At 37.8% G+C, this 72,089-nt stretch overlaps 4 protein-coding genes across 4 annotated transcripts; 2 read left to right on the top strand and 2 right to left on the bottom strand.

The window, feature by feature from the left end:
* Positions 1–30,423: 30,423 nt before the first annotated feature.
* LOC122311530 (serine/threonine-protein kinase BRI1-like 2) lies at positions 30,424–34,247 on the top strand. The gene has a single exon (XM_043126119.1). The coding sequence runs from the start codon at positions 30,660–30,662 to the stop codon at positions 34,065–34,067; it is 3,408 nt and encodes a 1,135-aa protein (XP_042982053.1). The 5' UTR covers positions 30,424–30,659; the 3' UTR covers positions 34,068–34,247.
* Positions 34,248–43,321: 9,074 nt separating this feature from the next.
* LOC122310212 lies at positions 43,322–45,004 on the bottom strand. The gene is made up of 3 exons (XM_043124093.1): positions 44,486–45,004; positions 44,072–44,129; positions 43,322–43,794 (listed from the first exon to the last, which is right to left on the bottom strand). Exons 1-3 carry the CDS (start codon positions 45,002–45,004, stop codon positions 43,322–43,324), a joined length of 1,050 nt encoding a protein of 349 aa, XP_042980027.1.
* Positions 45,005–45,286: 282 nt separating this feature from the next.
* Positions 45,287–46,321, bottom strand: LOC122310211. Its single transcript, XM_043124092.1, has 2 exons — positions 45,995–46,321; positions 45,287–45,898 (listed from the first exon to the last, which is right to left on the bottom strand). Exons 1-2 carry the CDS (start codon positions 46,319–46,321, stop codon positions 45,287–45,289), a joined length of 939 nt encoding a protein of 312 aa, XP_042980026.1.
* A 1,968-nt stretch (positions 46,322–48,289) lies between these two features.
* Positions 48,290–49,604, top strand: LOC122310210. The gene is made up of 3 exons (XM_043124090.1): positions 48,290–48,295; positions 48,795–49,026; positions 49,132–49,604. The coding sequence occupies exons 1-3, from the start codon at positions 48,290–48,292 to the stop codon at positions 49,602–49,604; spliced, it is 711 nt and encodes a 236-aa protein (XP_042980024.1).
* Positions 49,605–72,089: the final 22,485 nt, after the last annotated feature.

The following is a 72,089-nucleotide window of genomic DNA, read 5'->3' as shown; positions in this document are numbered from 1 at the left end:
AAATAACAATAAATATAAAGAGTAAGGGTAAGAGAGAAGCAAATTCAGTATGTTAACGAGGTTCGGCCCCACTGCCTACGTCCTCACCTCAAGCTACCCCTTGAGGATTTCCAAATTCATTATTCAACCTCCTTCAGGTGGAGATAGAAACCTATTACACCTTTGAACAACACCGCTACAAAAGATCCGTGTAGAACACCCTCTACACTTGCAATCACCTTACACGTGGTGATTCAACTATTCTCCGTGTAGCATACTTTCTACACGCACAAGGGTTATACACACTCTTTTTCTGATACAAAAGCTGATAGTTGGTAGGTTATCAGAAAACACTTCTCAATGAGTGAAATAAGAACAATACAACGCAAACTATGTCTCTCAAAATGAACAAGGATTAAGGCTCAATGCTTAGAGAAGAGAGAATGAAAGTTTTGAATGAATGTTGTATGCTCTTGGTGTTGTGAATGTGAAACTCTCAAATAATCTATTTATAGGCATATGAGACTTCATATTCAAATTAAAAAAGATTCACATGTCAAAAACAACATCATTCAATTTTTCAAAAAATTCAAATAAAAGGTTCTTCTTTTTCAATTGTCAAAGACAACATCATTCACTTTTTCAAAAAAATCAAACCTAATATTTTACTTTTGGCATATGACAAAAGGAGCACACTTTCCTTTTCAAAAAATACAAACCTAATCTTTTACTTTTTGCATATGACAAAAGGAGCACACTTTCCTTTTCAAAAAAATTCAAACCTAATCTTTTACTTTTTGTATTTGACAAAAGGAGCACACTTTACTTTTCAAAATTTTCAAACAAAATCATCTACCTTTTGTATAAGTCTAAAAAAACATCAATCACTTTTGAAAATATTCAAATAAAACATGTACATGTGAAAGATGACAATCAATCATCTTTAATATTTTCAAAGTTTAATTCTTTAATCAAGGCATGCATATGTAAAAGATGACAATCAATCATCTTTAATATTTTCAAAGTTCAACCCTTTAATTAAGGCATGCACATATAAAAGATGACAATCAATCATCTTTCAAAATTTTCAAATTTAATTTTCAAAAATATTCATGCACATGTGGAAAATGTATTTTAATGCTTTATGATAAAATATTAATTTTGAGCATTAATCCTAATTTCGAATTTTAAGAGATTTACAATATTACTCTATGATTTTAATGTGAACTTGTTTCCTTCTTGCTCATGCTTGGTTCTTTGATGTGCTTGACTCTATTGTGTGGACAACTTGAGCTTGAAACTCCTTTATTATTTGAATTCATTTGTTATCATCAAAATCCATGTGTAGATTTATAATCACATGAAACTTGAAACCTTGGGTTCAACACTCTCAGTTCGATTAATTTTCACAGGGCGAAAGAGATGATAAAATGAAAAATTATTCACTACTTTTAAAATATGTAAATTATTATCTTTATTAAAAAAATCTAACGATAACAATATACTTAAGAATCGATATTACAGTAAAGAACTAAATCAATATATATAAATAATTGATTTAAATATAATCAAAGAGCTAATCCATTTAATAGAAAAAGCATTACTGAATCTATAAACAAAATAAATTTTATAATTATTCGAAAAATAAAATATCAATAATAAATTGAAAATAATAAAATAAAAAAATTTTAATAATTAAAAATTAAATATATAAATTAAAAATATTATCTACTGTACAAGATTATCCTTAACCTCTTTGAAAATTTAACTACTAATAAATTTAATACACAACAAAAATCTCAATAGAAGGGTGAAGTAAGCGGCCATGGGAGTTTTTCCTCTCTTCAGTCCGTCCTCCACACGAAAAAACAGCGCCGCTCTAGACCTCCCTTCAGAGTATATATCTCTTCCGTAAAACCCCAAAAAGTAATACTCCCGAGTAAGACAAAACTGCCCCTTTATATTCCAAAAGCAAAATAAATGATAATGCTTGGTGATGGGTCCCGCGTGCCTTTCTTTGTTTCAATCCCTTCTAGTGTTGCGTGGCCAGCTTACTCGACTTGAAGTTGGGCCCATGTAAGTGCAACCCAAAGCGCTTCATCTATATTAGATACCTCCAAAAAAAAAAAAAAAAAAAATCTAATCGTTAATTATTTCTCACCAACTAATAAAGCAATATTTGAGATACAAAATATTATAAAATTATACTCAAATATATCTCAGAGTAAATAGATGTTAAATTTAATAATATAAATTATATTTTATTATTTTTATTCATATTTTAATATTTTAATCGAATAATAAGATATTTAGAAACCTCATAAGGGAGTGGCCATAAAAGGGCAAAGGTCAATGATGGGAACGGGTTAGATACTCGGTACCAACTCTCAATCTTTCCCCTTTCATTCCTTACTATAACTTATCTGTGATGCTAACTCTAGCATCAGAGGCCTCTCGACTTCATCCAAGCGCCCCTACCTTCTCCTTGAGCCCTTTTTTGCAAGTACTAGGCTATAGTTGCAAGTTGTGGCTACAAAACACACTTTAACATATAGATGTGCATATTTTAACTAAATTAGATAAAAATGGCGCCGCGTTAGATTCACCAAAACCTAGCTAAAATAGGTTTTTATGCAATCAAATTGTATAAAAACCTCAACACCGGATTTTGTCTTTCTATGTTCATTTTTTTTGTTCTATGCACTTATTATTTAGATCTGTTTCCAAGCAGTAGGTACTTTGACCACATTTCTTTCTTCCACTGCCAGTCTTTTGAGCTTCAAGAAACTTTAATTGTGGATCAAATTTGATCTCAAAATCGGGGTTGTTATTCACTGTCTTCGTGATCTAATAACTAACGTTCTAAAGAATTATAAGAAGAGTAATGCTACTTATCATCTCAATTATTATTATTCTATCATCATTCAATATAGTATTAGATGATTGCAGATTATTTATTATATTTTATTTATGAACTTATTATTTAATATCACATTATAAAATAATAAGAGAACGATAAAAAAATAAATAATAAATAGATTTTTTCTTTATGAGAATTGGCTATCACGATTGGAAACCAGTTATTTATTATTTGGAAAAATGGTAAGGGTTAGAAATTTTATACAATCAAATGGACTTAACTAATAAACGCCCAATTCATTTAAGTCCAGCCCAGATAACAAGCATAAGCGGGCCTCAGCCCGTTAAGCTCACTTCTAGCCTCCAGAGGGTGTATTACAACTTTGACTTAAATCGAGGTCATGATTTTCTTCAAAACAAAAGGAATTGTCAGAATTTTGTGTACTTTGGTCACCGTCAATCCTGAAATTTAAGAATACAAAAGTTGAATTTCAGAGTTTAGATATCAATCATTTAAAATATAGCCTTTTTTTCTTCACATTGATAGAAAAATAAAAGCAGGCTTTATACTGTTTAAAGCAAATTAATGATACCCTTTCTGACTTTATTTTATGTAGTGGGATGTGGCGTGTTAGAAAGGCCATCATTATTCATGGGTTCACAATTTCATTCCCCAACAACCTTTATGACTACAGTACTAAGGCTTCAAGAGCTTCCTTCTTCACTTACCAAGAACGCAGACGTTGTTTGAGTAATTGAAAGTATTTATATGCCTTTCACTCGGTCAACCATAGGAAAAGAAAGAACCTTATAAAAACCTTTCACTTTGAATCTTTCCCCTCTTATCTCTACTATTTGGGAAAGAGGCTTAAATAATTTTGGCGGAATAAAATCTTCTTAGGGTATGAGTGTGCGGTTCTGGAGCATGTGTATATATATATATATATATATAGGCTGAAAGTATCTCTTTATGATATTTTTAAGAAGTTTAGCATGTTGTTTTGAAATATAAGTCCATGGAGATCACCACTTGTTCTTAAAATTTAAATTGATGAGAAGAAGTAGATTTAATTATTTGTATTATATTCTTGACACTCTCCTTCACGTATGAGCCAAACTCTCTAAACGATTGGGTCCAGCATATGGAATGTTTAATTCAATGATATATAAGTGTAAAGTCTAGATTTGAATAGGACTTCATATATGATACTATATAAAATTACCAATTATCCTAAAAATTTAAGCTTATAAAAAAATGTAGAATTAATTATTTGTATTATATTCTTAAAATATCCAAACATAAGTTTGGCTTATTGGTAAAATGTGAAGTGTCTTTTATAGAATTTTTATACAACTATCTAATAAAATACTAAATCTTATTTATTTAAATTTTGTTTGATATGAAAGGAGTAAAGCATCTTAAAGGTAAACAATCAAAGAATAAATACAAGGAAGTACTACTTCCAATTCAATACACTCCTATGCAAGGAGCAAAGCATCTTTGGCTAAAACGTGAGCTACAATATTTAACTTCCTAGGGACATATCTAATAGACCAACTCTGCATACCTTGCAACAGATCCTTCACATTTATGATAATTAAACCTTTAGTCAACCACTTTCCACATTGCTGTTAGTATCATTTACAACTGAAAGTAAATCACCCTCCAATATAACCTGTTGCAACCCAAGTTCCTTACACAATATAATAGTTTTGAGCAATGTCAGACATTCACCCAACTTTGCATTTGGAAAGGACACCCTTTTAGAGTAGCAACCATACAACTCTCATGGTCTCTTACTATCACCCGTATTCCTACCAAACAGTTGGTACTATTAATAGCAGCATCCCAATTGAGTTTAAAAGTATGAAGAGGAGGACATTCCCAAGTTTGATTTGTTTCTGCAATAGCAATTGATCTGTTTTGAGGCACTTGTCTTGCAGTAGAAAATTCATCCACTATGTGTCTAGACTGAATAGCTAGCTCTTTAGGCGAGTTAAACTTCCTATCAAACACAAAACAATTCCTCCTCTTCCAAATTAGATGAGAGTTTACTACAAGCTCAACTAATTCTACATCTGTCAAAGAGGAAAAAAACATATCTAGCAAAGTATGGAATGAAGACACCTCCACCCAACTCTTCTGTAGCTTCCTAGAGCTTGAGCCCCACACATCTTAAGCAACTCGACAACTCCATAGGGCATGAATTGCAGATTTTGAATCACTCAAGCAAATAGTACAGTTTGGAGAGTCCACTACCTTCCTTTTAAAGAGTTTAAACTTAGTAGGCAGTGACTCCAAACTAGCTTTCCACAAGAAATTTTTAACTGCATTAGTAACATCCAATTTCCAAATCTTTGACCAGATACCACAGTGAGAAATAACTTCAAATGATTGCCCCTTCTTCCTTTTCACTAACTCACATTGTAAATAATATGCAATCTTGACTGAGAATTTCCTATCTTTAGTACACCTCCAAGCCAACCTATCTTAATTATTACATGCACTAATAGGTATTTTTAAGATGGTGTTAACCTCAAGTTTAGAAAACAGATATCTTAACGAAGTTAGATTCCAAGACCTTGTATTTGGATCAATAAGCTCCTTGACCATTGCTTCTCCATCTAACATGCTAATTGATGATTGAATCTTGAAAGAAGTTGTTATTGGAACCCACCTGTCCTTCTATATCTTAGCATTTTCCCATTCCCTATTTTCCATATAAGCCCCTTAGCTAACAAAGGCTTTGCTGCTACTATACTTCTCCAGATGAAAGAGCCATGATTTACAGTTTTTGAACTAAGAAAATCTGTCTTTGGATAATACTTTGATTTGAGGACCTGAGCAACAAGAGAATTTGGTTTTTGAACAAGTCTCCAATCTTGTTTAGCTAGTAATGCTAAGTTGAAATTCTCAAGTTCTCAGATTCCTGACCCACATGTGTTGTTTGACATTTCAAGCTGTTGCTAACTCAACCAATGTATCTTAGATTTTTTTGCTCTTGGTCCCCACCATAACTTTTGCATGATACCATTGATCTCCTTTAGAATTAGCTTAGGAATCTTAAACAAACACATGCTGTAAGCAAGTATATATTGGATAATTGCTTTGAGAAGAATTTCCATGCTAGCTTGGGACAAAAATTTGTGCTTCTAGTTGCTAATTCTCTCCCTTACTTTGTCAAGGATTGGATTGAATGCTTTCGACTCATTTCTACCAACATAAGAAGGCAGTCTCAGGTATTTTTCATATGATACAACATCTCTAACCCCTGCTGTGGTCAATATGATCTCTTTTGTTTCTTGTCTTGTATTTTTGCTAAAAAGGATGGATCTCTTTTCCAAGTTGAGCCTTTGTCCTGAAGTAGCCTCATAAGATTTTAGTAAATGAAAGAGTCTACTCCATTCAATTGAGTTGGTCCTATAGAAAATAAGGCTATCATTTGCAAAAAAGAGATGGTTCATAGTTAAAGCTCCTCTTGCAATTGGAATTCTTGAGATCCACTTCTTCTCCTCTGTAGAATTCAAGATTGAACTTGGAACCTTAGAACAAAATAAAATTAGATAAGGGGAAATTGGGTCCCCTTGTCTAATCCCTCTTGATGGTCTAAACTTCTTTTGTGGAATACCATTTATGAGAATAGAATAGTTAACTGTGCTTACACACTGCATTATAAGAGTAATCTACCTCCTGTCAATCCCAATTTCAACATTATTGCTTCCAAGAAAGGTCATTCCACTATATCGTAGGCCTTACTCATATCTAGTTTAAGAGCCATATAACCTCCATTTTGTACCTTTCAATAGAGTTTGCATGATATGCAAAACTTCATAGGCAACTATAGTGTTATCTAAAATGAGCCTGCCTGGAATGAAGACACCTTGAGTAGGGGCAATCAAATATGATAGTATGAGTTTTAGCCTACTAGCTAACACTTTAACTAATATTTTATAGGGTACATTATATAGACTAATTGGTTTATACTCAGTAACCAATTTAGGCTTTTGCTCCTTAGGGATCAATATAATAAGTATCATTTAGCTCCTCAAAGCCATTGCTAGAATTTAATATATCTTGGACTGCCTTGGTGATTCCTTCCCCAATTGTACTCCAGTGATCTTGATAAAAAATAGCTAGAAAACCATTTGGTCTAGAGGAACTTAAGGGATTCATTTCAAATACAGCATCTTTAATCTTCTGATGTGTGAATTCCCTAAGTAAAGACCTATTCATATTCTCAGTTACTTTTCCATCAAGTTGTTCTAAACATTCTGCTATACTAGTAGGTTGAGAAGTAGAGAACAAACCCTATGTAAGGAAGGAAGGAGGTTTTCTACACAGTGACGCGAGCCATACTGTCACAACCCCTAGAAGGACTGACTAGGACCACACCTCGACACAGTTCTTGGAAGGCTAGGACAGTCACATGGTTAGCCTGCTTGCATGCTTTGGCTCATGTCCTGACACGCAGCAGGCGCCCATAGAGGCTATTGGCCGTGCACAAACCATGCATATAGGCCTGCGCAGCCCCTTGAGTGTGCACCTGCGCGCATGCATGCGTGCCCCAGCACCACTCATCGAGATTAGTGGCGTGCTCTCACAGGCACGCCATCTAGCGCATGGCTCTAGCCTGTGCCTTGCAGGCAAGGCCAATGGCATGCCCACCAAGCATGTCATCCAGCGCACGGCTCCAGCCTATGCCTTGCAGCCCCAGCGCCCAGACTATCAGTTTGGGCCATGCATGCTCATCACCTAAGCCACTAGTTAGGGCCGTGCAAGACCAACGCCCAAGCCACCTAACTGGGCCTCACAGCAGCAGCAGCACAACACCACCTTGTACCCACCATTTGGCCTAGGCTTGGCACCATGCCATGTCCACCATCAGCAGGTCACACACAGCGCCATGTTATGCCCACCACCAGATTAACGCATGGCACCATACCATGCCATGCAGCCAGCCACCAAACCGGACTAGGACTAGCCCAGCTGTGGGCCAGACACCACTTTAGCCCACCATGGGCCTTGCATGCCATGACCACCATGGGGCCATTTATCCATTTTATTATTTTTATTTATTTTATCTGTTTTATTTATTTATTTATTTATTCATTTTAATTTACTAGAGATCTTTTGGGGGTTTCCAATTTGTAAGCTCTATTAATAGGACCCTTAGTCATTTCATTAGGGATCTTTTGACATTTTGAACATTGGTGTGGCTGGCCATAGTGCTTGGGATTATCATTTGGTGCTTTTGCACTTGGGTTTCTTCAGGTACAATTCTTGAATCCACAACGAGAAGGATCACATCTTGCAATTCGTGAATATGTGTGATTCTATTTATCTTTTAATATAATTTGAGGTTTCCTTTCAATTTTTGTACAATTTGTGAATCAAAGTTGATCGGATTATCTTTTGTTCTTTGGGATTTCTCTTTGTGATTGTGTTGGAGTGTGTTGATTGGAGTGGTGGAGCCAAATCCTTCATTGGAATTTTCGGCCTTGTACTGTAGATCTCAAGATCTCGTGTTCATAAGTTTTCCTTGAGGTTTCTTGAAGATTCTCACTTGCCAAACAAGCCATTTGGCCAGCCCTAGCCCCACTTGCCTTACACACCATTTTCATTACCCATAGCCAAACAACCCTAACCACACCAATTGCCCTACACGCCCACCACTATTCCCACAACCAAACAAGACCATAAAACCCTAATAAATCCTAGATCTATTCGGCCATAGCCTCCTTGGCTTGGCCGAACTCCTCCTTCCAAAAATATCTCACCAAATCTTACCATAAATTATTTGATTGGTCAATATCCTTTAATTGACTCAATCAAACCCAATTTCCAACCAAAGCAAATGAACCATTATCCATTTTAACCATTTTCAGCTAGCCCCATTTTCAAATTGGATATCATATCTCATTTCCTAAAAATTAGGAGATCTCCTTGCCACCTAAGCCTTAGTCGTATGCCTCACTTCCCTTAGCCGAAATTCTCACTTAAACCCTAGCCACATTTACAAATCTTCCAACCCTAGATCTCAAGTGGCACCTAGCACCCAAAAGACCCATTGCAATGCACCCTTGCTGTGACGCCCCCAAATTCCGTTTGGGATCGGACGGACATTTGAAGCGTCGAGACATGTAACACAAGGTTACCTGCCCCCGTTCATGACATATAAGATGCAATAATCCTAACATGCATCTAACATTATGCAATATTCGCAGCGGATAATTTTTTTCTTTAGCAATACTATGCACCAAACTGAAAATATCCCAATACTTAAAATATACTTCATACATAAAGATCCATTGAATAATTAAGATCACAGCACTATTCCAAAATAGTTATGATCCAAAAGTACTGGAGATGCAACTCCATCGTAAAAGTAGTAATTTAACTACTATATTAACATTAACGACGCACCGTCGTTTAGTCGACTGTGTCTAGTTGGTCAGCTCCTGATCCTCCTTCAGGTCCTGTAACAAGATCTACCATTCGGGGGAATGGTAGTTGGGACTACCACAGTGAGATTTGATTACAAATCTCAGCAAGTTAACAAAAAACTTCCATACAGACTAATGATGCATGTATGACAGTAAAAACATAAATGCATAATCAAATTCATAAGTAATTAAAGCATAACTTAGCGTACAACATAGCATAATTGACATAGCTTAAATTGAATCATGAACTGAACTTGACTTGACATGAACTTGATCTGAAACTTGACTTAGCATGAACTTGCTCTGAAACTTGAATTAACATGAAAAATACATACTCCACAGTTGTTGTGGCCCCATGTATTCTACGTATAAATACATACTCCACAGTTGTTGTGGCCCCATGTATTCTACACAAACTTGACTTAACATTAAAAATACATACTCCACAGTTGTTGTGGCCCCATGTATTCTACACATCACTATGCAGTTAAATACATACTCCACAGTTGTTGTGGCCCCATGTATTCTACATAAACTTGACTTAACATGAAAAATACATACTCCACAGTTGTTGTGGCCCCATGTATTCTACATAAACTGAATGTGCTCAAGATGAAACATGACTGGAATATGAAAGGACTGAACCCCTGACGTAACATAACGTGACTTGAACATAATTTGAAATACATAACCAACTTGAGATAGTAACATTTCGTAACATGGCATAACATATAACAGACAACATATTTAACATGACATATTTGTAATGTATAGTAATACATGACAGAATATATTGTGTAACAGATAAAAATTGATGACAGAATAAATTCTGTATAATAGACAATTACATGATAACTTGGCATGGCATGACATATATGATAACATACATACATACACTGTAATTCTTTTACTTAGCACACATACACAGTAGACTGCTAGTAAGTTAAAAGCTAACTTACCTCGATCTCCGCGTTTCTTATAAAACTTCAAGTGCGATCACGAGAAACTGTAATTAGTGATTCTAAAAGTTAGAACTAAATCACTAATAATTTAAAATATGGAAAATACTAACTTAAAGAGTAAAATTTTCATTTTACTCTCTACATGTGGGAAAATGACCGTTTTACCCATAACTTAAGGATTTTGCATACTAACTCCAAAAGTTTCCAAAATTTACATTCCTCATGTAAATCTTGTCCTAAACTTAAATATCAACTCAGAAAAATTTAAAACAAAACACAACTATGAAGAACACACTATGGTCGAAACATCCATAGGCCATTTCCCTTTATTTTTGTTGCAATTCCTTCCAACTTCAAAACTCATGCTTAAACCAAAATTTTGCAACAAACATCTTCCAATCCTAAGTTCAAAACCATACTTAAAACATCCATTTAGAAAAAGCTAATAATCAACACCAAACTTTTTTGTAAAAAGATCCAAGCACTTGAATCACAAGTTTTGACCTTAAATCAAAACATCTCCAAGAATTTCAAAAATCAAATCTTATTTCTAACATATTCATAATATCATCCTAACATCAACCATGCTTTAAATCATCAAACTAAAGTCACCAAAATCACAAAATAACATTTGGTGTTTTTGGTTTTACACTTAGTCCAAAAACAGGAACTTTTTCCTCAACTAGTTTTGATAAATCTCTTGATCTATGACTTATAAATATATGATCTTCAAACCAAACCATTACATGGTTTAAAAAGATGTCCTAAAACATATACAAGCTTCTAATTCAAGATCACATGGTTAGAAATTAATCAAAACATAAATTTAGCCAAGAATATCCACACTTTGGCTTATCTGAATATCTCTTTGCATAAAATTTCATATCTTTGAAACTAACATGAAATATCTTCAAAATAATAATATAACATGTATATAAGATGTTTAGGATCCTCCAATAAAATTATCAAAGTCATTAGAATAGGTTTAGACCACCAAAGAGTTAAACTTTCTCAAAACAGAAACTGTTTTTCCTCTTCCAGTTTCTAAGTTTCTAAATCTAAGAACATCTTTCATCAAAACCTTTAATCATGCAAAAATCCTCAACCAATAGTCACATATACATGTTAACAATACTCCATAAAAATTTCGGACCAATATCTATCCATTAGCTTGGTCAAAAACTCCAAACTATAACATACTCTCCAGATTCACGCCCAGAATGACCTTTCCATGGTTAAAAATACTTTTGACTAACCAAATGACCATGGAATGATACGAAAAATACATCTACGGAAACTAGACTCAAAGTGGAACAACTTATATGAAGGAGACTTTATGATAAAACACTTAGAAAAGCTTCGAAATGGGTGTGCAAAAGAACTTCTAAAAGCTGTCCGAGAGAGAGTGTTTGGTATTCTTTCAATGGAAAGCATAAATGAAGATAATTTCGTGGGGAGGGGTGGCTGGAGATACTTGTGGATAAGATATGGAAGAGATGAGGCTGGAGTGAGAGTTAAGTGTAGGACTCTCTTACCCGAAGTGAGAGTTAAGTGTAGGACTCTCTTACCGGAGTGAGAGTGGAGTGTATGACTCTCTTACCTAATAATATCTACAAAAAACAACTCAAAATATTTTTACCCAATAATATCCACAAAATTAGCTTAAAATATTTTCTAAATGTGGAGTAGATTTGGAAGAGTAAGGTGGTTAAAATCTTTCCATGTGTATTTTAAATCTATGTTCTTAAGATATTTTCCAAATGTGTATTTTGCTTAGGTGTCATGATCTCACAACTTGATTTCCTTCACAATTCCATCTAATGGTTTCTCTTTGTGCTAAGTATCTAATACTATTCATTATGTGTGGTTAAGATCTTGCCAAGTATCCAAATAAAATTTCGCTAACCTAATTTGGACATTTCACACTGTGATTTTGAAAACACTGCGTTTAGTACGTTTACCGAGATTACTATTCACTCCAAAAATAAACGTAATAAACTTAGTACTGAAAAATCCTAAATATTTAATTAAGCCTAGTGGTGTAGACTATAATGTATTCTGACACTTCTAACTATCTCAAATAATTAAAATCGCATTTCTGGCACCATAGTGAGTGATAACACTAACTATGTTGACAGGCTAAAACCTATGCGATTAGTCGATTCGTGTAAACTTACGGAATTTTCACGAAATTCTTAAGGTCAAAAGAAATTCCACAATTGAATTTCTAGCGGGCTGTTACACTTGCCACCCTACCTGAGATCTCACCATAGCCCATACACCACCCGTACTTCCCACTATTAAACCTTAACCTCAATTCACCCAAGCTTCCTTTTGGGCTACATGTGATCAAGACTAAGCAAAGGAGTTATATTGGTCAATTGAGGAGCAACAAGTAGATGATAGAATCCTTAGTGTGTGAGAGAGCTTGATTGAGGTCCCTTGGGTTGTATGTGAACAAGTCTACTTAGCAAACCGCTCAAGGACGTGGGCTTAGTGATATTTGAATTAGATTAGATTTATTTATTAAATAAGCCATTTGTGAATATAAAATAATAATTTATTATTAAATATACAATCGATATGAAATTTGGCTTGACTGGTATAAACTCAAATATTTTCATATTTATATTAGTTTTATTATATTATCTTTAACTTTGTAATAAAAATATATCAAGTATTTAAAAAACTAAAAAAGAAACATGTTTTTAATTCCTTAAAAATATATTAATATTTAAACCATATAAAGATATTTAAAAAAATTAAAATATATTTATTAAGATTTATAAATAGAGTTTTGCTACAAATCAGCCACCATTCACATCACACACCCCACACTTATAACTTTTTATAGGATGTAGGAGTGTTTTTTGTAGAGAGTATGGATGTTTTTCATAAAGTGTGGGGTGTGATGAATATTGGCCGGTGAGAGGAATTATTCTTATAAATAAAGTTATAAGATATAATATAAGTAATTTTTTATTTACATTATGTCGCTCAAATAATAAATAAATTATTCAAGTACATAAAATATTATTTGATGTACATAAATAACCTCCAATTTCACTTAGTCTTATTCAATAAAAACGAAACCAATAAAAATTGTGTAATAATATCCTTATACTTTCTTTACTACTGTTTCACTATCTTATTACTTTTTTTTTTTTTTCCTTTTACTCTTTGAATTTGGATTAAAAACCTTAGAATATGACTTTCTTACATAATTTAAAAGAAAATAAATACTATCAATTAATGTAATTATGTAATTTAATCAAAAGTAAATTCAATTTTATAAAAATTGATATTCTTTTGCTCCTTGAGTTAATATTTGTAAAATTGAATTTACTGTTAATTAAATTACATGATTACGTTAGTTGGTTGAATTTACTTTCTTCTAAATTATGTAAGAATTTCATGTTTCAAATTTTTAATCTAGATTCAAATATCAAAAAAGAAAAAAAAATTGAATAATAAAATAATAATAAAAGAGGTTAATAATATGATTAAATAATTTATATACAGTTACTTTTATATATTTTTAGTATATTTTATTAATATAATTGATTATTTTATTTTTAATCATATTAATAATATAATATATATATATATATATAATTGTACGTAACATATATCTAATATCATAACCCATTAAAAATTTAACTATCTAGGAATCTTTGAAACCCGACTCATGTAAAGCTCCAATCATTTCAACCCAACAAGAAGTTAAATAATATTGAATGGAATGTGCCAAAGCGAGCAGCATGGTTAGCTACACAAAAGCTTGCACGCCAAGGGGAATAATCTTTCATCATTTGAAAAGACCCATGATGCTCACATTTTGTTAATTTGTTGGCAAAGATTTTCACTGCGGAGAGAGAAGATAGAGAGAGGGGAAACCCGGATTGGTCAGACGAAAGTGATATAATTTTGGGGATCGGCGCCAATCATTTCGATTCTGTAAAAGAAATAACGTTAGTGGGAAGTGATATAAAGCGGGGTAACCTTGGCGTGCTAAGGACGACAATATGGTCTAACTCTTCCATTTCCGACCCTTTTGCATCAAAAGTCACACTTGGTTTATATTCATTCCGCTTTCGAGTCATGAAAAATATATACATAAATATCTGCAAATCAAATTATAAGATCCCTTGTCCCTGAAATTATTAGAGATCGAACACATTAGCAAACGTGATTCTATTGGGGGGCGCGATAACAATTTTAGCTTTGGGTGGCGGATAGAAATATCAATGAGTAGTTGAAGAATTGCCAAGAGTGGTTGAAACTTGAAGCAGCTAATCCGATTGATTTACCCAGTTAAAAAAAAAAAAAGAAAGAGAGTAAAGTGAATCCGGAATGGCTTCTCAATAGGAAATCTTTGTAGGACCCCCTTCACAGTCAATATATTGGTGCTACCTTCACGTGTTCAATTGACATTATTACTAATATTTCAATTCTTTCTTTTTTTGTTTTTGTTTTTTTTTTAAATGAAATCTATTTTCACATTTCATTAAATCAAAGATGAGATACATGGAGTAGCCTCCTTTATTGTTACAATGAAATCAAGAATGGAAAGAGCTTTTCTTACTAACAAGTGTGCTATAATATTACCATTTCTCATAATATGAGAAATTTCACATTTAGTAAAACGTCTTAATAAAACTTTAGCCTCACTCACAAACATGCTTGCACTAGACCAAGCCTCAGTAGGGACCTTCAGATCATTTGTAACCTACAATGAGTCCCCTTCGATGACCACCTGTCCAAGACCTAAGTCAATACCAAATTTAACTGCCTGCAATGCACCATAAGACTCAGCTAGAATTGGATCAGGAAACAATTGTTTATTATGTTTCAAAGTGGCAACAATCAGACCCTTGCAGTCCCAAACACATATGCCAATGCCAATCAAACTTTTGAGCTTATCAATAGCCCTATCCCAGTTGATTTTGTACTAGTTGGAAGGAGGAGGTGACCAAACCTCTATTGATGAGCACACTGGTATGACTCTGTTGCCAATTCTCTGCTCTTCCCCTCTAAGCAGTTCTAGGATGTGCTTGGCCTCCTTAACCAAAGAATTAGGATGATTAAATTCTTTGTTAAATACAAAACAGTTTCTTCTCTACCAGATCCTTTTAGCTACTACCACAAACTCTTGTAGAACACATTGATCCATAGAGACTATAATGGCTTCGACAAGTTGCAGCAGATAACATTTTTGAAACTGTTTTGAACACTGACTCCAAACATCCCTTGTAGCTCTACACCTCTAAAGAATATGAACCATAGTTTCTTCTTCCAAATTGCAAATGGGGCATAAAGGGTGATCAACTATCTTTTTTTTTTTTTTTTGAATAAATTTTATTGAGTGGGAAGTGTTGAGTACTGTGGAGTCTGGTCCACACCGCTCGAGCGGAGGCATTGGCCGCTCGAGCGAAATCAGGCAGAGTTGAATGCTCGATGTTAGCTCGACAGTGAGCTCGAGCAGGAGGCTTTCGCTCGAGCGGAGGCATTGGCCGCTCGAGCGAAGTCAGGCAGAGTTGAATGCTCGATGTCAGCTCGATAGTGAGCTCGAGCAGGATGCGGAAGGGAAGTTCCCTTGACGCGCGCTCGACACGCTGCTCGAGCGAACATGCAATTTTAGGGTTTCCGCCGTTTAAACTATATATATGATGTTTTACTTCATATGGCCGTACGATTGACACTGTAGAAACACTGTGGACGTACAGTGAGAGATCCATCTTGTAGTGTGATATTCCTCAATAATAAAATCCTCAGCAGCTCCCGTGGACGTAGGCAATTTGCCGAACCACGTACATCTTGTGTCGTGTGTGATTGCGTGTGTGATTGTCTTTCTCGTTCCATATTATTTTTCAATTCATTGTCATCGTTTTTCACAACAATTGGTATCAAGAGCCAAGGTTCGGGTTTGAGGAGAAACGATGGCTGGAGATGATTTGAAGGTATCGGGGATCGAGAAGTTTGATGGCACGAATTTTAGATACTGGAGGATGCAGATAGAGGACTACTTCTATGGGAAGAAACTTCATCTTCCACTATTGGGGCAGCAACTGGAGAAGATGGATGATGCTAATTGGAACTTGTTGGATCGACAGGTTCTGGGGGTTATTCGATTAACCCTGTCGAGATCCGTTGCACACAAGGTCATCAAGGAGAAGACGACTGCGGATCTCATGGCGGCTTTGTCAGGTATGTATGAAAAGCCGTCAGCGAATAACAAGATACATTTGAAGAAAAAGTTATTCAATTTAAAAATGACAGATGGTACTTCTGTTGCACAGCATCTGAATGATTTAATACTATCACAAATCAATTGTCGTCTGTTGAAATTGAATTTGATGATGAGATACGTGCACTGATACTATTGACTTCATTGCCAAATAGTTGGGAAGCCATGAGAATGGCTGTTAGTAATTCTGCTGGTAAAACTAAACTGAAATATGATGATATTCGTGATTTGATTTTGGCTGAGGAGGTGTGCAGGAAAGATTCAGGCGAGACCTCGGGTTTGAGTTCAGCCCTAAATGTTGATTCTCGATGGAGATCACATGACAGGAACTCAAACAGAGCAAGATCAAAATCAAAGTACAGGGGCAAGAGCAAGTCGAGGCCTGGTCAGCAGGCAACTTGCTGGAATTGTGGCAAAGCTGGCCATATAAAGAAGAACTGCAAAAACCCCAAGAAGACGGAGAATGATAGTGCTAATGTGGTAACTGAAGAAGTATAGGATGCACCATTGCTTGCAGTTCATAGTCTAGTTGATGACTGGATATTGGATTTAGGGGCTTCCTTCCATATATCTTCCCACCGGGAGCTAATACGGAACTATGTTGCAGGTGATTTTGGGAAGGTGTATTTGGCTGATGGTGAGGCTTTGAACGTAGTGGGGATGGGAGACATTGATATTGCACTTCCTGGCAAGAACAAATGGACCTTGCAAAAGGTCAGGCACATTCCTGAGTTGAAGAAGAACCTCATTTCTGTTGGGCAGCTTGATGAGTATGGTCATTCAGTGGTGTTCTCAGATAGCACCTGGAAGGTCACAAAAGGGGCATTGGTACTAGCTCGGGGTAAGAAAACTAGTACACTATATATGACTACTGGTTTAATTGACACTATTGCTACTACCGTTGCAGAAAGCATAGCAGATTTGTGGCATTGCAGGCTTGGCCATATGAGTCAGAAGGGCATGACGGAACTTCTGTCTAGAGGCAAGCTACCAGAACTGAAGACAGTTGATCTCAGTATGTGCGAGAGTTGTGTTATGGGGAAACAAAAGAAGGTCAGCTTCTTGAAAAGTGGCAGGACGCCAAAGACAGGAAGACTTGATCTTGTGCACACAGATGTGTGGGGTCCTTCCCCAGTTGCATCTCTTGGAGGTTCTCGCTACTATGTTACGTTCATTGATAACCATAGTAGGAAGGTATGTATTTATTTTTTGAAACATAAATCTGAAGTATTTAATGTTTTCAAAATTTGGAAAGCCATGGTTGAGACAGAGACAGGCTTGAAACTGAAGTGTTTGAGGTCTGACAATGGTGGTGAGTATGTTGATGGCGGGTTCAAGGAGTATTATGCAGCTCTGGATATCAGAATGGAAAAGACCATTCCTGGGACACCACAGCAAAATGGAGTTGCTGAGCGTATGAACAGGACCATTAATGAGCATGCTAGAAGCATGAGGTTGCATGCCGGACTACCACCCACTTTCTGGGCAGATGCAGTCAGCACTGCCGTTTATTTGATAAACAGAGAGCCATCAGTTCCACTGGATTGTGGATTGCCTGAGGAGGTTTGGAACGGGAAAGAGGTTAAGTTTTCTCACCTTAAAACTTTTGGTTGTCTTTCTTATGTGCTTGTTGATTCTGATGCTCGTAGTAAGCTTGAGGCTAAGTCAAAGAAATGCTATTTCATTGGCTATGGAGACGAGGCATTTGGCTATCGTTTCTGGGATGATCAGGGTCGGAACATCATAAGAAGCAGGAATGTGATTTTCAATGAGAAAATGATGTACAAGGATAAGTCTAGTACAGCTTCTGTAGTAGCTCCTCAGGAGTCCGAGTTTGTGGGATTAGATGACCTACCAGAGGTCACAGTGCAGTGTAGAGATGTGAGTGACGGGGAGAGTGGGCCCAGTGCACCCATTCCTATTATTCCGCAGGCAGTTTCAGAACCGTCCACTCCTACAGTTGCAGTTCGCAGGTCACTTAGGACTATACGTCCTCCACAGCGCTTCTCACCTACTTTAAATTACATTTTGTTGACAGATGGTGGAGAACCGCAGAGTTATGAAGAAATCTTGCAAGATGAAAACTCTAGCAAGTGGGAGCTGGCCATGAAGGATGAGATGGATTCCTTGTTAGGGAATCAGACATGGGAGTTGACAGAACTTCCATCAGGGAAGAAGGCATTACACAACAAGTGGGTGTACCGGGTGAAAACTGAGCATGACGGCAGTAAGAGGTACAAGGCTAGACTTGTTGTAAAAGGCTTTTAGCAGAAGCAGGGTATTGATTACTCTGAGATTTTTTCTCCTGTGGTGAAGATCACAACCATCAGGATGGTGCTGGCTATGGTTGCTACTGAAGATTTATTTCTTGAGCAGTTAGATGTGAAGACAGCTTTTCTTCATGGAGACCTTGAAGAAGACATCTACATTATTTGACAGGCAGATCACTGCTGCTATGTCAGGCATTTTGACAATTTTTACATTATTTTGCTATTGTATGTGGATGACATGCTTATTGCAGGGGCTAGTATTGATGAGATCAATAATCTGAAGAAGCAGATGTCAGAGCACTTTGCAATGAAGGATTTGGGAGCTGCAAAGCAAATCCTTGGCATGAGAATTGTCAGAGACAGAGTCAGAGGTACGTTGAGACTCTCATAGGATGAGTATGTGAAAAAGGTACTCAGCAGGTTCAATATGGACAAGGTCAAACCAGTTGGCACACCCTTGGGAAGTCACTTTAGACTCTGCAAGAATCAGTCACCAGAGTCAGAGGAGGAACAAGATTACATGAGTAAGGTTCCTTATGCCTCAGCTATTGGTTCACTTATGTATGCTATGGTTTGCACAAGACCGGATATTGCCCATGCAGTGGGAGTTGTGAATAGATACATGAGTAACCCAGGAAAGCAACATTGGGAAGCAGTGAAGTGGATTTTGAGGTACCTAAAGGGTTCCTCAGAAACCTGTTTGTGTTTCTCTGGAGAGAGCTTGGAGGTGCAGGGCTATGTTGATGCTGATTTAGTTGAAGATATTGACAGTAAAAAGAGTACCATGGGCTTTGTTTATACACTTGGTGGTACTGCAGTGTCATGGAGTTCTAATCTACAGAAAACAGTTTCTTTATCTACAACAGAAGCTGAGTATATTGCAGTGTCAGAGGCTGCAAAGGAGATGGTATGGCTACAAGGCTTCTTGGAAGAATTGGGTAAGAAGAATCAGAAAGGCACTCTCAACAGTTATAGTCAGAGTGCCATATTCCTTGCCAAGAATCCAGCATTTCATTCCAGGACCAAGCACATTCAGATCAGGTATCACTTCATACGGTCATTGTTAGATGATGGACAGTTGTTACTTGAGAAGATTTGTGAAAGCAAGAACCTTGCTGATATGTTGACAAAGGGTGTTACGCTTGAGAAACTGAAGTAGTGCGCAACTTCAGTTGGTCTTCTAGCATGAAGACAGGAGCAGTGAGTTGCAGAGGTGGAGGATATCATGTTTGAGGAAGACGACGATACAGCAAGTGTACCAGTCTCCAAGTGAGAGAATTGTTGAGTACTGTGGAGTCTGGTCCACACCACTCGAGCGGAGGCATTGGCCGCTCGAGCGAAGTCAGGCAGAGTTGAACGCTCGATGTCAGCTCGACAGTGAGCTCGAGCAGGATGCGGAAGGGAAGTTCACTCGACGCGCGCTCGACACGCCGCTCGAGCAAACATGCAATTTTAGGGTTTCTGCCGTTTAAACTATATATATGATGTTTTACTTCATATGGCCATACGGTTGACACTGTAGAAACACTGTGGACGTACAGTGAGAGATCCATCTTGTAGTGTGATATTCCTCAATAATAAAATCCTCTGCAGCTCCCGTGGACGTAGGCAATTTGCCGAACCACGGACATCTTGTGTCGTGTGTGATTGCGTGTGTGATTGTCTTTCTCGTTCCATATTATTTTTCAATTCATTGTCATCGTTTTCCACAACAGGAAGTGCTTCAATACAAGCCCTCCACATGAAGACCTTTTCACCTAGGGGCACATTTGAGTGCCAAATCAACTGCCATACCTCCTTAAACTGGTCACTATTTGATGACTGACCTTGATCTGCAAGTTCCTTTTCCTTCACCATGTGGTAAGCACTCCTTACAGAAAAACAACCACTATGAGTGCCCTTCTATATCAATCTATCCTTGATATTCAAAGAGTTGATTGAGGTTTTTAGAATAGCTTCTGCCTTACTTACCACTATAAAAAATCTATTGTACAACATAGACTTTAGAGACTAGTTCAATTAATTATGCTATTGTGGCCTTGCTATCCAAAACTTTGACAGCACTGAGTACATTCTTATGTTGGGAAACATTCAACCATTTATCTTGCCAAATGTGGTTATTTTCATTCATGCCTACCCTCCAAACTGAACCCTTAAAGATGACTAGTCTTGTTGCAATGAAGCTCCTCCATATAAAAGATGGACTAGCTCCCCAGCTTTGCTTATAGAAAGTCAAAATGCTTGAAATACTTTGCTTTCAACACCTTGGCTGCTAAAGAGTTTGGATTCTGAATTAATTTCCAACATTGCTTTGCAAGCATAGCTTTGTTGAAACATTCAAGATCCCTAAAACCCACGCCACTTGCAACTTTAGCCTTTCCCATTCAACTCCAAGAAACGCAATGGATTATATTTTTCTTTTGCTGCTGTCCTCACCAAAAGTTTTGTATAACACCATTAATGTCTTTTAAGGGTGAATTAGGAAGCTTAAAGATAGTCATAGTATAAGTAGGTAATGCTTGGACAACTGTTTTGATAAAGATCTCTCTTCTTGCTTGGGATAAAGTCTTCACAGTATGATAGCTCAATCTCATTCTAACTTTATCCAAAATGCCCTTGAAAGCCTTATATTTATCTTTGCCAACAATTGAGGGTAATCCAAGATACTTTTCATATAGCATAGCTGATCTCATACCAGCAATAGAGAGAATATATGATTGAGTCACCCTTGAAATGTTCTTATTGAATATGGTACAAGTTTTCTCAATGTTGAGCATTTGACCAGAAGCATCTTCATATACTTTTAGCAATCCAAAGAGCCTGTTCCATTCAATAGCATTTACCTTACAAAAAATGAGACTATCATTTGCAAAGAAAAGGTGAGAGACCCTCGTCTGATCTCTGGCCACTGGAAGACCATGAATCAGCCCCCTCTCTTTTGCTTTCCCAATTAAATTGTTTAAGCCTCAGCACATAAAATGAATAAATAGGGTGAGAGAGGGTCCCTTGCCTTATGCCTCTAGATGGATGGAAAATCTCTTGAGGAAAACCCCTTATGCCTTATGCCTTATGCCTCTAGAGATAGTTTCAACACACCCCATCACTAAATCTATCCATTGAGAACTAAACCCCAGTTTGCATAAAACAACTGTTAGAAAGCTCCACTCGATTCTATCATAAGCCTTGTTCATCTCTAGTTTCAATGCCATTACAACCTTGTTTGCCTGTCAATTTACATTTCGTGGTATGCAAAGTCTCAAAAGCTACAATTATATTATTAGTAATTAATCTTTCAGGAATAAAAGCTGACTGATGTTGAGACAAAAATGAGTGGGAGGATTTCTTAAATCTATTGGCTATAGCTTTTGAGATGACCTTATACAACACATTACAAAGAGAGATAGGCTTAAAATCAGGCAGATTTGAAGGGGATTTTTTTTTTTGGAATACGGGTAATAAAAGTACTATTAGTCTCAGCAAGATTACCCTTGGAATTAAGCACAAACAAACCAGCTTCACAAACCTTTGATCCAACTGTTGACTAGTGTTTTTGATAGAAAGCAGCAGGGTATCCATCTAGACCAAGTGAGCTTAAACCATTCATTTGAAAAGGTGCCTCCTCCACCTCCTTATGAGAATAAAGGTTTGGTTAGCAAAGAGTTCACGTCACCAGTTACTCAAGGGGCCAAATCAGCAAGACATACATCAATGTTTGTTGGATGAGAACATGTAAAAAGCTGCTTGAGGTATGCTTGGAAAAGATAACTAATGCCTTCCCTCAAATCTACCTCCTAATTTTGATCATCCATCAATCTTTTTATGGCGTTAGCCTTCTTCCTTTGGGTTGCACATTGGAGAAAAAAATTTTGAGTTCCTATTCCCCTCTCTTAACCAGCTTTGTTTAGCTCTTTGTTTCCATTTTAGATTCTCTGCTTCCAGAAGTCCATCCAACTCTCTTTGAACCTACTTAATACTCTCATTCAAGTGACTCATGTTACTGGTTTGAAAGGCAGCTAACTGAGACAACTTGGCATTAATCTCTCTTTTAGAACTCCCCATCTTGCTTTTGCTCTAGTGTAGTAGCTTTTCCTTGCAATGCCTCAGGTCTTCTATAGTAAAATTAATTTTATTGCTAGTCATCCTATTTCAACTCTTAAATACAATTCTTTAATTGTTTTATTGAGATATATTATTTCATACTTGTTACCGTAATTGGTTTGTCTTCTTTTTTCTATTAGAGATTTGGATATGTTTGGATAAAGATATGAGATGAGAGTTTTGTGAATAGTAATGAAATAGTTTGAATCAAGATATTTTATTGAATTTTAGAAAATGAGAGAGAAAAAAAATTGAATAAAGATATTATAAAATTAAAAGATTGTTTGAATATAATTTCTTAATATTATTTTGGTTTTGAAATTTAAAAATGTTGTATTATTTTTTTACATTTTGTTTGAGTTTGGAAGTGTTGTAATAATTAGATAAAAAAGTTGTAAATTTGAAACTAAAAAGTATTTTTTGTTTGAGTGATATCTAGGAAAAAAAAAAAATTATGAGAAGTTTTAAGAAGATCATCTCATTTCATTTAAGTGCCCAAACATATCCTTAAATCTAGTTGTAGAAAGTGCATTACTCTATGAGAGAAACTAGCTTATATGTAGAGAAATCTTAATAGCCCAATTTTAACATGAAAGTTTATAATTAATATGTATTAATATAAAATCTCATAATTACAATATTCTCTTTTTATTCTAATCTCTTTGGGGAGGGTTGTGTTTGTTGGGTATCGCGAATATGTGTATATATTCGGTTTAAGGTTGTGTGAAGTCATGTCGAGTTGAGTAAGGCTGTGCATTTGGATACCCGCCTAGGTAAACTTAGTTACAATCCGAGTGGGTATCCAGTTTTAGAACCGGATGCTTGGATTGTAGCTGGTATTCAGTTTTAACTCCACTCTTATTTTAACTTTAGTTTTTGTACTGTACAAAAATGACGTCGTTTTAAAACAAAAATTCTATTAAAAAAAAAAACACCTGATTATAGATGACTGATTAAATTATTTGATCGGAAATTATATTCGGGCAGATAGAATACTTTTCTACCTGCCTGATTTCCTTGTTCTAGACTGAATTAAAAAAAGAAATCCGATCTGGATTCACACCCCTAAAGTCGAGGAGTATATATTTGAGTTTAGCTTAAGACCTAACACCCTAGTTGTTAAATTAATTAATTTTGAGATCAATTTGAGTTCAATTCAAACAATATAAAGATGTCGAGATCGAGCTGTAAATCGACAAGTAATGTAGTCAATTTTTTCCTTTTCTAAAAAGAATGTTACTTTATTTCTTTTATTTATTTATTGATAGAAATGTTACTTTATTTCTAATAATTAGTTTAAATACAATATAATTTACATCAAAAGCACTAAGGCTGTGTTAGGACATTAACTTTAAATTTAGATTAGATTTCAAATCTAAGATTTGAAAAAATTTAAATTATTGAATAATTCAACTTGAAGAATGTTACACCACACGCCATCCAAGCAGTATAATTTAATTTGAATAAGGAAAATGAAACTTTCTCAATTTTACTTCTATTATAATTTGTTTAAAAATGAAACTTGGATGCTTATTCTTCATCATAAGATGTCTGATGGTTCTTAAGCTCCCAACATATCTAGTTGAGACAAATCATGGTTGTTAGTGGTGCAACAAATTCTTCATGTTTGGCATTTCCTCCGGGTAGAAGGAATGTTTTGATTTTTTAACATAAAATGCATGCATATCTTCCATCATCATATTCCTACCTCCCCTCTTGTTTGAATCTTTAATACTAACCTTTGTCTTGATCCTTCGTGTGTTTTAGACCAAATCTTTAAAAGTGGATCCAATTTGCAGTGAATTATAATTTAGAATTAAGTGACGTAGGATAAATATTTAAGAGGCTCAATGACAAGCTGGCTTACAAAAAAAGTGAAAGTAGTTTTAGTACAAGATCTTTTGCCCAATTTTGTGTTTCCGTGTCCTCGCAGTCAACGTAGTCATGTGAATAGTTTTGAAAGACTTTTATCGTCAATTTTTATTTTTATTTATTTTTTACTCTCTCTCTCTCTCTCTCTCTCTCTCTCTCAATGAAGTATCATGCAATGTTCATTACCTACCATATAATTAAGTATAAGCTAGAACAAACATTACACAACTTACGCAAAAAATAAAAAAGCAATATCCTATCATGATAAATATTACAATCCTAACGCGTGCATCAACGTTGGGGTTTGGAATCAAATTTCAAGGAGTTATATTTAACTAAAGCGTCCAAAAAGTGGTGTTCTTGCGAAAAATCAAGAGATAAAATTGTTCATCTGGATTGGAAGTTTTTTCTATGCAGTTCGAAACTTTGGAAAAACCCATTACGCGAGTCTTATTTTTTAAAAAAAATTATTATTTTTTACACAAAATTATGACATCTTGGTCTCTAAGTTGTCATAATTTAAAAAAAAAACTAAACTATTGTTAGTGTTGAGACGAAATGAGATGAAATAAAACGTTTCTTATATTTAAATGGGGCCTTACTAAAATTTGTAACATGACTTTTTATTTTTATGTACAATTTCAACGAATCAATTAAAATTACTTTTATTTTAGACGAGTTATGAATAAAAGATTATGAAATTTTAAGAAAAATGATTGAATTTAAAAGATTAAGAAATGAAGTATATTTTGGGCTCTATATACAGTAGAAATTAACCTGTAGAATAGCCACCAACAAGGTTTATAGAGCTGGAAATAAGATTTACGGACAACATAAATCTTTTAAGGATATCGATAAGAAAATTTTCACTTATCATTTTATATATCACACATCAATATAATTTATTAGCTTTATTTTTTTTATTTAAATACACATATTGATTTGTAAATATGTGTGTTTGAATAGAATTATAAAAATAATAAATCATATATTTATGTGTGGTATAGGAATGATGGATAACATTTCTCTAAATAGATTAATTATTATTTCATATTCTATTTAATTATTTGAATAGGTTGCTAATTATAGATTGGAATAAATAGACTTTGGATAAATTCCGTATCAAAGCCTAACTTTGATTCGGGCCAATCCTCATTCTTAGGCATATCCATGTGCTTATATACATATTTATTTTTTAAAGGACAATGCTAAGGTACCGTCCAGATTGTACTGCAGTACGTGTTCCTAGTACATTTATATTTTTTTTCTTTTAATTTTTTTAAAAATATATAAAAATTTTAAAAATTACACATCTTCACTAATAGTTATTTTTTTAATTATTAAAAAAAATTAAAAATATATGAACGGTCAAATTGAAGAGGCAAAATTAGGGAAGTACTTGGTGCTTTTTTTTTTTTTTTTTTGGAACCGAATATTAACAGCCTATACAAATATAATTTATCTAAAAAATAAACTATATATGTAGTCTAAAATATAAATTGTATATTTCGTTATATATAACTTCATTAATTTTAAAGATTTATATATATAATAAAATGAAAATGATACTCCCACCGATAAAGTCTATAGATATTTATTTATTTATTTTTATTTTTCTAAGGATTTTTGTTTGTTTATATTTTAGCATTGTGTTTATTTTTTTTAATTTTTTTTATATTTTTTTTTTGCATAAATACATAAAAAATTCTTTAAAAAAATAAAAAAATTACCTACACTATCGATACCGAATTCGGTGACTTTAGCACCACTCATAATAAAAATTAAAGCTGGAGTGGGTCAATTCCCACCCTCTGGCGCCAATTGAACTAAACCGAATTCACCCATACTCGATTTCGATCTATTGTATCTCTAAAATTTTGTGTTTGATCCGATCCCGGGGCGTTGTGTTTTTTGACCAGGCTGGACCAAAACCTATTAAATCACTTATATATAAATTTGTTTATTATTATTTTTATATATAATATATTATGTACATAGTAGTTGTATAAGTTAATTATCTAAATTTTTCTAATTTATCACCATTGATCATATAAAATGAAAAATAATATATGCTATCAATTAACTAATATATTTAAAATCATATGATCATAATATATGTTATTATATGTAGATACATATTCTACTATAGTTAGTAACTATTAATATCATAGATATAATTATAATTAATTACATTTTGAATCATGAGTTAATTACATAATTCACATTAAAAAGCTCGCTAATTAATTTTGATTTTACTAATTTAACTAATTTTTTGTATTAATTTATCTACCAAAAAAAAAAAAAAACGAGAAAAAAAATGTTCATAGCTAATATGGACTGAATTTGACTGATTAGACTGACCAGACAGATAGCTACTGTTCAGTCTGGTTCTTGGAGATAACTGGTCCAATTCAATCTAGAAAAAAGATAGATCAAAAATTTTTTGATCCATGACTCCGGACTGGAGGAGAAGACTCATTGGTTGTAGGGGCAAGCCTGGTAGTGTGGCATAGGAAAAGTCTGTAGATGCACGAGCTGGGGAAAGAACACAAAAATTGCCATTTTTGGTAGTCAAAATGCGCGCGAAAGAGAATCACAAATAGAAAAACTAACAATGAGAATAAATTGTAAGTGTAAAAGGTTGAATTTCTGAAAAATCATCTTACAATGGTAAAAAGAGTATAATTAAACTCTTGAGGTCCGTATTGATGGATAATGGATATGATACGAATTCATGGAGTGAACTTTCATTCTCCTCATGCAGTAGTTAATAACATAACGTTGGGATGAAGGTTTCTACGATTTTTAAGAATTGTAGTTTTTGGGATTTGGATTTTCAGTCTATTATTTCTTGCAATATATATAAAAGTCGAACGATTATTAACGACTAATAAATTAATGAGATAATGTTCTCATTTTATTACTATTTAGTAAAAAAGTAAAAAAGATTAGAATCCCTTTCCAAACCCCTCTGGATGCAATGTGTTACATTTATTCTTATTTTTAAAAGAAATATACGATAAATATCAGCAATACTATGTGCGAGTTAGCCATTCTAAGAGGCGGACGGTGCAAATTGTCAAACTGGTAGTTGAGTGTATCTTATCACCTCCACCAATCATTTTTCACTGTAAGAGTACTTATATTTCATACCTTTTTTTATTTTATTTTATTTTTGATTTTCCGCAACTACTACTTCGTAATCCTAAGTAGTTAAAAGGACTTTCACTTTTTCATTAATCATTTTATACGCACAAGCCATATGATTTCATCAAGATTTTCCGCCCTTGCTTTGACATAAAAGGGCCCTCCTCATCGACGTTTGCCTTCAAAAAAAAAAAAAAGGGGCCCTCCTCATCGACGTTTTGCGGGGGGGCACTGTACTCTTGCACACTTCAATACTCGTTTAGGATACATAGGACGAGCATGCATTCGGATTCGAATTTTTTATTGGTTGTAAATAAATAAGATCATTTTACAAGCTACTAGAGGTTAAACTTCATCACTTCAATTTATTTATTGAATGACCCATGCGTAAATATTAAATTATAATTCAATATTAAATAATAAAATTTATATAAAAGTTGACTTAACTCGTATAAATTCATATAAATTCGAATAATTTCATAGTTGTTATTTTTATAATTTTATCTTTAACTTTATAATGATAATATTTTAAATATTTGAAAAGATAAAAGAAAATTATATTTCGAATACTGTACAGTTTACTTGAAAATTTTATGAATATAATAAAAGTATATATATATATATATAATATAAAAAGATATTTAAAAACTCAAAGCAAGTCTATTAAAATTTAAATATAAAATTATAAAATTTAATATAAATAAATAATCCAATTTTTTTAAAATTAAATATTTCATAAAAATATAGCTTACTTTAACTCGACTATTTAGGTCGTAATGTGAATATATATTTCGGGGCTAGAACCTAGCTAGCTCTATATAAATATACATGTCGATAAGACTCGAGTCTTTGCCGACAAGAAAGAAACGGGGGGAGGCTGTAGACCTTATTCTGCAGTAACATGTAAAAAGTTAATTAAAGAAGTTAAAACCCATCGTATAACTACCTATAACTGAAAAGACATTGGTAGTGCCAAAACAATTGTAAACTGAAGATCCACGAGTACCCAACTGTGCATGTTTGCTGTTGGAGTTTTGATAAGAATGTAGCAAAGCAGATGGTGGACCCAGAAACAGCTATAAAGTTGAACTTTAACGTTAAGATAAAAGTGGTTTGAACCATATTGTAACAAGAATAATAATAATAATAAAAACAAAAACCATATTGTAAGGGTTGTGGAGGGTGAATATTCAATAGGAAGATGGATGGGGGAGGCTCATCCCAGCTTGCCAAGCAAGGAAAAGCAAAAGAAAAGGAACCAAAATGAGGGGCATCATAATTCATAACCTCCCATGCCATTAACACTGAGCTCATTGATGCGGTTCCCATGTGGGGCCCTCCATTTATTTAACTCCAGCAACATTTGCTCCAATTTATCTGTATCATGAATTCAACTTCAAAATCTCAGCATATGGGCCCCGCATGCAGTACTACACCATATTCTTTCTTTTTTTATTTAAAAAAAAATTCTCCTCCAACATTGCTCAGAATATGTCTCCTACGACATAACCTTCATTCTTCTTCCTAATCTGATAATGAGATGGGTACGGTTTGTGTTGTGACTTATACTCATTCCTTGAATTTGTTAACATGCATGGATCTAGATATTGTTGCAACTTTGTTAACATGCATTGTACTACAAATTTGAATGCCACCGTACGCATAATCCGACGACGACGTTATATTTTCAGAAAATGAGATCTTATCTATGTGGTACATTTTCAGAGAAATGAATATAAATTTTAATGGGGATTTTTTTTTTTAAAAATTTCTTTAGCAATTTTGGACTTTGCCGCCAAGTATACCAATGCGCCATAACCAAAGCTGTTAGGGAACTGTTGTTTGGGATGAAATCTTAAGGAAACTGTGATGCTAAATGGTATTGAATATAGTGTGGAGTTAGTCCTGCGGGCTTTGCTAGACGCAGTCGGTAAATGCAGTCGGCTGTATAGAATAAATAAAAAAAAATTATAAAAATATTTTTTTTTCATGATTGTACAGAATGAATAAAAAAAAATTATAAAAATAAATTTTTTTTCATATAGGTCCCATATTAATTTATTTTTTTCAAAGTGACTGCACACCGACTGCACACCGACTGCACAAATCATTTCTCTAGTGCTGCAGCTATAATTAAATGGCCGAGATTCGTGCATTTCACTGTAGAATTGAATCTACATGGATAGTCCACAAATAGAAGATTCAGTGACAAACAACACAATCTCACTGGCAATGAAAATGAATTGACTCGAACAACTTATTTCTGACTATCGAGTTCTTTTATAATGAAAAAGGTTCTCAAAATATCCTCAGAATTAACATCTGATATGGAAAACATTCCCATGCTCACTGACAGGCAGTGACTCTCGGATCTAGCACGGTCCAAAAACATGTTTTAGCTCTGAAGCACCGATCTCGGAAAGACAGGGTAAGTGCCCCCACCCTATTGACTAAAAGTCAAATCGATCGACCCACTAAATTCTTTCTCCCTGTAATTAAATTCCAGTACTCGAGAACCGTATAAGTACACACCCACCACCAGCCTCATTCCAATTCCTTTTCTTTATTCCCACCCGGGTTCCCTCCTTTTCCATTTTATAAAACAAAGAAAAGCAACTTATTTTTGCCTAAAGCTTTCTCCTCTGCTTTGAAAATTGTCATCATAGCCACCACACTCTCCAGTCTCTACACACTACACATAACACGCTCTCTGTTCATATCGTTTCTCTCTCTGTATTCCCTATTTCTCGGTTGCTTGTGTTCCTGCAACTTGTATCTTCAATGGAGGGCAACCCATCTCAGCTCATCTATCGTCTTGCCCTGCCAATTAGTCTCCTCATGCTGTTTGTTTTCATCCTCGGGACCGAACAGAATGGGTTTTCAACGATCAAGACTGATGCAAAAGCTCTTCTAAGGTTCAAGAAGATGATAGAGAAGGACCCTCAAGGAGTTTTGTCAGGATGGAAGGCTGAGAGGAATCCATGCAACTGGCAAGGAATTTCATGCTCTCTAGGACGAGTGACTCAGCTTAATCTTACGGGTTTTGACCTTGCTGGGACAATCTCCTTAGATCCTCTGGCTTCTCTAGATATGTTATCTGTTCTGATACTGTCTTCTAATTCATTTACCATAAATGCTACCTCTTTGCTTCAGCTTCCATATAGCTTAACACAGCTTGATCTATCTTTTACCGGTCTTGTTGGTTCTTTGCCGGAGAACTTTTTCTCAAGATGTCCCAATCTTGTTGACGTGAATCTTTCTCTAAACAATATGACGGGCTTGTTACCTGAAACTCTCTTATTGAATTCTGATAAACTGCAGATTCTTGACCTCTCTTATAACAAACTAACGGGGTCAATTTCTGGTTTGAAAACTGACGACTCTTGCAGTTCCTTGCTGCACCTAGATCTGTCTGGAAACAGTATCATTGGTTTCCTCCCAAGCTCCCTTTCAAACTGCACTGGTCTCAACAATCTTAGTATGAATAACAACTTGCTCACCGGGGAAATCCCAGCATCTTTTGGGCAGCTCAAGAATTTACAGAGATTGGATCTCTCTACTAATCATCTTACCGGCTGGATCCCCCCCGAATTGGGAAATGCATGCGAATCACTCTTAGAACTTCGCTTTTCTAATAATAACATTACAGGCTCAATTCCAGCCTCCTTATCCTCTTGTTCTTGGTTGCAGATTCTTGATCTGTCTAATAACAACATATCTGGTCCTTTACCAGATTCCCTATTTCGGAACCTTGGCTCGTTGGAGAACTTGTTGTTGAGTAACAACCTCATCACTGGATCAATTCCGTCTTCTATATCATCTTGCAAAAGTTTACGTATTTTGGATTTGAGCTCCAACATGATTTCTGGTGTGATTCCGCCAGATATATGTCCAGGAGCTGCCATGCTCGAGGATCTGAGAGCTCCGTATAATCTAATTGTAGGAGAAATCCCCGCCGAGCTATCCCAATGCTCGCAGCTGAAGACCATTGATTTTAGCCTAAACCGTCTCAATGGTTCCATTCCGGCTGAGCTTGGGAAGCTTGAGAATCTTGAGCAGCTAATAGCGTGGTACAATGGGTTGGAAGGGAAAATCCCCAAAGAGTTGGGCAAATGCAGGAATCTGAAGGATCTCATTCTTAATAACAATCAGCTGAGCGGCGAAATCCCGGTTGAATTGCTCAATTGCAACAATCTTGAATGGATATCGCTCACAAGCAATGGACTCACAGGTGAAATCCCGCCCAAATTAGGTCAATTGTCAAGACTTGCCGCTTTGCAACTTGGGAACAACAGCTTGAGTGGGCAGATACCAAGAGAGCTAGCAAACTGCACCAATTTGGTCTGGCTGGACTTGAACAGTAACAAGCTTACTGGAGAGATCCCTCCGAGACTTGGCAGACAGCTTGGGGCAAAAGCATCAAACGGTATTCTCTCTGGCAACACTCTGGTGTTTGTGCGTAATGTGGGAAATTCTTGTAAAGGGGTCGGAGGTCTGTTAGAATTTGCTGGAATCCGACCAGACAAACTACAGCAGGACCCGATGCTGAAGACCTGTGATTTCACGAGACTGTATTCTGGTCCAGTCCTAAGCCTCTTTACAAAGTACCAAACTCTGGAGTATTTGGATCTTTCTTACAATGAACTTCGCGGTAAAATCCCCGAAGAGTTTGGAGACATTGTGGCCTTACAAGTTCTTGCATTAGCCCACAACCAGTTATCTGGTGAGATTCCCTCATCACTAGGCCGACTCAAAAATTTAGGCGTGTTTGATGCTTCCCATAACAGATTGCAGGGTCATATTCCAGATTCCTTCTCAAACCTGTCATTCTTGGTGCAAATTGATCTATCAAACAATGAGTTAACAGGGCAAATTCCAACGAGGGGACAACTTAGTACACTTCCTGCAAGCCAGTACGCGAACAACCCAGGACTTTGTGGGGTTCCACTGTCTGAATGCCACAATGAGAATGAAGAACCAAAAACAATTGCAAATGGAGATGATAACAGAGGAAGTCGAAAGCCGACGGCCGCATCTTGGGCAAATAGCATTGTCTTGGGGATTCTCATTTCGATTGCTTCTGTCTGCATTCTCATTGTGTGGGCAATTGCAATGCGTGCAAGACGGAAGGAGGCAGAGGACGTAAAGATGCTTAATACCTTGCAAGCATCCCATGCAGCCACCACGTGGAAGATTGACAAAGAGAAAGAGCCATTGAGCATTAATGTGGCAACTTTCCAAAGGCAGCTGAGGAAACTTAAGTTCTCTCAACTGATTGAGGCTACCAATGGCTTCTCCGCAGCTAGCCTGATTGGGTGTGGAGGGTTCGGAGAAGTGTTCAAGGCCACGCTAAAAGATGGGTCGAGTGTTGCAATCAAGAAGCTCATAAGATTAAGCTGCCAGGGTGACCGAGAATTCATGGCCGAGATGGAAACTTTGGGGAAGATCAAGCATAGGAATCTTGTGCCCCTGTTGGGTTATTGCAAAGTTGGCGAGGAGAGACTCCTTGTGTATGAATTCATGGAGTACGGAAGCCTGGAAGAAATGCTACACGGGAGAGTAAAGACACGAGATCGACGGATTCTGACATGGGATGAGAGAAAAAAGATTGCGAGAGGTGCAGCAAAAGGGCTGTGTTTCCTACATCACAACTGCATCCCACACATAATTCACAGGGACATGAAGTCGAGCAATGTACTACTAGACAACGAATTGGAAGCCAGGGTTTCTGATTTTGGAATGGCAAGACTCATTAGTGCACTTGACACCCACCTTAGTGTAAGCACACTTGCAGGCACACCCGGATACGTCCCGCCCGAGTACTACCAAAGCTTTCGATGCACTGCAAAGGGCGATGTCTATTCAATAGGGGTTGTCCTCCTCGAACTCTTGACAGGGAAACGCCCAACTGATAAAGAGGATTTTGGAGATACAAACTTGGTGGGGTGGGTGAAAATCAAAGTAAGAGAAGGCAAACAAATGGAGGTCATTGACCCAGATTTGCTTCTAGTGACAAAAGGAACTGATGAAGCAGAAGCGGAGGAAGTAAAAGAGATGATAAGGTATCTGGAAATAACTTTGCAGTGTGTGGACGATTTCCCCTCCAAGAGGCCTAACATGTTGCAGGTGGTTGCCATGCTGAGAGAGCTGATGCCCGAATCAGCCAGTGGAAGCAGCAACAGCACTTGAACCGTAGTTTTCTTTCATGTAACGTGGTTGATGTACGAAGAAAAGGTTTGTAAGATTTGTTGTTTCTCCTCTAGAAAGAGTTTCCCTGTACCTATATTTACAACTCTTGTATCTTCTTTTGCTTTGTTCGTTACTGTCTCATCAGTCAAGGAGGATACATTTATCGTGTCTTAAAGCTAATGCAAGGCTACACGGTTAGAGAAATTAATTAGGCCGAGGACATTGATCACAGATAGTCAAAGCCACATATAAATCGAAAGGGCAAAGCTTTTGGTAGGCGTTTAATTAAATGGGTGTAATAAGGAAGGGTGCAAAACTTAAGACAATTTCTCTTATAGACGTAGCATTAGATTACACATGGCAACCGCTTATGCTTGAATTTCATTGATTCACTTTGGAATCAGTGAAATTGAAGTTATTTGAATGGTGTTGCCTTGGATCAGTTATTGGGCAACTTAAATACGGCATAAACCCTGGACTATGTGACATTAAAAGAGATTCATCCCAAGGCTATCCTCTCGAGAGGGCGACCCATATAGAGGTTTTCTTTCCCTGTTGCTTTACAGGGTTTTTGTCGATCTTGTGCAAGGATAACTATAACACCCCACACCCGGAAAGGGGTCGGAGAGTTACTATTTGACATCTAAAAATCTTCTTACAATATAAATAACATTTCCAAATATTTCATGAACAAGAATTCACCTATTCCAATCAAACATAAGAACGATCTTCACAAAGTTTTAAATGAAATAATCCTTTAAGATAAATAAGTTCCTTAACAAGGTCATTAGAACACCAATCCAATAAAATAAATTGGTTGCTTCACAAACTCAATTAAACTCAGCATAATATCCAGAATTATCATAAGTCTCCATAAATCATATATACATGCTGAAAGCCAAACTACTAAAGAGAGTCCTCCAATAGTGAAAGTACCCTTAGGTACTAAACTCCCTAACCCCAGCTAACCTTGCCTGATATGTCTATTTTTGATCACCAGTTGTATCGACTAAATCATCTAAAAATATTTTGAAGATAAGGGATGAGTTATTAACACTTAGTAAGCAGAGAACATATACCAATTTGTAAATATGAGCATTTACTAAGTATAGAATGCAAAACAAAATATTTGTAGTTTTAACATGTAGAACAAAACATGTTTTTCAAACTATCAGAGCGATGGTTCAAATTATTTATAATCTAAAATACTTTAGCATAACATAAACTGAGTATCATCATCATGTCATATCAGAGCAACACACAAGAACATATGCCATGTTTAACCCTCATGGTAGGGCTGTGCTATCCCTGATGGCCAAACTGAGCAGAGACAAAAGTGAGTCTTCCCATTATTATTCTCGGAATCCTGAGTGTGCACACATGAAAGACCACACAAAACCATTTTGTGACGACCAGGATTAAGCTAAGCCTCTTAGTTTATTTTGGTGTATTATTTTGGGCCAAGCAAGGTGGAGTAACCCAATTAGAACCTAGGGTTGGTACACTAGGCATTTAAGCCATGAGGAAGGCCCAAGCCCATGTGAGATTTGGCCTATATAGAAGTCTCGAAGAGTTAGGGTTTGAAGTACTAGGGCACATGCCCAACCTAATTTTTTGGATGCCACATGTCATCCATTGGAACCTACAACTAGGATTTGATAAATCTGGACTAAATTGAGGGAAGAGAATTTAGAGAGTTTTGGGTTGAGCCTTACATGCCTACCCTAGAGGATCACCCACCTTCTTGCCATGTGTCATGCATGCAAGAAGACTTGCTTGTAAGAAGAGATATTGTGACACTTGTCACTAGTAGATAAGGGTTCCTAGAAGGTAAATGATGAGGTTATGGATAGTGGTGCCTAGGGAAGACCAAGGGACACAAGGCATGGCAACCATGGAAGGTTTCGATTTCTAAAGGAGCTTGCCATGTGTCATGCATACAAGATAGAAGATGAAGGGTTTTGCTTTGGGTAGGGGTGAAATCTACAAAGGAGATGGAGAGCCACACGCCTAAGGGTTCTAGAGAATCTTGGTGGGAAGCTCATGAGGTGGACGATACTAGGGAAGGGTGCATGCCACCCATATTGCCCAATCACACTTTCTCCAAGGCTTTGGGAAGATGAAAGATCACCTAAGGAGTTGAAGGCATTTTGGCAGCCACCTTACACACATACACACACTTCACTTGGCACTTGGCAAGCATGCACAGAGTAGAGCTTCAAGAATGATATAGGGTATTGAGATTGGCCCTTTTGCCACTAGATACAATGGACTTAGACACTTGAAGAAGGTCTTAAGAGGGATTAGGGTTTCGGTTTGGGTAGCCTACACACCACTTGTCCAAAAGTTGGCTTTTGTTCCTAACACAATCTAATGATGGGGAAAGGGGAAGAGACACACGGTGATGATACCATTTGGCATCCATGCACCAAGTTTCAGATTTTTTAGAGGGAAATGATGCCTATAAGAAGGGGTAGTCGAAAAATCAAGAGTCTTTTTGGGTCTTTTTGAAGAAAAGTTTAGATATTTTCATTCACTCACTTTCTCTCGAGGACTACTAGAGACACACAAGAATCCTACAAACAAATCCCACAAACTAACGTGTCATTATCACGTCCATTGAAGTTTTTTTTTTTTTTTTTTTTTTTTTTTTTTTTTTTTTTTTTGTTCTCTCGCCAGCCCCAATCCCCATTTTCCCTCTCCCTCCCCCTCCCATCCCCGTCGCAAGCCCACGCGGTTGTCCCCAGCAAAGAGCCAACATGTTTGTCAGAGCCAACCCCAAAAAATAGTCTACGTCACTGTCGTTGTTTCCATCCCTCACCAACAATAGACATCAGACCTCTCTCTCTTTGTGTCTTTCTTTTGCTGAGAGTACAACCATGCTTTGTTTTATGGTGTTGGAAACAGAGGGTTGTGAGTAGGAGAGAGGAAGCAGTGATGACAGCCTTTCTGTGGCTGAGTGAAAACTTCTGTAGTGGTGCAACTGGCTGTTGGGTTGAGGGAAAGAAACCAAGAGAGAGAGAAAGAGAGGAGGCGTGAAGGACGAGCAATGGCAGTGGTGAAAACTGTGGCCTATTGCCGTGTGTGAGGGTGGTTGCGAAAGAGATTCATGGTTTTTTCCCAAGAGCTGGGCTATAATCGGTTGCTCATGCTAAAAAAAATATTGGCTCAACTGGACAGAGGGTGTCTAAAACAAAGACTCTCAGTTTGGTCCCAGAGTGCCATGGTGATGAGGAGCTGGAGGAGTTGATTGGAGAGAAGAAACTGAAATTGTTTTCAGGGAGACGTGGACTGGGTCTTCACCTTTCGGTGGTGGTCTCGCAAGTCCAAAGCTTTGGAGGGGGAAGTCGGTGCTATACTTTAGGTGGTTAAAGAACGAAGGCTTTTGACTGGAGGTGCAGTTCGATGGTGCTGGTCTTGATCAACTCTCCATGCAACATGATGTAAGTATAGTTATCAATGGGGGCAAAGAGACTGGGTAGCAGGTGGGAGTGAGAAAAAGAAAAGAAAAAGTAAAAGTTGGGGAACGGGCCAAGAGGTGGGAAAATGAAATAAAATATTAAAAGAATACTTGACACGTCACTTTGTGGGATACCTTTGTGGGATCCCATTGTGTCCCAAGTACTTTTCCTTTCTCTCTACTCTCTACCATTTTCTCTTCACCCAAACACTATTCATGCCACCCTCTATCTATTTAAGTGAAAGCCACAAGGTAAGGAAAAACCAAACACTTCTTTTCTTGCTTCTCACACAAGTTATTTATGAACAAGAGATCAAGACACACATACACAACCAAGGGAAGAAAAATACTTTTGGGTTTGATGAGAAATTTCCACACAAGCGCGCGCGCACACACACACACACACACACACACACACTTGGATACTTAGGGTTTTCTTCTTTAAAGAGTGAAAATCCTAACTATCTTTTGGTTATTTTTTGAGGATGAATAATTTTGAGAGGAAGGAAGCCATGGCCTAAGCCCTCATTTGAAAACTAGGGTTTTTATCATTTAGAGTTTCAGACCTATGGAAGAACATTGAAGATTAGGGTTTTCTTGTCTTGAAGAAAAACCTAGAGCACATTAAGGTTCTGCTTGGCCACTGAGATAAGATAAGAATTTTGAGAATTTTATGAATAGTGTTAAACTGATATCAGTAAAAAATTTTGAGTTGAGTGTAAAATTTCGTGTGGGTCCTATATAGGTATGTTTGGAAATAAAGTTGAGATGAAAATTTTAGTTGTCTTGAAAATGAGAAAGTTGTGGGTCCCACGACTATTATATACCCAAAATATCTGTTCTATACACAGGTTAGAAGGTACTCACCCACGTGATCCCTCTGGTCTAGGAACTTCAAGCAAAACCTGAGAAGGAAGTGCTGCAGTCCCACGGAAGCTCCAACGGCGATCTTTCAAGCTGGAGCCGAACATGGTTTTGTGAAAATCTCCACCATACTCCGACCAACTCACTGCTTCGATCCCCCTCACCAGCGACCTTCTCTGGACCCCTACCCAATGAGTGAACTCATAGTGTAGCCAGAAAAATCCAGCTCCTCGCCCCCTGTGAGTCATCATAACTTAACACCCCTTAACTTTATTGTTGCAGCAACCCATTTGGATCAGAAATACAAACAAAATTTTGTTTGTATTTCTGATCCAAGTGGATCTTGCAGCAAAATCTTGCTGCAACTCTTTTTCAGATCCAAGTGGATCTGAAAATCTCCTTCGTATCTTCAGGCAGAGTTAGGTCTAGTTTTACAACTGAGGTTGCATAACACGTATATGTGGCCCTAGGAGTAACAAAACCGTATCTGGATGGATCACTTCTGTTGTTTTTGTTGATAGGCATGGCATTCATCTTTTTGTAGTAGCGCTCAATGTGAGTTGTTTCCCCTGATGAATATGCACTCATTGTCTGATTTAGGATTGTCCAATTTTTGTAGCCTTGAATATCATTATAGTCTATATGATTCAAATTGGGATCGTGTTTACAAAACCGGCATATTCAGAAAAGTCCAACAACACTATGGACTTTTCTTATAGACTATATTGTCTAGGATAAAATATTTTTGCCATAGCCTCAGTAACTATATGCCATGTTTTTGTTATTTTGCTTCCTACATGGTTCTTTGTGTTTGTGTTTGAATTTGTATTTGGGTTTTTAGAACTACAGTCAGGCCATCGTCTCAATCATCATCTTTGCTTAATGACTTTGTACTTTAATCCCAACATGTTGGTGTGGTTTGAAAACATACCAAAAGACGTCCCACACAAGGAAAAACCCTGGAAGGAGATTTTTTTTCTTGCCCAAACTATAATACGGTAAAGCAAATTCCAATTTCTAAAGTAAATTCTTTGTTATTTGCTTCTTGTGGGTGGCTATTTATCATTTTAATTGGGAGTTCGTACTGGGTGCAGGGAAATGTGAAGTGAGAATTTTTCATTTGGGCAGATATACTTCATTTATTATAGGAGAATTTCCGTGCAAGAGCGAATAAGACGCCGAAGATGTGGGATGATGTATTACATCATGAGTATAATGTTCGTAAAATGGAAGAAAAAGTAAGACAGAAAGTGAAGAATCTCAAAATTCAAGAGCGAAAATTGTTATGTTTGTACTGGGTATTGACATTTGTAGTAGTTTTTGTTTGGTTTGGATAAAGTTCATTGTCAAATTTAGGTGTAGTGATTAGGTTGTGCATATTAACTGTATGGAAAATGCAGTTATTTGAATAGAATGTAGAATTTTCACTGGCAAGGGATTAGACTATGGATAGAAGGATCTTATTTGCCCAATATTATGAGCTGAGCAGGTCACCAGCATCGTCGAATTTGAACTAGTGCGTACAAATTATTCAGGCAATATTAATGTTATTGACTTTTTTATCTCATATTATGAGCTTGTTGAGGAAATGAGTTTTGTAGCATGTTCTTGTGAAAACCCGTGTCTATTTGTGTGAACTCAAGTGTTGAAACAAGTTGGCTTGATGTGTGCCTTCTTTGATCAGTTACCTGAAGTACCCGCTCGACTCTCGCTCAAATTTTTGCTCGAGCGAGTTCAATCAGAGTTGACCGCTCGACACGCGCTCGAAACGTAGCTCGAGCGAGTGTCAGGCAGATTGTCACGCTCGATCTCGCTCGATAGTTAGCTCGAGCGAGATCGAGCAGATTGGTGAGCTCGATATCGCTCAACACGTGGCTCGAGCGATATCGAGAGAATCGTGTCGATCCACGTTCGCTCGATCCTCACTCGAGGGTTTAAAGTCCGCTCGAGTGAGGATCGTTATAAAAGGGAAACTGTGCGCCGCTCGAGCTCATTTCGCACAGTTTCTCCCTTTTTGCATAGAGTGAACCATTTCTTTGGCCCTAGGTGTGATTTATTCCGTTCTTCATCACCAAACCTTCTAAAAATCACGGTAAGAATCATCTCCTCTCATTACTCATTCGAAATGGTGAATTGTTTTGGGTTTTTTTTTGGTGTTTAGCTTGTGGGTTTCGGTTTGGTCATTTTTGGAGTGAAAAGGGAGAAAACCCTCCGTCATTTTGGTATGTTGAAGCACTTTTGGAGTGTTTGTTGTCTATTGTTTGTATCTAGGAGGCTCTTGAAACTCCCAAAGGGTAATGCCCGAGTTTCTCACTTGGATGCACTCCAGGTGTTTGGTGAAATGCCTCAATGAAGTTTGGTTTCTCATTTTCATCATGCATTGGCATAGCATTATTCGCATACGCAGATCATGTCTATAAAAAAAAAAGTGTTGGATTGTATAGAAGTGTTTGGGTCTTAAAAGCATTTGTGAAAATGGTGTATTAGCCTAACAATGCATGAGGCCTTAGTTTGGACTAGGCATGGACCATGTTGTGTGTAACATGACCTAAATATATTGCCCATATGAAAATCCACCATACTAGTTATTTTTTTCTTTTTAACAAAAAAATTTGTCTTTTCACCCTCTTTTTTATAATTGTATGAGATCTCATGCTAGAAAGGTGTATTTAATTTGTGTAGTAGAGTACTCAATGCGAATTTGCAATTCACGAAACCTTTGGGTGTGTCTTGTAGAAATGGATCTCGAAAAACATGCGTTTTGCATTGGCATGCACCGTGTCTAGTTCGATTGGTTGGCATTGTGGGCGTTAGCCTAGTTGGCAAGGTTAGTTTATCATGTTCACTAACGGCTTGATGAAATGCAATTGCACCCATCATCTCATTTCATTAAGCCGTTAGTTGGCATGATTGGCATGAGACGCTCAATTATTTGGATTTTATCATGATCATGGGATTTGACATATGTCACATGCATTCATCAGCTCTCCACATTACCTTTGGCCTTGTCTAACATCACTGACTCTGTCTACAGCCAAAAGCCATGTCAAGACGTGTTCGTCCTCGCCACAACCCCCCTGCACCCACTCATGCCCATTTCCATAATGCTAGGGCACAGGAGTTGTATACTCAGAACTTCTCTCAGCGTATGCCTATAGCCGAGCGTGATGTCTCTCTAGGTGAGCTCACTGAGACCATCATTCCTCGCATCTTTGAGTCTCGCAAGTGGTAGGCCTTGACCACTGGTCATCCCACTCCTTCTGTGGAGATGGTTCGGGAGTTTTACTCCAACATTCATGCCATCTCTGATGATGGCTCTTTTGAGGTTAGTCTCCGGAACATTTTCTTCTAGGTGACTCCAGGCATGATAGCGGACCTGCTAAATGCCCCTCGTGTGTCCCACCCGGTGTATCCCTATACACGGACATCTCCTCCCAGTTCACAAGTCATTGCTTCTTGTCTATGTGGAGGGACTAGTCATTGGGATGGGAAGTCTCCTCTCAATACTGTACGTTTTACACCTGACTATCTCATTCTTAGTAGGATTGTTCTTACTAATCTATATCCTACTGGTCATCAGAGTGATGTGGGTCTTGACCGTGCCACTCTTCTATATGCTTTGATCAATGGTGTCTCCATTGATCTAGGGAGTCTTCTGTGTCGGGTCATTCTTGAGGCCTTTCAGTCCTCCAAAAAACGGACTGGTTTGCCGTTTGCTTGTCTAATCACTCGTTTAGCTCTTTCCCAGTCAGTTGCTTTTCTGCCATAGGAGCCTAGAATTGCACTGAAGGGTCCAATTGGTCGGTTAACCATACAACTTAGTCGTGCTCACACCACCCCCACCCTCTCCTTGTTCAGCATCTTCCCGCTCCCTCCTCTCAGCCTTCGAGCTCTCGGCCATCCAGCTCTCATCCGTCTAGCTCGGCACCATCCACTTCAGCACCCGGTTCGACGGAGCCCAGCCTTCAGCAGGTTCTTGAGTACCTAGCCCGCCTTGATGCCCGGTTCGATACCCTCGATGCTACAGTTCATAGGCTAGATGTTAAAGTTGATAACCTACAACAGTTTGTGACCCAACGCTTCAATGACATCGAAGAGCAACTTAATGAGGATAATGAGGATGGTGGCAGTCCCGCAGATGGTGATGATTGAGACCCTTTCAACAAAGATGTGACATAAATTGTAAATTGATGGGAGTGTAGTACAGTACTCGAATGCCTAAGTTGGTTGTTAGTAACACAAATTGTATTTTGGGGACAGCAGTTTATGATGGTTCTTTTGAATGTTTTGTAATCGAATTTTGCCGGCTGTTCTTGAACTCAATTTCTATAAATACACGTGCAGAAATTTGGCCCAATATAAACCTATGTACTTGTCATATCTATTCTTGAATTATGGTTTGTGACTTTGAACAAAATATTAGATTGGCATGTTCTTGTGATAACCTGTGTAAAAAATGATATGGCCTACATCAAGTATAAAAAGCTAAAAGGCTTCAAGTGTGCGTAGTCGTGCTCAAAACCATTCTCGCTCGACCATCGCTCGACAGACGCTCGAGCGAACTCTGCGGCAGAGTTGAACGCTCGACAACCGCTCGACGTGGCGCTCGAGCTAACTGAGGCAGAGTTGAACGCTTGACCTCCGCTCGATCCACGCTCGAGCGAACTCTGAGGCAGAGTTGAACGCTTGACATCCGCTCGATCCACGCTCGAGCGAACTCAGGCAGAGTTGAACGCTTGACAGTCGCTCGACATGGCGCTCGAGCGAGTATCAAAATTATAGAATGTGGTAAATGTCTTTCTACATTCGTTCAATCATACATTAATATATATGGCCTACATTCGAATTTTATATATATGGCCAAACATATGTTTGAAGATTGGCATGTTCTTGTATAGTACATGCTCTTGAGATTGGTCATCCAGAACATTCATTGGCCAAATCTATGTGCCCACATCGGTAAAGCAATTGCATCCCTCATTGCCCCCATTGCTTGGGCCGATTCACTGGACATGTCGACCACAGGAGATGTTTCCTTTGATTCATTTTCAGTAGAGCTATTTTGCATTTCTGACCGATGATTCGATATGCCCTGAATGATTTCATCATTAGGAGTCACTGTTTTTATCATGTTGTGTAGTGTACAACATGCAGTAATGATCATGCCTTGCCTTACAGGGCGATAGGGAGGCATGGCATACAAAATTCGAAACCTCCTCTTCAACAAAGAGAATGTGCGTTCAATAACGTTTCGTAACGAGGAATGTCGGTAGTTGAAATAATCTTTATATCCCCGAAAACCATCTTTATTATAATGATCTGATCGGTGATATCTTTCTCTTGGATAAGGCGGCATAAACATTTCAATACAAGGAAAAGCCACATCGACAAGATAATAATAACCTACCACATTATAAATCAAATAGAATCAGTGATTTTTCCAAATAAATAACTAGAAAGTCATCCATGGACAACATTGTGTTCTTTTTTAACATAAAGAAATTGTACCTAGTGCTGGCCAAGTAAATTGGTTATCAGGTCTACTCAACGCATCCAGGAAAATCCGTGCATCGTGGGCAACCCTCCCATCCAGTATACACATATGTGAAGGTCTTATCAAAGTCACATGCACACAAGACATTTTGTGCAATCCAGCCATGTCGATTTCTATATGCGTTACCTAGATGAGCGGGTGCAGCAGCTGAGATCATTGTGCCGTCCATTGCCCCAAGACAGTTCTACAAAATTGGGATCATATAACGCATCTCAAGCAGAAGATACATATAACATGGATAGTTGAAAGTAAAATTGGTTATCAGATCTTTTAGTACCTATACCCTTTTATTTCCCATAAATTCCTCCTGGTTTATTTATTTATTGAGGATTATTATACATTAACTAACGATTAATGTAATGATATGCGGAAATAATATTGATGTGTTTTTTTAATGATGTTAAAAAAGGAAAAAATAACTTTTCTCAATAATAATACTTTATATCCGCCTTTGTATCCCTATTAGGCATGTACATCGTAGTAACCCTATCACAATCTTTTAATTACACAAAAAACCAAATAAAGATGAGAAGTGTTTACCTGAAACCATGGATAGTTGTGCCGATTGGATGCAATGTATGGATGGATCCCAACTATGTGTGTAGGCCTAATCAAACTCCTCCCTAACTCATGCAGTGCCCGCGTCACTGTCTTTACATGCCGGTTAATAGTCTTAGTTGAATGTTGAAAGCGGTCCGCAACGACACGTTGACCTTGTCCATGACCAACAATAAGGCAGAAGATGGCCAATGATTCCTCCAACTCGGTTCTCTCAGTAGGCTCCATTATCAATGTATCCCGCAAGACTTGACATATATACTCGAATGCGGTAACTTCCATGCGAAACATTTCAACGCAGGTCCGAGGGTTCCCATTCAAAACCCCCTGGATATATTGATCCCCCCGAAGGCCAATATTGTGTTGGGGCATAGGGTATCGACGACCAACATTCTCATTTGTCATCCACATTAGCCACACCATGTACGCCTCCTCTAGGGCATCAGCATCTCCATCTCCTAGAAAAGGATGATCATCGTCTGGGAATTCATTATCGGACATTCTGAAAGCAATTATTGTGGGCGTGCATTAAATAAATTTCCCAACTCAAGTAATAGGGATATCTATGCAAAATCATTCCATGTACTAAATAGCATAAATTTTACAAAAAAACTCATCAAAGTAGCAGTAGCAAGCCGTCATTGTCTGAATAAACATACATAACGAAATGATAACTCTGGTTTTAAGATTCAAATGTCCGCGATAAAGGTGGTCAACTAAACACGTGCCAATAAATTAAACCCTAAAAGATCTATTAAAACAGTCATCAACAAGAACACCTAGCTATAAATTCCAGGCCCACTCTGCTCTGCACTCCGCAGAGATCGCAACGAACGACCTCTGCAAGTCGTCATCAACGGTTAATTTATTAAAGGCCTTGTGCCATTGATCAAAAGGCAGGTGAGGCTCAACTTCGTCAAGAAACTGAAAGCAGCGCGTACGAGTATTGGTAGACACAACACCTTCAGTCTCCATGCTGTTGTCTCTACTGCGCTTCGAGGCCCTCCACTCCTCTGCAGCCATTCTCCTCACCTCAAAACTTTTCTCAATTGCCTCCAAGGTCTTGCTCATTTGTTCATTCATGACAGCTGAGTGGGAAGGCCCGGCCCTCTGGCATCGACGAGATCCACTACTGTATGCGGCAGATAATGGTCGTCTTGATTGCGTGGAACCATACATGGGAGAAGGTGGTGATGGGCCCCCTTCATCATCTTGGCATGGCCTTCCTCGGTTTCGTAGCTCCTCGTCAAGTAGGTCCTCCTCCTCACTAGTTGGGGCGGGCTCAGTCGATGCTCGATGGAGGGTTCCCATAGCAACAGAACACCCAAAGATAGCACATAGCTCTTCATACCGAGGGCATCCATTACTCTTAAAATTCTTGAATGAGTTTCTCACCTAAAAAAATAACAAAAATACGTATATAATACAAATTAGTATTATTTGTAAGCTCAGGCAGCAAGAAGTTTGTCATATTGACATAAAGATATGTACCCTGATTGCGTTTGCCCAGTGTTCCTCGCTAGCCACTGGACCCTTCCTATCTGGATCCCAACCCAACCCTGTTTGCCTCATCAGATCTGTGAATTCTCTCTGCCTTCTTTTCAGGCGAGCAATTTTTCCTTTGACTTGCTCAGAGTTAAACTTCTTCATCCCATAACCGGACAATCGTTCAGCAAGCCGAACATGGTCGTTGTGGGTGATCTTCCCACCCCGAATTCTTCCGGCAATGGAATCATCGTACAAGAAATTAATGAGCACATCCTCCATCCCATCATCCCACAATAGCTGATCACGTATCACTTCATTCGGGTCATCCATATGGTGCTAGTAGATGTTCAAAAAGTAAACCGAGTACTATAGTGCATTTGCATAGAATGACCCATAATAGGACTAATGTGCATTATGATAACATCATAATTGACATGGTAGATGTAGACGTGTATATGAAAATAATACGGGTGAGTGTTCTATAAGAACTCAGTCATTTATAGTATGTACATAGGCATAGCATGGCCTTCCTATTATTTTAATACAAAGAAACACTATTATACATAAATAATAAATGAAAAATTTTACCTGTCGAGATGATGACGTAGATGATGAGCGCAAGTAGTAAGGCTACACAACATAAAACCATGTGAGAAGTTAGGAAAAAAATAAATTGAACACGGGTTAAACTAACATCTGTTCTCTTAACAAGTTTTTGGGTTTCATAACAATAAATTGAAGGTGATAAACAAGTTGGATACTTTGGTCTATCCAGGGAGTGTAGATACTTCAAAACTCTCTCCATTTTAGTTGACACAAAATTTCGTTTCTAGTAATAATACAATGCATCCCTCATAAAGAACTTGGCTACTCTGGTTTAAACAATGACTGCAGAAAAAAATGGAAAATATACACAAAATCACGTGAGTAGTTGATGTTTGGCGGGGGGCTCGTTTCTTGAGGAATTTTATATCGTTCCTACTCTTCACCAAGGGAGGTGATCTATAGCCTTGCCTATTGGCTGGGCATTACTTAGCCTTTAAGAGCATTGGATTGGCAATGATTCAAATTAGTATCGACATTAGTGATATGAGAAATTTCTTAGAAAATTTTTGTATTTTCTCATTAATTACTATAATGTGTTTCTCTATTTTCTCAATAAACATTATTTTCTGATCTAGGATCAGTTTCTAAAGATTATAACATCCACCATACTTTGGCAGTATCATATATAGAAAAGGTCTCTAACGTAATGCCTAAGTAACATTAAACAACATAGGTAATTTATTTATCACTCCCTTTGGGTAGATTTCTGGTTACTCCTCAATGTTTTAGCATGTTGTTAAAATAGGATTTGTACAAGTAGCAATTTGTTTTATACAAGTATAGAAATCCAAGTCCATCATCTGAAGCTCCATATATGTACACATTTGCTTCGTAATACATCATACTCGCACACTTGACAATGACCTGAAAGGGATAACCCAATAATAGTCTAATTTTACCACTTTTGTAGAACCTGATCTGTTATTTTAAGGTGCTACCAGTTGTGACCTAGACATGGCAATGAATCTCTACTTCATACGCAATCGGGAGGCTTCAGGAAAGTCCAACAACAACTACACCCCCAGGTTTTGAAGGAAAGGCAAGTTACGGATTGAGCCAAGCAAGCAAAACAGATTCTATTATACATGTTATGACAGTGATCAGCATAAGTTTGAGAGAGAGAGACAGAGATGAGACAAAGAGAGAAGAAAGTAGAGGACATTCAAGAAACAGCCTCATACAATACGTGATAATTGTATTCAATTATTCAGCCAACAAATTTCACCAACATTCCAAAATTACATCAATTAATGGGGGCCAAGAAGGTTACCTAGTAGGACCTTGTCCTACGACTTGTGGTGGTCCACAACTGACGGTGACGAAGGGGAGGTTTGTGAGCACCAGATTTTTTCTTGATGGAGTTCATGGGAATTTTTCTGGCCAGCTTGAGGTGAATGCTTTTATACACCATTTGTTGTTTGAAAAATGAGAAAAGCCGCAGAAAATCGTACAAAGAATCCACGCGTTTGTACTGTGTACATAGAGGTCAGATCACTCACCCTCCAGGCTGATAAGAAACAACCTTTACAGAGAGATTCCGCTCTAATATAAAGAGGAGATGGTGTCCTACACATGGGTTTTCTGTACTGATATTCGCACGGCTTCAACATTGACACCAATCAATCGAGCGAAAAATATCAGGCAGAGTTGGGTGTGTCAAATATTCGCACGGCCATGAAAACATTCCGAACAATGAAGGTACATAAAATAAGATGAATTTGGGCATGTTTTGTAAAAATCGAATCACATCAAATTACACAGAAAAATCTACTGAAAAGCTACTGGGTCACTGGTAATCTCACCTTCAAGCCATCGATGGTCTCAAGCTTTCCTCACCTTCTTTCACCAGCACATGCGTATAGAGTGGAAACAAACCCAGCGGCGTGACCAACAAATGCTGAGGAAGGATTTCAGCAGTTGGGGATTTCTTCATTTTTGGAAGAAGGGAGTCGTGTGAGTATTGTTGCAGCTGGGTTTCATTGTCTGCTTTCTTTTTGGAGTGACTTGAGAAAGAGTGCTGCAGTGAGCAAGATGCTTTGGTAACCGGAAAAGTCCACAACGGTAGCCTACACTCAAGGACAGTACTCATAAAAACAACACTGTTCCTGTCAGACTTATTTCAACTCGGCTGCAGTAAACTAAGACCCAAAATTTTCGGTTTTATCTTAATTTTCGTTATATGATCCCAATTTTGTAGAACTGTCTTGGGGCAATGGACGACACAATGATCTTAGCTGCTGCACCCGCTCATCCAGGTAACGCATATAGAAATCGACATGGCCGGATTGCACAAAATATCTTGTGTGCATGTGACTTTGATATGAACTTCACATATGTGTATACTGGATGTGAGGGAACAACCCACGATGCACGGATTTTCCTGGATGCGTTGAGTAGACCTGATAACCAATTTACTTGGCCAGCATCAGGTACAATTTCTTTGTGTTAAAAAAGAACACAATGTTGTCCATGGATGACTTTCTAGTTATTTATTTGGAAAAATCACTGATTCTATTTGATTTATAATGTGGTAGGTTATTATTATCTTGTCGATGCGGCTTTTCCTTGTATTGAAATGTTTATGCCGCCTTATCCAAGAGAAAGATATCACCGATCAGGTTGTTATAATGAAGATGGTTTTCAGGGATATAAAGATTATTTCAACTATCGACATTCCTCGTTACGAAACATTATTGAACGCACATTCTCTTTGTTGAAGAGGAGGTTTCGAATTTTGTATGCCATGCCTCCCTATCGCCCTGTCAGGCAAGGCATGATCATTACTGCATGTTGTACACTATACAACATGATAAAAATAGTGACTCCTAATGATGAAATCATTCAGGGCATATCGAATCATCGGTCAGAAATGCAGAATAGCTCTACTGAAAATGAATCAGGGGAAACATCTCATGTGGTCGACATGTCCAGTGAATCGGCCCAAGCAATGGGGGCAATGAGGGATGCAATTGCTTTACCAATGTGGGCACATAGATTTGGCCAATGAATGTTCTGGATGACCAATCTCAAGAGCATGTACTATACAAGAACATGCCAATCTTCAAACATATGTTTGGCCATATATATAAAATTCGAATGTAGGCCATATATATTAATGTATGATTGAACGAATGTAGAAAGACATTTACCACATTCTGTAATTTTGATACTCGCTCGAGCGCCACGTCGAGCGACTGTCAAGCGTTCAACTCTGCCTGAGTTCGCTCGAGCGTGGATCGAGCGGATGTCGAGCGTTCAACTCTGCCTCAGAGTTCGCTCGAGCATGGATCGAGCGGAGGTCGAGCGTTCAACTCTGCCTCAGTTAGCTCGAGCGCCACGTCGAGCGGTTGTCGGGCGTTCAACTTTGCCGCAGAGTTCGCTCGAGCGTCTGTCGAGCGATGGTCGAGCGAGAATGGTTTTGAGCACGACTACGCACACTTGAAGCCTTTTAGCTTTTTATACTTGATGTAGGCCATATCATTTTTTACACAGGTTATCACAAGAACATGCCAATCTAATATTTTGTTCAAAATCACAAACCATAATTCAAGAATAGATATGACAAGTAGATAGGTTTATATTGGGCCAAATTTCTGCACGTGTATTTACAGAAATTGAGTTCAAGAACAGCTGGCAAAATTCGATTACAAAACATTCAAAAGAGCCATCATAAACTGCTGTCCCTAAAATACAATTTGTGTTGCTAACAACCAACTTAGGCATTCGAGTACTGTACTACACTCCCACCAATTTACAATTTATGTCACATCTTTGTTGAAAGGGTCTCAATCATCACCATCTGCGAGACTGCCACCATCCTCATTATCCTCATTAAGTTGCTCTTCGATGTCGTTGAAGCGTTGGGTCACAAACTGCTGTAGGTTATCAACTTTAACATCTAGGTTATGAACTGTAGCATCGAGGGTATCGAACCGGGCATCAAGGCGGGCTAGATACTCAAGAACCTGCTGAAGGTTGGGCTCCGTCGAACTGGGTGCCGAAATGGATGGTGCCGAGCTAGACGGATGAGAGTTGGATGGCCGACAGCTCGAAGGCTGAGAGGAGAGAGCGGGAGGATGCTGAACAAGGAGAGGGTGGGGGGTGGGGTGAGCACAACTAAGTTGTACGGTTAACCGACCAATTGGACCCTTCAGTGCAATTCTAGGCTCCTGTGGCAGAAAAGCAACTGACTGGGAAAGAGCTAAACGAGTGATTAGACAAGCAAACGGCAAACCACTCCATTTTTTGGAGGACTGAAAGGCCTCAAGAATGAACCGACACAGAAGACTCCCTAGATCAATGGAGACACCATTGATCAAAGCATATAGAAGAGTGGCACGGTCAAGACCTACATCACTCTGATGACCAGTAGGATATAGATTAGTAAGAACAATCCTACTAAGAATGAGATATTCAGGTGTAAAACGTACAGTATTGAGAGGGGACTTCCCATCCCAATGACTAGTCTCGCCACATAGACAGGAAGCAATGACTTGTGAACTGGGAGGAGATGTCCGTGTATAGGGATACACCGGGTGGGACACACGAGGGGCATTTAGCAGGTCTGCTATCATGCCCGGAGTCACCTGGAAGAAATTGTTCCGAAGACTAACCTCAAAAGAGCCATCATCAGAGATGGCATGAATGTTGGAGTAAAACTCCCGAACCATCTCCACAGAAGGAGTGGGATGACCAGTGGTTAAGGCCTGCCATTGGCGAGACTCAAAGATGCGAGGAATGATGGTCTCAGTGAGCTCACCTAGAGAGACATCACGCTCGGCTATAGGCGTACGCTGAGAGAAGTTCTGAGTATACAACTTCTGTGCCCTAGCATTATGGAAATGGGCATGAGTGGGGGTTGTGGCGAGGACGAACACGTCTCGACATGGCTTTTGGCTGTAGAGAGAGTCAGTGATGTTAGACAAGGCCAAAGGTAATGTGGAGAGCTGATGAATGCATGTGACATATGTCAAATCCCATGATCATGATAAAATCCAAATAATTGAGCGTCTCATGCCAATCATGCCAACTAACGGCTTAATGAAATGAGATGATGGGTGCAATTGCATTTCATCAAGCTGTTAGTGAACATGCTAAACTAACCATGCCAACCAGGCTAATGCCTACAATGCCAACCAATCAGACTAGACACGGTGCATGCCAATGCAAAACGCATGGTTTTCGAGATCCATTTCTACAAGACACACCTAAAGGTTTCGTGAATTGCAAATTAGCATTGAGTACTCTACTACATAAATTAAATACACCTTTCTAGCATGAGATCTCTTACAATTATAAAAAAGAGGGTGAAAAGACAAATTTTTTTGTTAAAAAGAAAAAAATAACTAGTATGGTGGATTTTCATATGGGCAATATATTTAGGTCATGTTACACACAACATGGTCCATGCGTAGTCCAAACTGAGGCCTCATGCATTGCTAGGCTAATACACCATTTTCACAAATGCTTTTAAGACCCAAACACTTCTATACAATCCAACATTTTTTTTTATAGACATGATCTACGTATGCGAATAATGCTATGCCAATGCATGATGAAAATGAGAAGCCAAACTTCATTGAGGCATTTCACCAAACACTTGGAGTGCATCCAAGTGAGAAACTCGGGCATTACCCTTTGGGAGTTTCAAGAGCCTCCTAGATACAAATAATAGACAACAAACACTCCAAAAGTGCTTCAACATACCAAAATGACGGAGGGTTTTCTCCCATTTCACTCCAAAAATGACCAAACCGAAACCCACAAGCTAAACACCAAAAAAAAAACCCCCAAAAAATTCACCATTTCGAATGAGTAATGAGAGGAGATGATTCTTACCGTGATTTTTAAAAGGTTTGGTGATGAAGAACGGAATAAATCACATCTAGGGCCAAAGAAATGGTTCACTCTATGCAAAAAGGGAGAAACTGTGCGAAATGAGCTCGAGCGGCGCACAGTTTCCCTTTTATAACGATCCTCGCTCGAGCGGACTTTAAACCCTCGAGTGAGGATCGAGCGAACGTGGATTGACATGATTCTCTCGATATCGCTCGAGCTACATGTCGAGCGATATCGAGCTCACCAATCTGCTCGATCTCGCTCGAGCTAACTATCGAGCGAGATCGAGCGTGACAATCTGCCTGACACTCGCTCGAGCTACGTTTCGAGCGCGTGTTGAGTGGTCAACTCTGATTGAACTCGCTCGAGCGAAAATTTGAGCGAGAGTCGAGCGGGTACTTCAGGTAACTGACCAAAGAAGGCACACTTCAAGCCAACATGTTTCAACACTTGAGTTCACACAAATAGACACAGGTTTTCACAAGAAAATGCTACAAAACTCATTTCCTCAACAAGCTCATAATATGAGATAAAAAAGTTAATAACATTAATATTGCCTGAATAATTTGTACGCACTATTTCAAATTCGACGATGCTGGTGACCTGCTCAGCTCATAATATTGGGCAAATAAGATCCTTCTATGCATAGTCTAATCCCTTGCCAGTGAAAATTCTACATTCTATTCAAATAACTGCATTTTCCATACAGTTAATATGCACAACCTAATCACTACACCTAAATTTGACAATGAACTTTATCCAAACCAAACAAAAACTACTACAAATGTCAATACCCAGTACAAACATAACAATTTTCGCTCTTGAATTTTGAGATTCTTCACTTTCTGTCTTACTTTTTCTTCCATTTTACGAACATTATACTCATGATGTAATACATCATCCCACGTCTTCGGCGTCTTATTCGCTCTTGCACGGAAATTCTCCTATAATAAATGAAGTATATCTGCCCAAATGAAAAATTCTCACTTCACATTTCCTTGCACCCAGTACGAACTCCCAATTAAAATGATAAATAGCCACCCACAAGAAGCAAATAATAAAGAATTTACTTTAGAAACTGGAATTTGCTTTACCGTATTATAGTTTGGGCAAGAAAAAAAATCTCCTTCCAGGGTTTTTCCTTGTGTGGGACGTCTTTTGGTATGTTTTCAAACCACACCAACATGTTGGGGATTCAAGTACAAAGTCATTAAGCAAAGATGATGATTGAGACGATGGCATGACTGTAGTTCTAAAAAACCATATACAAATTCAAACACAAAGAACCATGTAGGAAGCAAAATAACAAAAACATGGCATATAGTTACGGAGGCTATGGCAAAAATATTTTATCGTAGAAAATATAGTCTATAAGAAAAGTCCATAATGTTGTTGGACTTTTCTGAATGTGCCGGTTTTGTAAACCCGATCCCAATTTGAATCATATAGACTATAATGATATTCAAGGCTACAAAAATTGGACAATCCTAAATCAGACAATGAGTGCATATTCATCAGGGAAAACAACTCACATTGAGCGCTACTACAAAAAGATGAATGCCATGCCTATCAACAAAAACAACAGGAGTGATCCATCCAGATACGGTTCTGTTACTCCTAGGGCCACATATACGTGTTATGCAACCTCAGTTGTAAAACCAGACCTAACTCTGCCTGAAGATACGAAGGAGATTTTCAGATCCACTTGGATCTAAAAAAGAGTTGCAGCAAGATTTTGCTGCAAGATCCACTTGAATTTTGTTTGTATTTTTGATCCAAATGGGTTGCTGCAACAATAAAGTTAAGGGGTGTTAAGTTGTGATGACTCACAGGGGGCGAGGAGCTGGATTTTTCTGGCTGCACTATGAGTTCGCTCGTTGGGCAGGGGTCCGGAGAAGGTCACTGGTGAGGGGGATCGAAGCAGTGAGTTGGTCAGAGTATGGTGGAGATTTTCACAAAACCATGTTCGGCTCCAGCTTGAAAGATCGCCGTTGGAGCTTCCGTGGGACTGCAGCACTTCCTTCCCAGGTTTTGCTTGAAGTTCCTAGACCAGAGGGATCACGTGGGTGAGTACCTTCTAACTTGTGTACAGAACAGATATTTTGGGTATATAATAGTCGTGGGACCCACAACTTTCTCATTTTCAAGACAACTAAAATTTTCATCTCAACTAAATTTTCATCTCAACTTTATTTCCAAACATATCTATATGGGACCCACACGAAATTTTACACTTAACTCAAAATTTTTTACTGATATCAGTTTAACACTATTCATAAAATTCTCAAAATTCTTATCTTATCTCAGTGGCCAAGTAGAACCTTTACTCACTCACTCATGCACAGATTAGGGTTTATGAGGAGTCGATTCTTATGAGCAGTATACTACAGCTTACTTATTTGATTAGACATTGGATTTTTGTAAGTAGACCTCTAACTTCTATGTATATGTTATGTAAACTTGTTTGTAAGACTGTTCATCCGGGTTCCGACCCGGAAATTCGGGTATACCGAAACCGGAACCCGGATTTGAAACTTGGGCCGGAACCCGGACCGGGTTATCCCGGATCAGATATGGGCCGGAACCCGGATGAATCCGGGTTTTGCAAAACCCGGATACCGGGTTTCGAATTGAACACAGTTTTTTTTTTTTTTTTTTTTTTTTTTCCTCCTGAAGCTTTAAAAGCATAATTTTTTTTTATATATAATTAAATATTTTTTTTAAAAAAGCTTCAATATAATTCACAATTACACAAAAACCTGTAAACCTGTCTTGTTCTTGAAACTTTACCGCATTACTAAGTAAGTTACATAGGATCTGTTTAAGCTTTCCTCGGTCACCCCTAACAAGACATAATTTAGCAATTGAGCCATCACAAGGATCAAGCACAATCTCAACACCTTTCTTTATAGCCATAGGATAGAACATTTCCGTTATGTCCTCGAGGAGATGAGCCAAGTTGAATTCTTCTTCTTCAAGTTGCATTTTTCCAGCTTCAATCTTACTTGTATCCAGAACTGAATTCAATAAGCCTAAACCATTTATGTAAATCAAACATCAATTTATCCTTCCCGAATAGTTCCACTTCTGTGGCTAAATAACAAGAACTAGTTCTGATAGAAAATCCAAATGGGTTCGTAACAAGGGTTTTAATTGCTTTTAACTGATACAATGAATAGATACATTGCAAATTAGGGTACCCAGATCTACCCAAATATCAAAGCAAGAAAAATCCCAAATTTTCACTGAATCACAAAGACTTAACTCCACTTCTCTCTCTCTCTCTGCCTCTCTTTTCTCTTCTCCAAGCAAACCCACTCCCCACTTCACTGCTGCAAAGCTAAAATACCAGACCCAGAAACAGAGATAAAGTGTGCATTTTATCAGCAAGATTTGGAACGTTTTGGCAAAAGAAAATGATAAAGTAAGGCCAAAAATAGAGAAAAGTGAAGAGAAACTTACAGCCTTCCTCCCAAATGTATCAGTTATCCTTCCATTTACTAATGCACTTATCACTCCAACAAGAGACATCATCAAACCAAAAATAGAATATGGAGACTGGTTTTGCGTGAGAGAGGTCTGAGCAGAGAGGTCTGTGGCAAAGAGTACTGGTTTCGCGTGAGAGAGGTCAGAGCAGAGAGAATTGGTTTCGCGTGAGAGAGAGAGAGAGAGAGAGAGAGAGAGAGAGAGAGGACGACGGCGTAACCTAGATGATGAACTAGTAAAACGCAATATATATAAATCCGGGTACCGGATTTTAAATCCGAAACCCTGATTTCAAAACCGGATCCGGACCGTATAGGTCCGGATTATGTAATCCGGGTTTCGGCCCGGAACAATTCCTGGCCGGAACCCATAACCGGAATCCGGTTTTGAAACCGGATTCTGGGCCGGGCCGGATTTTATCCGGCCCGGTTGAACAGGCCTACTTGTTTGTTTGTATGTTTTTGTTGAAGCGATGATATTTCACCAAGTCTTATATTCAGTTCTTTAAGGGTTTGATTGCCATGTTATTTGATTGGTTGTTGTTTCTTGATTTACATTATGAAAATCAGATGTGATGCCACACCTAGTGTTTGGACTTGCATGCTTTAATGTGTTTATGAATACTTGATGCCTAACCAAATCCATTAGAGGTTTAAGCCCATGAAATACTTGCTTTACCATATGTATGTTCACATGCATGATTCGGCTATACATGTATGTTTATTAGTGATACTTCACCAAATGCATTAGAAGATTATAAGTTCATGAAAAGATTGTGTATTGTGCATTTCAATTGTTGACAAGTTTCGGCCATAACTATGATTAATGTGTTATCAATCTATGTTTGGAGTTCTAAGTGCATAAAATGAATATCCATGCATATTAGGGTTTCAATGTTTCGGCCATGCATAATATATGTGAAAAATATAGGTGCTTCCCTGTTGGTTGTTCAAATGCCTTGGAATTGTTGATTAAGAATATGGTCATATGTTATAATATTTTCGACCCGTAATGTGAAATTTATATGGCTGTGCATGATTACATGATATGTGGTTTGTGTTAAGTCTCGGTATGCCTCATGAAAGTACAAGGTGTCATAGTGCATGTCACATGCATTGGGTTTATAAAATTATTTCTAAAAAGAAAAGAGTTGTTTAAAGTTTTGTTACGATCCCAAATGCTGGGACGGGGAATCTCATAGTGGAACTCTTATGTCCACTCAGGAGTGATTCAAATAGAATGGTAGCCCCTGGGTCAATGAAGTACAGTCAACGGGCTTCTAATGGTTCCTAAAAGGAAAGAATACTGGAGCAGAGTTGCACCTAAAGCTAGTGGGTGCCATATGGTGAAGGCGAAAATGTGAACTGGCATACTAAGTATGATTAAGAATAAGACGTAATCACCTTGGTCAAAGTGTGCCGGTTGATGCGGTAACTAGTAGGGAACAACACATGGTTCATAGGAGAGCCGTGAGGTGTCTAATCATATGTTTAAAGTCAAGAATAAGGCCTTGAACTCAAAGACATGTTATGCTACGATATATGAATAAGAACCCATGCTCATATGTATGTTTAATGTTCAAGAACAAAAAGATTAAAAGATATTTTATGAAAATGTTATAATAGCTCCATTTCACGTGTTTTTAAATGGTCAAAGTGCATAAGTAGAAGCTCACGTCCATGCATTCATTTTGGTTTGCTCTGGTACGCATATGATATCTATTATACATTATTTGTTTACTTACTGATATTTCTTAAAATCTCACTGTGGTAGTTTTCATTGCTATTACCCTACCCAGAATTGTAGAAGTTGTAACAGGATCCCAAAAAGAAAACCATGAGGAAGTGCAAGAGACCAGCTTCCCTGATACCTAGGGAGACCTTGAAGAGCCCTATAAGCTCATCGGAGCCATCCATTTTGAAGAGGTTGGAAGCCGCTGACCAGTTCATTACTGAAGTTTTGCAGCTCTTCGAGGAGCTAAGGAGGATTCTGAACCAGGACAAGGACAAGTAGGAATGGCCTAGCAAGAAGATGTTTTGTAAGGGACCATTAAGGTATAGAAAAAGGAAGAATCTTTTTGCTGACTTTAAAAAGGAAGAATCTTTTTGGGAGTCTTTTTGAAACAATTATGCTTTTTGGAAGATCTTATGAAATATGATCTTTTGGGATATTGTACTTCGGTACCATGATATTTATTTTACAATCTGACCTAAGTAGAATTTTCTGTTGCGATTTACTGATTACTACTAAATTAATAGGTGCATTGCATCTTAACTATCATGTACGAGAGATATAAAGCCTTGTGTTATATGTCCCGACGCTTTAGTCATTGTCCAACTCCAAATGGAGGCTGGGGGGTGTCACAACTTTGTTTTCAAAGTGGGTGCACTCAGAGATAGAGAAACTGGTACCAACCCAAACAAAGCAGAACGTAGCAGAGCAAAATTAGAGTTAGACGCATATGAGAATATCATGCCAAAGGTTTTCAGATGCCATATCAAATTAAACCAGGGTACAAAACACATTTAGATCATTCTCACATACTCAAAAACAAAATCCGAGCATTTTTATAAAACTATGCACAAATTTTTAGATTTTTATAATTTCTCTTTTTTTATTCACAAGTCAAAAACTAAACATAAAAAACTAGCTCATGTCTACACCAGTCATGAAAAAATGCTTTTCTCTTCTTATATGAAATTCATGAGTAATGTAGATAAATGACTGAGGTTGTTTTTCCCAAGTTCTTATTTCATAACAAAACATGTATAATTTCTAACAAAGTCAACCTTAGTCCATACATTTTATGTAAAGACTAGCATAGAAACCCTGCTTACTTGACTCTTGCCAAGTGTTACTAAAGCTTCGAACTCGAGCTCTATCAGTGTCACAACCTAAACAGAAATTATTCACTAATGTGTTAATTTTCCATAGAAGCACAAATTCAATAAAATTAGCTAAACCCCATGATTCCATTTAACACACATGTCATCATATTGTTTTGGTTCCAATACATGGCACAAGCATACTCACACACACAACCTCCAAAACATCAACATAGCTCATCTTGTCCAAACCAACTAGCTCACTATCATAACCCGTTACTGTATGGACAACACACAATCGTTGTAACCCAACACTGACCTCTATAAAACAAACCCAACAACCATTAATAACTCAAATGATAACACCAAATAATCACCATTACTAGTCCAAACAACCACACATAATAGTCTAAATGATCATATTTATCAACTCAAGCAACCATTTATCGATACCAATAGCAATTAAAACAGTCTAACAACACATAATAACCTGGATAGCCCATACATTCACTCAACAAAACTAACAAAACAATAGTCATAAAACCAAAACTGGACAACCACTTCATTTCATCCCAAAGCAATCATTGTAACAAATTCCATGTCCAACAAAACCTACCACAACCAATGTCAATTTAATGATCAATATTTAAACCTGAAACAGTCACACTAACTCAACCATTAACGACTACAACCCCAACAGTAAACTAGACAACCACTGCTCCAATTTTGAGGTCCACAATTTAACCATGTAACTTCACATAAATCAAAGTTCTTTCATACAAATTAACAATCACATTAGTACATATAAAAGTGGAGAAGAAATTCTCAAAGTTACTATACCTAGTTTTGTGCGGTGAATCATGGAATTAGTGACGACACACACTGCCCAAAAATGAGATCACTTCTCTGTGATACACCAACAATGTCAAAATTTAGTTTATTCAATGGAAAGCACTTCACGGCATGTGTGGTGCCCCCAGCCCCCGCTTGGGATTGGATGGTGACTGAAATGCTGGGACATGTAACACATGACTATATACATCTCGTACATGAGACATAATATGCAGTGCTCATAGATATACTAGTAGTATGCAATAAACAATGTAGCAAAATATAAATGGTTCATGTGAAACTAGTCAATGCCTAGAGCAATTACCTTTGTATATGGTACTGTAAACTATGCATAACCCAAACATTGCCATCATCAAAAGACTTCACTTTATAAAACACTCAAAGGGTGAATATGTTCTTTTTTCCAAAACACAGGACCAATCAAAACAAAATATTGTTCCAAAAAAACCCTCATTTCATGTCCCTTTCAAAAAAAAAAAAAAAAAAAAAAAAAAGAAAGAAAGAAAGAAAAGAAAAGATCCAAGTCTTCATGACCTTTCCAGCTTTACTTTCTTCTCAAGGAACCTGTCCTTGCCACATTTTCTGAGTCACTTTAACTCATCAATAAGGTGAAGTACTTCAGTAATAGTCTTGTCAATGGTCTCTTATAGTTTTGGGATAGAGGGCTCAGAAGAGCTCACTACCATCTTGGGCCCTATCTATCTAGAGGGAGTGCCGCCTCTTTCACTTCGTCATCTATGCTTGTCACAACTTCTACCATTTCGATTGGGGAATGGCAGTTGAAACTACTACAATGAGATTTAGAGAAATCTCAACAAATAAGCACACAACATACAATGATTAACATAAGCATACAAGTGGCAAACCATGGAAAGCATGTGTGTACATGTACTTGATACTTGACGTGACTGAAAACTTGACTTATGCACTTAACCTTTTTTGTTTCAAAAAACATGTAACAAAATTCTTTGACCTTTCAGAAAAAAACATACTTTTGTCATCATTCATATCTTGGTTAATCATATGATCCAGAACATATCATATTATATCACCTTATTCATATCGTGTGATCTTTTTCATATCATATCGTATCATATCATGTGATTCATATCATATCATGTAAGTGCATTGCCTTGTTCTTATAACACATGTGGATACATCACGGTTCCCTTATGCACCACGTGTTCTTGCTAGTTACCGTACCACCAATGGTCTGTACAACGAAGTGAATACGTCTTAAACATAATCATATCATAATAACACGATAGTACTTTGTTGAGTTACTAGCTTTAGTCAATGCACCCACTAGCATTAGGTGCTACGTCACTCCAGCATCTTGTCCGAAAGGATTCATTCAAGGCACACCGACGATTCCTTGTCGACCTAAGGGTTACCACTCTATTTTTAAGCATTCCAGAGTGGATAGAGGAGTTCTATTTGGGGTCATGATAAAGAATTTTGACTCATTTCTTTTCTTTGAAAAAATTGTACCTAAATGCATGGGACATGAGACTTAAGACGTAACCCTTTACATACTAGACATGTGACACATGAGATGCTGTGCATGAACTCATGGATCATAACATCTTCAAATAATGGCATGTTAACATGGGCATGTGAAACATCCAAACAACTTCATGAATGTATACAAACATGTCATGGTCGAAACATCCAAGGCGTGTAATCATAGGAGTTCTTTACTTAACATGTTCCATACTTGAATCATATAGACCATAGTCATGGCATGGGTGGATTTAACATGAAACATGGCCATATCATAGAAATCTGAAGCATAAAATATTACAATTGCTGAAAATTCAAGATGAATGAAATATCAACACAACAACAAGCAAAATCAAAACATAAGCATGTGATTCATGGCATTTTCATCATAGATTCAAAACATAGAACATCTTCTCATGACATTATACAACTTGAAGCAATATATTCATCCAAGCAAAGATACAGAGCAACTTTCAAAGATGAGAGCAATTTAAAAGATTTACACAAGCATATACGTATGTTAACCAAACTAGGTTAAGTGTGTACTTACAAAAATTCCAACGATAATATTTAGCAAGAATTTGAAAATTCAACATAACATATTAGGAATCATCACTAAAATCCTAGATTCACAAACATGAGTGAGTGAGAGTGTTGTGGAAATTTTGAAATCTTTTTCTCAAGCTAAAAACCCTAGGGCCGAAACTTTTGAAGATTAAAACCCTAGTTTGCCTTCCAAGTTAAAAACCAAATCATATCTCACTCTAAATCTCTATTTAGGTGTTTAACCTATAAAGAACACTTCGGATTCCATCCTGAAGAGAAAACCCTAGTTTCTAGCGTGAAATTGGGTGGTTTTGTTAAAAACCCTAAAACCAAAAATAAATAAATGGGTTCCTCCACTTTGGTCATGCATGAACAACATGAAAGGGTGAAAATATCCTTACCTCCAATTGCTATGCCCCTACTCAAAATATGGAGGATGATTTCTTGGTGATCCATGAAAATAGTATGAGTATGGTGGTGTTTGGCTGGCTAATGAGAAAATGTGAGAAAGTGGAAACTTGAGAGAGAAAAGTTGGTGGCCAAAATACTCTAAGAAACAAGAAACTTTTGGGAACAAAACAATTTTGGCTACCTTTATATATAGTGTCTTTCTATGCTTTTTCACCAACCAATGCATGTAGGACAAGTAGCAAAACTTTCTTCCATCTCCCTTTTGATGGGATGACATGGCATGGAGAAGACCAAAGGGTGGCTTGTGCATGCCCTTCTTCCTTCCCAAATCTGAAACCTATCTTACCCCCATTTCCCATCTAGCCCTCCTTCCTTTGTCTTGGTTCAAAGCACTTAGTGGTCAGAAGGTCATTTCCTCTAAAACCCTAATCTTTCTAAGATTTTCCTCCAATGCATGAGTGACATGTGTGGTATGAGAAGTGTGTGTGGATCTTGGATGCCAAACTAACATGTCTCCTGAGCTGACTTTTGTGTCATTCTCTAGGTAGCTTTTTGGGTCTCTTTCTCTCCTTCTTAGCCAAAACCCCCTTCTTCTTCCACACTCTTGGATTTGCCTTAGGATGGTGGAAGATCTTCTTGGGCGTGTGGCCCCTTTTTGGTCCTAGCCGATATGTCTTTTATGCCCCTCTTGTTTTATCCAGATGCAACGTATCTTTAGGGTAAGAAAGTAATTCTTTCTTCATCCCTTTTCATCTCCCAACACTAGGCTTTGCATGTGAGACACTTGGCAAGGGTGTGAGCCTTGCCCTAGTTGTCCATCCCTTTCCAAAACCCCATGTGCTCCTTCCTTTTTGAATGCCTCTTCCTTTTCCAAGAATCTTTTTGGGATCCTAACGTGACAAGTGGCATGTGGGGGTGTTCTCTTCGGTGTGGTGGCCAAAAAAGTGAGGGTAGACTTGTCATTTGGTGTGGTTGTCTCTTCACATTCCCTCTAGAAGGTCTTTGCATGGTTGACATGTGTCACATCCTTTAGGGTAGGCATGAAAACCCTTCCTTTGGCTTCCCAAACACTCTTCTCTCTCTCTCTCTCTCTCTCTCTCTCTCTCTCTCTCTCTCTCTCTCTCTCTCCCTTCGTTAGCCCACTATCAAGACTGGATACATAGTGCCTTTCATTTTTAACACATGGCACTAGTGGTAAGGGTGTGGATCATGGGCCAAAAGCATATAGGGTTTATGGGCTTTGGCTTCCTATGGTGGCCGATATTCTCATGGCCTAAAATATTACCAAGGCAACAAAAATAAACAAGGGCGCAAAAATATAATCAAGTCTCGAGTTATCACAGTAGGGCTAACATTTGAATAATCACTAGAAATGAAACTACCTTGTTGGTGAGAGGGTGACTTTGGTGTTCGCAGTGCACAAAGATGTTTGTTTATGGTGTAGGTTCTTGGTTGGTGACGGGGATAGATTGCCATAGAAGGGTTGTTGAGGGGAAAAGATGAAAATAGAGGAAAACAGTGAGAGAAGAAGAGATCTAGAGAGAGAGATCCTTACACATGCGAGGCAACTTGAGATGTTGTTGACAGTAGCGGTGTTGCATGACGGGGAAATCGATCTACTAAGGTGCTTGAGGTGAGGAAAAAGAAAAATGCTTGCTTGTGTGTGCGTGTGAATGAGTGAGAACAAGGAATGAGAGAGAGAGAGAGTGTGCCTTACCTTCATTTTGGCAGAGGGCTCAACCATAATAAACCTGATCAACCACCAAAAATCGCAGCAAGCAAGAGAGAGAAATCGAGAGAGAGAGAGAGAGAGAGAGAGAGAGAGAGAGAGAGAGAGAGAGAGAGAGAGAGAGAGAGAATCAATTGGTGGGAAATTTTTTAGGTTGAGAAGAAAAGATAATTGTTGAGGCATGGAGAAAAATTAGGATTCAAGGGGAGAAAGAATCGAGGGTAAGGGGAGGAAGATGAAACTGAAAGGGGGTGAGCTTATTGAACGATGTCGTATGGTGGTCTCTAGTGTTGTCTCATTGTGGGCTTGGGCTTGGGCTTGGGCTTGGGTCTGGGCTTGGGCTTGGGCTTGGGTATTACAATAACCACTATTTTGTCGTATTAACAATGGAGGAAATTTTAGAAGAGCTATGTCAAAGGCTATCACTTTCCGAGCAAGAGCAAGAGGAGATATTGGTGGCCACCACTCTGTTATGAAGTTATAAAAATAGAGAGGAAAAGTGTTTGATTATGTCCTTGCTAACGGACAAGAATTACAATTAGGAGGCTTTCAAACAAGCAATGAGAAAGATTTGGCATCTAGTGAAGAAAAGTATCTTTTAAAGATCCAGGTTCTAGACTGATTTTAGTAGAGTTTGAAAATTGTATAGAGAAAGATAGAGTGAAGCAAGAAGGGCCTTGGTTGTTTGATAAGCATCTTGTATTGTTGAAAGATTTTGAAGGAGAGCTTCAACTAAACAACATAATAATTATAGAAGCAGCGTTATGGATCAGACTGTATGATCTCCCACTATATGCAATGAACAAGCATATTGTGAGATTGATTAGCGATAGTATTGGGAGTGCGGAAGAGACTGACGTGGAGAATGGGGAGGTTGCTTGGGGTGAATTCATCAGTTTAAGGGTTTGACTGAACACCACAATGCCTTTGATGAGAGGAAAGTGCATCAACCTAGGGCTGCATGGATCATGTTGGGTCATATTCGTGTGCGAGAGACTACTTACTTTCTGCTATGTTTGTGGCAGAATGGGACATAACCATAGAGACTATAGCTACTGGCAAAACAATAAGGGTTCCTTAAAAGAAGATAGTCTTCCTTTTGGTCAATGGATGTGAACTGGCGGTGCATCGGGGAAGGGGCATAACCACCATGATCAGAAGGAGGATACTAATCAAAGTCCATCAATGCTTCTATCCTAGAATCATGTTAAGCAAAGTGCATGATATGTGGCTAAAAATATGGGTGAAATAGATAGGAGATTAGAAATGGGAAAATTATGTAATGGAAATGGCAAAAACTCCCAAAATAAAGAGGAAGGCATTATGGATTATGATAAGGTAGTGGATGTAAAAAAAATAAAAATAAAAAGAGCAAATAAGATATTCTGATTAGCCTTAATGAAGGTTTACCCCCAAATCAAGTTTGGGAAGGAATGCTTGAAGGACTAGATGCCAACTTAAATGGTAGTCGATTGTTAGTTGTAATGGATAGCTAGAAAAATGGGCTTCGTGGGTTAAGTAAAGATGGGTCCATGGAGGCCCAAGAAGAAGATCCATTATCACAACCCATCAAGATTCATAGTGCAGCAAAAGGAATAGCATGAAGGGTCAACTAAATGGAAGTATGAATCAATTAGAAAAGAGGAAGGAGATGGATATTGAAGACTCAAACTCAGAAATCCAGCAAGATAAACATAAACAAAGAAGGGTGGAAGTCACTGAGATGGATAACAAAATTGAGAGATTGGTGGAGGTTGGAATTTAGCGCTGTTAGAGGCAATGAAAATCGTTAGTTGGAATTCCTGTGGGCTTGGGAACCCATGAGAAATTTGAGCTCTTTGTGATCTTTTCAAGAAGGAAGTTCCTAAAGTATTATTTTTGCAAGAAACCAAGTCGACTGTGAAAACAATAGAGAAGTAAAAATTTCAGTTCCTTGATTATTGCTTAGCAATTTATAGTGAGGGTTGTAGTGGAGGGCTTTTTTTAATGTGGAAAAATGAGGTGATTTTAACTATTCATTGCTTCTTTAAATACCACATTGATGCTATGGTGACTGATGAAGGAAGAGTTAGAAAAGAATGGCAACTGATTGGGATATATGGGCAGCCTGAGACAGGTAGAAGAAATGAAACTTGGGAGTTGCTTAGATTGACAAAAAGTGAAGGAAATCATGCTTGGCTTGTGTTTGTATATTTTAATGAGATTCTCAACATAAATGAAAAATAAGGTGGTAGAGAGGGACTTGAAAGACATATGCCTGACTTTAGATAAGTTCTAAATGACTATGAGTTGCTAGACATGGGTTATGTAGTGCCCGAATTTACCATAGGGAATAATAAAGAGAGGGTCAATAATATTTGTGAAAGGTTGGACATATTTCTGGCAAGTACTAAATGGTGTCACATATTTCCCTATGCTAAGGTTATTCATGGTTCAGCTGCACACTCTGACCATATACCTATCATTATGCAGACAAAAGGCAATATCAGTAAAAGAAAGGTTCACAAACCTTTCATGTTTGAGGCAATGTGGATTGAAGAAAATGATTGTGAGAAAGTTATTGCAAATTCTTGGAATAGAATAACTAGACAAGCTACATGGGAGATGTAATGAGGAAAATATCTGTGTGCAGTGAAAATTTAATGAAATGGAATAAATAGCCTTTTGGGAATGTCCATTCTAAGATACAACAAGTTAGAGCCCAACTGTAACAGCTACAAAATGTGGATCCTAAACACATGAGAAAGGAGGAACACTAGAAATTTGGAGATAACTTACATTGCTAGTTAGAAATAGATGAAATTTTATGGAGACAATGATCTAAGGCTTTGTGGTTAAAATGATATGGGATTTTTATCTACTGTCAATGGAAGAATCATAGGGGGTATGAATAAGGAACTCACAAAGGATTTAATTGAGATAGACGTTGTAGAAGCTGTGCACCAAATGAACCCTATTAAAGCACTTGGACTTGAAGGTATTGGTGTTACCTACTATTATATCTAGTTTTCAAAGTGCTTTTGTACCTGGTAGAATTATTATTGATAATATTCTAGTTGTTTATGAAATAATTCATTTTTTGAGAAACAAAAGAACAAGAAAAGAGGGATTTATGCATTTAAAGTTGGAAATGAGTAAAGCATATGATTGACTAGAATTGAATTATCTAGAAGAAGTAATGACTCGAATGGGGTTTGATAAGAAATGGATTAATCTTGTCATGCTATGTGTCAAGACTATTTATTTTTCTGTTATAATAAATGGTGAAACTATGGGCCCTATCAACCCCTCTAGAGGGTTAAAGCAAGGAGATCCATTATCTCCATACCTTTTCCTGCTTTACACTAAAGGATTGATCACATTATTGCACCAAGCTAGAAAACACAGACAAATTAGTGGTATCAAAATCTGTCGAGGTACTCCTTTGGTGAATCATCTTTGTATAGATGATTGTTTACTCTTCTTTAAAGCCAACCTACATGAAAATTTAGCTGTGCAAAGTTTATTAGAGACATATGAGAGGGCTTCAGGATAGAGAATTAATAGAGAGAAACCTCTAAGGTTTTCAACAAAATGTTCAAACAGAGAAACGAGTATTTAGGGCATCCAAGAATTCCAATGTGACGCCCCCAAATCCCCATGCACGGACACCGAAAATCGAGACGTCCGGATGATGACATCACGGGTCATCATCCTATCGACGAGTGTCAAGTGTGTGTAAAAGCAACAAATGTGCAAAAAGAAATAGGCAACGGGTAACGAAAGTCATGACTAAGTACCATAATTTTTCTTGTTTAATACAAAGCTGTTCAAAACATATAGAATATAATATTACAAAACGCAAATATTATTTCAAAGCCAAATACAAAACATAAACTCCACTCAGAACTCCGGCGGAGCCGCATCCTCGGGCTCAACCTCCTCCTTCTCCTCGAACTCTGTACCAAAATCTACGGAACCAAAAATGGTGCCGCAGGTAAGTAAAATTCAAACACCACTAGATAAAAACATATTAAACTCAACAATATGCATGAAAGAAAGACCAATGCATATGCGCCATAAAACCATAATTTTTTCCACGCACGCCAAAAAAGCCCATTTGGCCCACAAAACATATCCTTAAAACCAAGCCTCACCATTATCCCAGATAATGGCCCAAACCACCATTTTCCCAGAAAATGGATCAAAAGCCTTGAAAACCAAACCTCGCCATTTTTCCAGAAAATAGCCCACATCCGAAAACCATAAAGACAATCCGGTTATGCATGCACCATGATCTCCCCTAGGGATCATCCACACACCCTGGCTCTGTGCCACACCGCAGGTAACGACTACGCATGTGACACCTAAACGAGCGATACCCAGACTCGCGCCCCGCGCGTACCTGGCCAGGCCATCCTCTAGTCCCCGCCACTCTAGGGACCATGGAGTCGACACGACAGCGTTTAGGTATCGTGTGATTCGGTCGTCGCCCTGCGACAACCCAGGGGATGTCACTTAGTATTATCCACTCTCGAGTGACCAGAGGAGTTCCACCGAGATAATAACCCATCTCGGCTTGGGCTCGTGAGACTCACACACCCGAAAACCATTTACGCCAACAAAACATGATTTTCTCAAATAAATAAAATGCACGTGCATGCACTATGTAAAAGCAACCACAATGCACAAAACAACAATCCAAGCAACTCCGTCCTCATCCAGCCGACCCCCGAACTCCTCGGACTCAATCCGGAATCAGCCAACCAACAGATAAATATTTATTGTAAGAGAAAAATATATTTAAATCTAAAAGTAGAGTTTAGAAAATACTTACAGCGCTATATGGTATTTTTTGAAAGCTCGCAGCGTTGCAAACGGCGGAGGAAAAGCAACGTAACAGTGTAATTTACACTGTTGCCGTGGGTAATAAATTACCCACTTTTGAACGGGAACAAACCAATGCATGAAATTGATAGGAAAAGGTCTTGAGATATTTATGAAGCTAAAGGAAATGAGTTTTGGTCGTGGGTGGTGGTGGAAATGGCGGTCGAAGGCCAAAAAGGGGCTGAACGGAGTTGAGCTCGTGGGAGCTGCTCCGACAAAGGATCGAGGCTAGAAATGGGTGGTTTAGGTCGGCAAGAGGTAGGGGAAGAAGCTGTGAAGAGATGGTGGCTGGAGGTGGTGCGACGGCGCCGGAGTCGGTGAAAAACCATATGGCTTGGAGGAGCTCGTGGTGGCTAACGGTGGCTTGGATGGAGGTGAAACTTGGTGGGGATGTTAACCGGTAAGAGGGGAAAAAAAATGGGTGGGTGGTGTAGGCCACGCCGCCGGCGAGCGGCGATTCTGGGCTGCGAAAGCAACCAGCGATAGGGGCAAAAACAGAGGAGGTGCAGTGACTTCTGGCGGCTCGCAGTTGCTAACGGCTAGTCCGATGGCTCTGAAAATTGGTGGGGATGATCTCTGGTAGAAGGGGAAGAGAATGGTGGTGGTGGTGCACTAAACGGTGGCCGGACGGTGGAGAACTGGGCGGACAAAGGGGCGGCGACGGGAAGGAGAAAAAGAGGCTGTTCGGCGTACGCGGGAGAGAAAGGAGAAGAAAGAAGAAGGAAAGAAAGAAAAAGAAGGAAAAAGGAAAAAGAAAAAGGAAAAAGAGAAAAGAAAAAGAAAAGATGAGGGAAAAGAAATGAGGTCCAGTCCTCACTCCAGAAACCAAAACTGATCCACCGAAAACGATTTTAAAAACCGTAAAACGACTAAATAAATTAAACACCGCATCAAATAAATTAAAATCAATTTAAAATACAATAATTTAAAATAAAAGAACCAATATATTAATTAAAATAAAAACAACACTTCAGTGAAAATACACGTAAAAGCGGGTCATCACATCCAACACTATGACAAGTATTTAGGCCTACCTCCCATGGTTGGAAGAGCTAAACTCTAAGCTTTCTCTAATATCAAGCATAAGGTTTGCCAAAAACTTTCGAGTTGGAAGGAAAAGCTTCTATCACAATGGGTTAAAGAGGTTCTTATCAAGGCTGTGGCTCTATCTATTCCCACATACTCTATGAGCTACTACAAATTACCAGGATCTTTACACTTTGATTTAGAGCAGATGTTGGCTAAACATTGGTGGGGCCAACAACAAGATGGAAAGAAATCCATTTGGTGAGTTGGAAAAAAAATGTGTACTCCAAAAAGTGTAGGTGGTACGAGACTCAAGGACCTCAGAATCTTTAATTGGCTTTTCTTGTCAACAAGGTTGGAGGCTAATGCAGAATGAGGACATCTTACTTCATAAGGTTTTTAAAGCAAGATATTTTCCTCTTAATAGTTTTCTTGAATCAAACCTGGGGAATAATCCTTTCTATATTTGGAAAGGTATTTGGGCTGTAAAAGAGAAAATGGCTCAAGGTTGTGGATGGAGAGTGGGGAATGGTAGAAACATTAAAATTTGGAATATTGTTGGATTGCTAGTTTTAAGGACCTAAAGTGCATATGAGAGAAGGAGAGATTAGAGATTATGAGGCTAAAGCAAAGGAACTAATTGATAATCACACTAGATGATAGGCCTGAACCGGTTAGTTCGGTCTGAAATCGGTTTATTCATTTTAAAAAGGGGTCAAATCCGGTCCGGAATCGGTTTTAAATTTACCAACACTGGACCGGTTCACCTATTATATATATTTTATTAAATTTTAATATTATATATAAAATACTTTATATTATATATAATATATTTCATATATAAGATATATAATTATGTATGAAATAATATATTATAATTTATAACATAAGATTTTAATCTTAAATATGAATATTTATTTGATCATATGTGTTAAATATAAAATATATATATATATTAAATACATTTTATTGCTTGATAACTTCTCAATATATTTCTTTTGATAAATACATTAGTAATACTAATATACTTAATATATTAAGATTGAAAAACCGGACGTACCGATTTAGGGGGGTAATCGGTGAGTAATAGGTTTTTGAAAATGTAAAACCGGCACAAACCGGTTTGGTCTTAAATTTTGTCGAAAACGGGACCGAGCCGGACCTGTTACAGCCCTACTAGATGGTGGGATGTTGCAAAAGTCAGAAGAATATTACCATCAGCAGCAGTAGATGAAGTGTTGAAGATGATTATAAGCCTTGAGGTTCATGATGATACATTGATTTGGGCTATGGAGGAAAATGGAGAGCTTAGTGTGAAAAGTGCCTATTGTTTATTTCGAGATATGAATATATCAAGTGGAGAAGGGAAAATTTCTAATGCTAGTTGGCAAAAACCTAGTTGGAAAGATATTTGGAAATTGTGAATTCCTAACAAAGTGAAGATTTTTGCATGGTGAGCCTATTTGGAGGGATTACCTACAAAATTCAAGCTGAAAAAGAGGATTGCTATAGAAGAGGATCTTTGTGAGCTCTGTTTCAAAGCAAAATAAGACACAACACATGCTTTATATTAGTGTTCATCTTTGAGAGAGAGCTGGGCCAAGAACTTACCTGATTTCAAAATTACTGATCCGCACCCTCACTTTGTGGACCAAGCTTGAAAGGTGCATGAGAAAAGCAACTAGGAAGAATTAGAACTATTTTTCTAATTCCATGGGGTTGCTAGTTTAGAAGAAATCAATTTTAGAAGGAAAACATTTGGCTGTTGAAGATGTGATTAATCAAGCACTATCTATACAAGAAACTTTTAAAGCCATCTAGAGAGAACCTCAGAGTTGTATTAAGATAAGTACTCACTGGAAACCTCCACCACAAGGTGCTTAAAAATTAAATGTGAATGGGGCTATGTTCCATGATCAAAATTATGCAGGGGTGGGAATCATCCTTCAAAATAGTTAAGGGGAAGTTATCATGGCAACTAGTAAGAAAGAAGTTAAAGTCAAAAAGTCATCTGATATTGAGTTGATAGCCATACTTGGAGGCTTACAGCTGAGCTTGCCTCCAGGCTTACAGGAGACTATCATTGAACGTGACTTTCTTCTTATTGTCAAAGATATTCAAGAATCTGATGCATCACAATCAATGTTGGGGAATATTACCAAAGACATGTAAAGACTTAGGCAATGTTTCTCAAGATGCAAATGTGAACAGAATGTGCAATGAAGTAGCTCATAAACTTCGAAGATATGCTTGGAATGTGGATGATATCAATGTATGGTGGGAATCATTCCCGGTTTTCATTCAGCAAGTCATTGGACTGATAATTATATGTAATGTTTGAGTCTGTTCAATGAAGTTGAGTTTGACATTAAAAAAAAAAAAAGAATATGGCATAAACCAAGAACTACAC

The sequence above is a fragment of the Carya illinoinensis genome, chromosome 5 (genome assembly GCF_018687715.1).
Source record: "Carya illinoinensis cultivar Pawnee chromosome 5, C.illinoinensisPawnee_v1, whole genome shotgun sequence".
NCBI lineage: Eukaryota > Viridiplantae > Streptophyta > Magnoliopsida > Fagales > Juglandaceae > Carya > Carya illinoinensis.
Note: the sequence above shows the minus strand (reverse complement) of the source record. Positions and strands in the feature narration are given on the sequence as shown.

Bases quoted from the DNA above. Each gene is read 5' to 3' on its own strand.
- LOC122310210 (XM_043124090.1), top strand. The intron at 49,027-49,131 runs GTACAATTTCTT...ATAATGTGGTAG, and splicing joins ATTTACTTGGCCAGCATCAG to GTTATTATTATCTTGTCGAT.
- LOC122310211 (XM_043124092.1), bottom strand. From the start codon at position 46,321: ATGGATGACCCGAATGAAGTGATACGTGATCAGCTATTGTGGGATGAT. The intron at 45,899-45,994 runs GTACATATCTTT...TTATTTTTTTAG, and splicing joins ACTGGGCAAACGCAATCAGG to GTGAGAAACTCATTCAAGAA.
- LOC122310212 (XM_043124093.1), bottom strand. From the start codon at position 45,004: ATGTCCGATAATGAATTCCCAGACGATGATCATCCTTTTCTAGGAGAT. The intron at 44,130-44,485 runs GTAAACACTTCT...CCAATTTTGTAG, and splicing joins ACAACTATCCATGGTTTCAG to AACTGTCTTGGGGCAATGGA. The intron at 43,795-44,071 runs GTAACGCATATA...ATAATGTGGTAG, and splicing joins TGCTGCACCCGCTCATCTAG to GTTATTATTATCTTGTCGAT.
- LOC122311530 (XM_043126119.1), top strand. From the start codon at position 30,660: ATGGAGGGCAACCCATCTCAGCTCATCTATCGTCTTGCCCTGCCAATT.